The sequence below is a fragment of the Anas acuta genome, chromosome Z (assembly GCF_963932015.1).
Source record: "Anas acuta chromosome Z, bAnaAcu1.1, whole genome shotgun sequence".
NCBI lineage: Eukaryota > Metazoa > Chordata > Aves > Anseriformes > Anatidae > Anas > Anas acuta.
Genome location: NC_089017.1, coordinates 73508888 through 73580976, shown reverse-complemented (window position 1 = coordinate 73580976; position 72089 = coordinate 73508888). Strand labels below are relative to the sequence as shown.

Genomic DNA, 72089 nt, shown 5'->3' with positions numbered 1-72089 from the left:
CAAATCAACTTTTATCATAGAAAAAATGATGTTTTTTTAAAAATGCATTGCTTTCATCCTTAATCTATTTTTATTCCTTTAAACAATGTCCAACCTAAGGTCCTGCTTAGGACAAGAAATGCCTGCAAACCCCTGGTAGTATAAAGGAAATTAAATTAAAGCAAAATATTTAAAGCAAACAAATTATTCAGTGGATGGCCTAAGAATATCTGTTATCACATGAAAGATAGTCATAAGATTAAAGGTGCATTTTGTTCATGTTTGATTATTGGTCAAAAATGTACTGTGCTTTAAAAATAAACAAAACTCTGAGAGTTAATTAATTTAATAGGCAGTCTTCTTAAGGACATCTCCTCAAAGCAGACAGACTCAAGTCATGCCAAAGTGGCTACGACAAATAGCTTAAAATAAGTAACTTAAAATAAAACAAAACTTTAAAGATTTTTTTGAAGCAGTCTTTAAAAAATGGTTTCATTTGTTCCTTTTGTGCAGTGTGTTCAAAATGACCTTTGCTATAATTAAGAGCATCCTGATGTCAGAGGCAGTTTTGATAACTGCTCAGAACATTTATGTATACATAATATAAATATAATGTAAATATAAATATAAATAAATATAAACATATATACATACATAACAACAATAACAATAATAAAAAAAGTCTAGAGCCTTATTCTTAATGATTTTGTGATTTCTTGCTACAGTCTGGAAGATGAATCAGTAGTACTACAGGGACAGCTACTGCCTATCTGTGATTGACAAAGCTGGTGTAATTGTGTGACTTTCTTGTATAATGGTTTAAACAAAAGTAAATAGTTAAAAAAAAAAAAAGAAAAAAAAAAAGAAAAAGAAAGCTTAGCTGTGTTCAGTGCCCATTGATGAAAGCACTGTTCTCTGATCCACACTGCTATTGTTGGTTTTAGTTTAGCTCCCTCTCAATCAATATCTAACGGGGCATGATTTAATAAGGTTTTATAATCTCCAAAAATGGGGGGAGGGTGGTTGTGGTATTGTCATTCATCAAAGGGAGCCTTTCAGGTTTCTTTGCTTTCACCTGCTGGGACCCATTTGGTCTCTTTCAAAGAGAGTGCAATGACAAAATGAATGAGAAATGCTAGAATAAGAGTCCCTTATTCTGCCCAATAGTATAATCAATGAGTGCTTGTAATCCCTATTGTACTTCACAGAGGTAGTTGTAAGACAATTAAATCTCGCTTCTCAGGCAAATGATTTTGATAGTTAACCTGAAACAGCCAACAATATTGTAGAGAATGAATGCATCTGAAGCAATGATGTAATGGGATACTCCTTGGCTAGAAAACCTTGGTGGTTTGGTTTTGGGAACTGATTTTTCTTCTTGTTGTTGTTGTTTGGTAGACTAGAACTACAGTGAATGCCAGCTACAATTACAGAAAAATATTGGCAAAAAGTAGAAGAGATTTTAACTTTAATTCTCAAAGGTGAAAAAGGGTTGAATAATCCACATATTTTCTCTTTAAACTTCAGAATTTGTGTCATAAATGAACAATAAGAGAGCCTTACATTTTTATCAGTCTAAGTTCTAAATGGTGGCTTAATAAATAGCAAACATTTACATAGCTAGCATCATCTTGATGTGACAACCAATTTAGCCTTAATTTCATTTGCACCAGCTAAAATCAATTCCACTTCTTTTCTTCCTTACTGAATTGGTTGCATGTCAAAAGACAGCTTGTACTCTTCTGAAGAGACGTGCATTCATTTTGTACTCTGTATTTTTTGTCCACCTTCTACAGCACAAACCTTGTTCTCTGAAAAGCACTTATCTCCTGCATCATGTCAACTTATGTATTTTTCCCTTTAAATTCTGTTTTTGTTATTAGATTCAGTCTTGCATCATTTACATATTTCACCAGAATTGTAAATATTTTTTTTTATCCTATAATTAGAGTATTCCACAAACCCGAAATGGTCAAAATGCAATGTCTGAGATTTATGCCTGAGACAGAAGGCATTTGCACAGGCAGAAGATGCCAGAGCCAGCAGACCCCTGTTTTTAGATAGTTTGTAATACATTTAGAGAAATAAACGTTATTTGCCATTTATCTTTTGAAATATTACTAATGCAAATAAATATACTTCTATTATTTCTTCTCTTATTTTAAATGGCAGTTTCATATCAGCAGTTGAGACAAAACCACCAATTTTCACTTTTTTATTCCAAATTTTAAAAAGAGAATCGTAACATGGCTACTGCCTGTTGGCAAACATCTCTGCTTCTTCTGTTTTGGTGTAAAGGGGTCTGCTGGGCATGAGGTCTGTGGCCCTCAGCTGGATGAGGCAGTGCTGTGAATTGGGTAAGGGACATGGCTTTTTTGGAAGGGAATCCAAAGGGAATCCATCTTTTGAAAATGGTCAGCTTTTCAAGTATGTTAGAGGACGTTAACTATTATTTATTTATTTATTTATTTATTTATTTTTATTTTTTTAAGACCATCTAAGTTTTCTACTAGCTTCTTTCTGAATGGGATTTTTGCAGTAAATCCTGAATGTTATTTTTCACTTTGAGTTATAAGTACTTTTTTTAATACTGAAGTTCAGTTGTCAGGGGAAGGCCACAAAATAGGTTTTAAAAATACTGCAAGAAATAGCTATCTCAATATAATTCTGCAACACAGAGATTGGATGAGAACAAAAATGTGCCTCAACAGAAAGGGGTGGATCTAATTTTGGTCAGGGAGCATCAAGTTTCTGATTGGTAGAGATTAAATGTTATGCTAAGGTTATTCAGCGATGAGTAGAAAAAAGTGTTGTGTGGGGGACATGGTGGAAAAAGGCATAGAAGAAGAGGGATGCTGTTTAGAAATTGTTTAGTGGGGATTTGGAGAAAAGGCAGAGGGAAACCGTGATGTGGGTTTGGTGTGGGATGGGGAGATGCCAGTAGGGATCTGTGTCCAAAAACACACAGCACAGTACTGCTCAGGTATTTATGGACACTGATGAGATCCCCCTGAGCCTCCCCTTCTCCAGGCCAAGCAGACTCAGCTCTCTCAGCCTCTCCTCACAGAGGGCAGAGGGGCTCCATGCGGAGTATGCGGGGCACCAGTATCCGTGGGTGTGCAGGAGCACACGAGATGGGGGAACAGCCAGATTTCCTCCCTGTGGTCTTTGCCAGCACCAACAGAAGAAATTATTCCTCTAGCCCCTTCCTTTCTGACCCATCCAGCGATTTTGGGTGCTCATATCCCTGTCTTTTGAAGGGGTGACACTTACTGCTCAAGTGTCTCCATCCTGGCTTAAGAAATGCATTGGAAGAAGAGGTTTGCTGCTACAGACCTACTTCAGAAATACAGCTTCCCCAGTCAGGATGGGATGTCCATAATTTGGTGCTGTTGCACACAGCTGGCTAACCAGTAGTGACATTGCTGAAGGCCTCTCCCTTGCCACGACTGCCCTGTCTTGTTAATTCCTGCAGGAATTAATGAGCTGTCTCCCTCTTGTTTCCTCCAAACACCAAAAGCTTAGAAAAGTGACCTAGTGGCAGCCAAATATTCTCTCTCTCTCTCTCTTTTAATTATTATTATTTTTTTTTTCCCCTTTGCTGGAGACAGAAACCTTTGTGCAGCTTGTTAGGTGGATGGGATATCACAGATGTGTGAAAAGCTGCCACAGAGACAAAAAATGCCGTTTTGGAGAGTAGCATTAGGGTGTCTGGATGTGATGATATGAGATGAAATAGACAGCAAAAGCCCCTGAGCCTGGAAAAATAGTTCAAAAACAAGATGTCCCTTAATTTTCTTTTCTTTGCTTGTGTGTTAAGGATATGAGACTATCTGTTTAAAACAACTGTGTCACTACTGTGTCACAGGTTTTTGTGCAGCAGAACACATTCACCTCTGTTTTAATACCTCATTTTCAACAGAGCTCCCCTAGGTTGTATTTGACCCAAGGTAGCTCACTGAATCCTTGTTCTTCACTGTACTTTTATGTTATTTAGCTTTTGATAGATTTTGAGCTGTTCTAAAGCAATTGTAACAGTCCATAACACTGTTCCTATATTTAAAAATAATAAAAATTGTGCAAGTTTTTTCTCCCCACCCCACTTCCCCCCCCTTCCCCCTCAAAACAAAAACAAAAACAGAAACAAAAACAAAAACATTTTGTTCTGCATTTGATTCACTCTTTTCTTGGGCAAGGGCAAAAGTGCTGATTTTTTCTGTGGAGCTGCATTTTCTAGAAGAGAATTTCAACACCCAAACCAAACCACTAACAAGTAAAATCTAAACAAACTAAAGGAACAAAAACAAAAACACCCCCCACCCGGTCCTCTCCCCACCTCCCATCCCCCCCCCCCCACAAAAAAAAAAAAAAAAAAAAAAAAAAGAGAGAGAGAGAGAAAAAGGAATAGAAATACCAGTCCTTATTCGTGTTGGTGTCTCTGCATGTATATGCAAACACAAATAGGAAAGATTCTGGTCCAAACAGAGACTTTCCATATAGCTTTGTTTTTACAAAAGTTATAATACAAAACAGAATATTGGCTAAAGCAGCCAAAAACCCTCACAGATTTAGTTCTGCTTGTGCCCAGGTGCAGCAGAAGGATTCCTTTATTTCCTTTATATAGCCCTACCTTTAATCATCAGCTTATCCCGAGCCACCGCTCTTTGTACTTTTCCCTGCCCTGTTCCCATAGTGGTGGGGTTAAACAAGAGGGACAAACACCAGTGCTCTGCACTCCCTGCTAGGGAGCACAAAATCGGTCTGTCAAAATCATATCAAAGTTATTAGGAGTCAAAATATTTTGTGTCAAAAGTGTAGCACCAGATGCTTCATAAGAAAAAAAAATAAATAACATCAAATTCTTTCCTGAATTAAGTTCAGGCTTTCCTCAACTTTCCTCTCCTGTTCAAGGATTCATAGGTGCAATTCCAGTTTTATGGTGACCTGTTCAGATCTTCAAGACTTTCTGTCGAGACTCACCTCATTACTTGTAGTAACAGGAAATTAGCATTGTAAGGTACTGAAACTAAAAAGGGGTATGGGCAGAGAAATTAGCCATTTCAATAAGTGTAAATACAGAATGGCTTACACTGTAATAATAATAATAGTAGTAGTAATAATAACAACAATAACAACAAAAATAACGAAGACAATAATAATACATTTGAAGGAATGTGCAGCTTTCGAGTTTTTCATCTCAAGTTTCCAACAACCTGTTGTTGTTTTGCCTATGATGAATCCTGAATTATGGCTCTATTATATCTTATATTATCAAAAGATCCTTCTTGAAAGGAAAAATCCCCAAACTAGAGGTATGTAAAGCATTCACATCCAACTTTATTAAAAAAAAAAAAAAAAAAAAAAAAAAGAAAGTAATTTCAGAGTTTGCTACACCAAGCACAACATAAATTCTGCAAAGGACATGAAGATTTCAGCTTTTTCTCCAGCCAGACTAGACCTCTCTGGGTTATGAATTCTTCTTTTCTTTCTCTCTCTCTTTTTTTTTTTTTTTGTTAGAACCACGTGAAATTAATGATTTAGCATTTCAATCAATGAGACTTGAATTGAGAAACAAAATAAAATCTTAGCTTGAGTCCAGGCTTAAAATAAATGAATAAATAAAACCATGTCCCCCCACCTTTAGAAAACCCCTAAATAGATGTAAAGAAGTAAGAGTAAACTTACTTTTCAAGTGATACGTATTTGTATGGCAGGAAATCAGAAACTGGAAAATCTATTATATCCATATATATGTAAGTATGAAATAAATCATCCTGATGAGTTTCCTGGTGTGTAATACCTTTTCTGAGCACATGTAAATTTTCTAGAAGAGGCTTAAATGACTTAAAATATTTCCCAAACCACAACAGATCTGTCATTCACACACTGCTGGGCGTGGAGCTTAACTTTTTTTTTTTTTTTCCGTTTTTTTTTTTTTTTTTTTTTCCCCAATTATTTTAAATCATGGCACTTAACCAAAAGACCCAAACCTTTTTAAAATTAGACTCTTTGCGGCAGGACCCGGCAAGTTTTCCCACCGCAGCGGCGCGGGGAGGTGCTGGCAGGGGCTGCGCGGTGCGGCCCTGACACCTAGCGGGGACCGGGCACCGGGAGAGGGGCGCTGCGGGGCTCGTTCGCTTGTGAGCGATCAGAAAGGATAAGTAAAATAGTCGGAAACAGTAAAACAGAATGCAAAATAAATAAATAAATAAAATATTAAAATAAAATGCAATATATAACATATAAAGTAAATAAAACAAAGTATATAACATATAAAATAAGTAAAATTAAAAAATAATAAAGAAAATAAATAAAATTAAATTAAAATAAATTTAAAAAAAAATACATTAAAAAATAGAATCGGGCCAGAGCCCAATTTCTGTGCTCTCACATAACTGACCATTTGTGCGTACTTCTAGACCACAGCCACCATTAACTGAAAGATATTAGTCTGTATTTATAATATTTATTTGCATTAAATTATATTTATTGTCTGTACTTGGTATATTTATGCAATCCCTAGCATTTATCACCATGCCAGGAAAATGGTGAAGCCAATGCTGGCTCCTCCTGAAGTCAGCAGACACAGAGCCCTCCGGCAGCGGTGCTGTTCTAACATTTCCTCTCCTTGTGCTGTCACAGGAATTTATGGGCTGGGCCACCCCGCAAGTCCCCATCTCAGACGGGCACTTCAGTGGCTGAGAAGCACGTCACGGGGAGGAATTGGTTGGTTTCACAGAATGATGTGGAATAAATAACTTCACAGCCTATCTCAGGCATTGTTACTGGAGGCCACGAAGTATTTATGTTTTCCATCTCAGGGCCCCATCGCTTTGCACTTTATCCTCGTCTTGCATGGAGCTCCTGCTCTGGCAGAAGCAGGAACCTGTACATTTTGCCATAGGCCTCTGAACAGGTTAATAATAGTCATTCCTTTCCCTTTGCCATGCATCTGTGCTATTTCAGATCTTACATGTATGTAGCCTTTGCAGTCTAAAATTTGCAAATTGTTCTGTCTCACATCATTAGGAAAGGGTGTTGCAAGTGGGTGGTGATGACTTTACAAACACAAATAATTATTTTTGAGCAAATATGTCTGTATGCAGAGATCATTGCATGAATGGGGAATAATACAGCAGAATACATATGTTATTTTAAAAATAGTAATAACTAAAAAGCATTTCCCAGGAGCCTATCTAGGTTTATGAAGGTAGCAGATAAAGACCAAAGGTGCCAGGACCCTTGGGACACGTGGCCATTGCCCAGGACTCACAGCCGTTACCTGACTAACACACTGCACACTGCTTCATGGGGTTGTTGAGGGGGGAACACAAAAAGCAGCCCCAACCTCCATCTTCCAGACTCTCATACAATATCTTAGTACCTGAATGTTAAGTGAAGCAAACAACACAGACTTTTTACTACTAGGTACATTCAAAACCACAAGGATGATATGGACAAATATTACAGGACCAAGCCAATGAACAGAGAGAAACATTTTATTTTATGGTTGCAGTGTAATAATCCTCCAACAAAAATACCTCTTTTTAAGACTTTAGCCTGGCAACCTCTCTACTACCTTCCTTCTGATGCAACAGATCCATGTTAGTTTATTTATTTATTTATTTGCAAGTCCTCTTCATGGGACAGCACCTTTGTTACCTTTTGGATTTCTGTAGATTCACAGAACAAACAAGGTGCATGGTTTGGAGCACAAATACAAACCTAGGTGTGTTGGAAAAAGATTCTTTACAGAGGTCAGGAAGGATGCAAACACTGGTGCTTTTACATCAAAATTTCCTGCTGTATTTTGAACATCACTCCAGGTAGAAGAGTGCTCTACCAATACTCTGCACATTTCATCATGTGAAAAAGAGTAAAAATCATAACCACTCTGTAAAATCCAGATATCCACATAATTTCTTACCTAAACCTAGAAAGGTATGTCCTATATAACTGCCCTTGCAGTACTATTGATTCAAGTGGGCTTTGGTTTCTCAATTAAATGGAAAAAGGTGATTTGTTAAGTCTGTGCTGCTCTCCTTAAATCAAAATCCTGTTCTGAAGCTTGGTTTTCTACATTTTTAGTCCTTGGCCTTCAGTGTTTATCTTAGGGCTGTATTGAGGTGAGGATGTGATTTCTGCAATGTCTGGAAGCTGAATGGCTGTGCTTGTGAGCCAGCATCACCACCTCACACAGCAAGGTCCCCACTGCGCGGCTGGGTGTCTCCTGCTGCTCCTGGTGCCCTGGATGTTTTCCACATGCATCTCCTGGTGCTCCAGAGCACCCTTAGCTTCCCTCCCTGCCACTCCTTTCTCGGTTTCATGCTCCAGGGGAAGACAGAGCCCCATTCACTCCCAGGGGAGTGCTGCTCCCTCACTGCCTCAGGGCTGCCTGGCACCCTGCAGCATCCAGCTCCCGACCAGCTCTCCACTAGCTGCCCCTTCACCGCAGCACTCTGCAGATCAAAACAAGTTCAGTGACAGGTGGCTTGTGGCAATTTAATGAAATGTCTAGTCACCAGGCGGCCTCACTCCTGTAAACAACAGTAATGAACTAGCCATGGTACAGCTGCGGGAATGAGGTGTAGGCAGGGCTGCAGCACCACCAAGACCTCCTGCAGATCCTGCACCATGGGACAGGCAGGCCCTTGTACCACCGAGCTGCTGCTTTTCACTACTGTCATTGCTGGAAATGTACTTTATGGTTCTTTATGGTTTCATTTCATTTCATTTCATTTCATTTCATTTCATTTCATTTTTCCCCCCAGTGTTCATGCTACCTCCTCATGCCCTTTGTAGCTCAGGGTGAGAATGAGCACCATGACAAGACCACAAAGGAATGCTTGCTATGTATGGATGCTAGAAGGAGTGTCATCATTGCAGACTGGGGCTGGTGTTCTCTCTTCTGTAATATTCTGCAGGGAAAAAAAGTTCTCATGAGGTTCAGTTGTTCATTTCCATCCACACTGAGTACAGTATCTGCATGCATTTCTGGATTTTTTGTACTGTTATGTACTCAGGTATTGATGATACAAATTTACTAAATGTAAGCCACAGTGAGTCGATCCCCATACACCGTGGTGGCAGCCTCGGTGATACCACGGGTATCAACCACAGGTGATAGCAGTGGCCTCGGTGACTTCAGCAGGGGAAAGATCATTGATGTTAGATTTGCAGAGAAGCTCAGAGATACAGCTCAGTACCATGGTTGCAGCAGAAAAAAGAAGAAGAAGAAGAAGAAGAAGAAGAAGAAGAAGAAGAAGAAGAAGAAGAAGAAGAAGAAGAAGAAGAAGAAGAAGAAGAAGAAGAAGAAGAAGAAGAAGAAGAAGAAGAAGAAGAAGAAGAAGAAGAAGAAGAAGAAGAAGAAGAAGAAGAAGAAGAAGAAGAAGAAGAAGAAGAAGAAGAAGAAGAAGAAGAAGAAGAAGAAGAAGAAGAAGAAAGAAAAAGAAAAAGAAAAAGAAAAAGAAAAAGAAAAAGAAAAAGAAAAAGAAAAAGAAAAAGAAAAAGAAAAAGAAAAAGAAAAAGAAAAAGAAAAAAAATCAAGAAAGAAAAAGAAACAGAAAAAGGAAAATGGAGGGAGAGAAAGAGGGAGAAAGAGAGAAAAAAAAGGAAGGAAGGAAGGAAGGAAGGAAGGAAGGAAGGAAGGAAGGAAGGAAGGAAGGAAGGAAGGAAGGAAGGAAGGAAGGAAGGAAGGAAGGAAGGAAGGAAGGAAGGAAGGAAGGAAGGAAGGAAGAGAGAGAAAGAGAGAAAGAGAGAAAGAAAGAGAGAAAGAAAGAGAAAGAAAGAGAGAAAGAAAGAGAGAAAGAAAGAAAGAAAGAAAAAGAAGGAAAGCTGAGTACTTTTTAAAGAATCTTTAAAAATGGGGCCCTAATTGACACAGGGAACGCTGCTTTTGAAAATACAGTTTGTTGTTTTTGTTGTTGTTGTTTTCTCTTTTTCTTCCTGATGTGAATTTGAATGGTAGCCCTGGTCTGTCCCCCAACACTGACCAACAGAGGAAGAGTTTTCACAAAAACTGTGTGCGACTGTGGTTCTGTGTTTGCACTCTTGTATGAATATGATGTGATCATATCTCATTTCTCATTGGAATGAACATAATTTCCTCCATTCCAGTCACATAGTATTATGCTAAAAGCTCAGTTCTTGGTTCATTAATACAAGTAGGAATTTTGCCATTGACTTTAATGGCAGCAGGAGATGTATTACAACCCATTGCTGTAAAAATCCTTCTTTTAAACACTTCTTGATTCCTTAGGATAAAAAAGGTGCAATGAAAAAATAAGGCGAAAAACAGTTTTGCAAATTATTTTCTTACCTAACTTAAAATGAACTACAGAAAAGGAAGCAACACCAAAACAGGTTTTGAAAACATAGAAAGAGTATGAAAATTAGATAAATTCAGGCATATCTGCCTAGAGTCTATCACATAATAAATTATGTTTAGATTATATTTTCCAAATTATCATGTTGCTTGCACAGGTTAGCCTGCACCATGACTGTATCTGCAAACATTTTTCAGGTCACCTGGAGAATTTACAGCATGGAGAGATCACACCAGCATTGGTGAAGTCCACTTGATGACCATTGAATATATTTTTTTTCATCTTTTTTTCTGACTGTGGTATTTTTTCAGAGTACCTTTGTGAGGGGACAAATCTCTGTTCCCCAAACTCCCAGGGCTTTCTCCTTACCTAAGCAGCAAAGTCTTGTCCTGAGCATGGATCAAGCCAGGCAAGCTGCTCCTGGGAGTGCTGGAGACAAGGAATTTGATGGAGAAGTAGACGGGGAGTTTCACAGCGCTGTCAGCATGGTTCCTGGGTCCACTGCCCTGTACCAGTCTCACTGAATAGCAATCACCGTTGTTTAACAGCTGCCCCTTCACACCCTTGTACGTGGTTCCTGGGTGCAGTGATCTACAGCTGATGTCAGTGTCATTCAGCCCCTTGCAGGCTGGGGTACTCCAGCACGTCCCTCCACCAGGAAACAATACGTCTGGCATCGCAGCATGATGACTGTTCATAAGTGATGACTTTTTAGGGATTCTTACTTAGCAGTCTGTGGAGAGATGCTTTATAAAAGTCAGGGAAAGACAAACAAGACCACTGCTGTATTCTTGGAATTATTCCAGAAAACCTATGGAAAGGAGTCCTAAAAGAGAAGTTCAGATGAATTATTTTAGCTTGAGATTTTTTTTTTGTTATTTTTATTTTTTTTTTTTTATTTTAATTTTCTCTGAGAAACACCATTCCATCCATACTGTTGTGTGATGATTAATTGCACCACCCACTTTCCAGCTATATTAACCATAGATGAGCTCCTTATGGATATTCTGGAAGATTTATTTCCAGATTTATTCCCCATTTGAAAATGCCAACACAAAGTCAGATAGGGTGAGCAGAGAAGTGGCCTTAAATGTGTTGCAGAACCTATTGCTTCCTTACAATTGATAGTCTTGTTTCTGAAAGTATATTAGTTAATTTTCTTCACCACTACTGGTGAAGAGAGGAACTACATGCTAAGGAGACATATGGGCAAAGGGAGTTAACAAACGCTAGGCTCGTCGTCAGAGGGTGAGTTGGGCCTGAGGATCTAACGACCCCAGACCGTTGTCTGTGTCCAGCATTGGCAGCCCCATCCACCCACCCATGGCAGAAAACCCTTCCCAGCAGAAGGCACCTGTGGGACACATCCTTGTCCAGCAGTTCTGCTGAGATTGCTGCTGAGTGGGGAACCTTACTGGTATTCCAATAAGTCTCTGAGAGATGCACCCAAAGTCTAAGGCATTAGGAATGTCATACAAAAGGAATTAAACTGGAAGAACTTCTCTATTTGCACAGCAGTAAAAGTCCTAGTGCTAAGGAAGGATACCAAAATGCTTAACAGCTCTAGGAAGGGGAGAATCAGAAGAGGTTTAAAGGAAGTGATTGGAAATATGGAGAGTACAATAAATATTTGTTATTATTGTTGTTTCCATTGGTCTACATTTTTAAGAAAAAAATGGAGAAGGGAGGTTGCAGGACTGGGTAAAATCAAGAAAAGGGGAGGAAAAAAAGGGTTTTTATGTTGCATACATCCAACTCCCTACTATGTGCCAGTGTTGCTGGCAGGTTTTAAAAAAGTGGGGTAGTAGTAGCTAAATTTTCTGTTGATCAAGGCCTGGAGTGCACAATGATTTTTGATATGTCCAAACAGTCTAGGAAAATTTAAAATTTCCATCCATTCTCTAGAAACACAAGTGTAAATCGGTGGTCTATGATCATCTCCTTACATTGACTTCCTCAACACACTGCTTCTCCAGGTTGAGAAGAAGGGAGCTCAGCCACAGGCAACCAAAGCACATCACACCATGTCTCCTTGGGTCAGCATAAAGTCGGTGCTCTATTTGCTTGTGTAGATACAGTCCTGGAATGCTGTGCTGTCTCCAGCCTGAGAACTGCTCCTGTACTTTCCTTTTCCTTGTTTCTCCCAAGAGTGTAATAGATACCTCCAGCCATTTCCTCGATAAGTATCTGATGGAGAGGTCACCTCTGAAGTTTGCTGATCCCTGATTCTTCAGTGGGTCTCATTTACCTGCAACTGCCCTCCTGAGGGAATCAACAAATGAATAATGGAATCCAAGTGTACAGCTGTGCAGCTGCGAGGTGACAAAACAACACCATGTCTTCTCCTTGTGACAGTCACCCAAGCCGTGCAGCCCTTCCAGTGACAGCTGTGATGATCTTCCACTTCAGTTCAGCAATGAACCATCTTTGGCACTTCTGGGCTTAAAACATGAGCAGCAGGATGGTGGCATAACTGGTCACAGGTGTCTATCACTGATGACCATTACAATCCTTAAAAATTGGATGGCACTCTAAAATCTAGACGACACTTCTAATCAGAGGGTCAGCAAGCTGTAATTATGGCTGGTGCAGTGATCACTGTTATTATTGCAAACAGACATTGTGGTGTCCAAAACGTCCAATTAGAAAATAGTAAAAATAACTTACAAAAAATAATGACATAGCCTTAGCATCATCACCCCAAAAAGAAAAAAAAAAAAAGTGAGTCTTGCTGACCATCATTTAAAATGAGATAAAAGAGAAACCTCACTCCCTGCTAATTCAGGGTTTGTGGTGTGGCTCAGCTTGTCACCATGTGCAGCTTCCTTCTCTTTGATAAGCTCAGTTTTCCAAAAAGAACAAATACACATGAGTAATACATGAGTAATCCCTCCCCTCCCCTCCCCTCCCCTCCCCTCCCCTCCCCTCCCCTCCCCTCCCCTCCCCTCCCCTCCCCTCCCCTCCCCTCCCCTCCCCTCCCCTCCCCTCCCCTCCCCTCCCCTCCCCTCCCCTCCCCTCCCCTCCCCTCCCCTCCCCTCCCCTCCCCTCCCCTCCCCTCCCCTCCCCTCCCCTCCCCTCCCCTCCCCTCCCCTCCCCTCCCCTTCCCTTCCCTTCCCTTCCCTTCCCTTCCCTTCCCTTCCCTTCCCTTCCCTTCCCTTCCCTTCCCTTCCCTTCCCTTCCCTTCCCTTCCCTTCCCTTCCCTTCCCTTCCCTTCCCTGAAAAAATGTTAAACAATTAACTATGGTGATAGTGAAAACCCAAACTGTCACAAGGCTCATTCTTTGTATAATTTTTTTTCTTTCTGATTCAAGCATACTTTGTCCTCAGTAAAAGCAATTTCTTCCACTAATTTCTTAACCCTAATTTTCCTCATGCTCCTTTAAAACACAGTAGTAAAAAGCAGGTGACATGCAGGATCAAAAAGAAAAGAAGATCCTAGCAGAAAATGAAATACTAGCACTGTGGTTCTGGCAAAAAGGGAAATTAATATACCTCTGCTTTTCAGAATGTGAATAGATACACAAATTATTAGTTTTCCATTTATTCCATCAGGTATTCTCATACCTTTTTCTTCTCACAGCCTTCCTTTTCATGAAATTCTAGGTGCTTCTGTTGGCTATAGAGAAATGTCAAGAAGAACTCTAAAGGATATCATAAACTGAAAATAACCCACAGCTATCTCCTGCTCTAATGCATGCCCTTTCTCCCTCTGAGAAAAGAGGTCACCATGAAACACAGTTGCATAAACAAAACCCTTTACAAATGTCTCGTGCAGTGGAGGTGGTATGGTCAAACGGCAAAATATCTGGCATTATGAGCTCAAATAAATGTTGTTTATTTTAAAAATAATGATAATTCTGGCAGGGTGTTTTATAATGGATTACTCTTCCTTGTATTCATTGCAGTATACTTGCTGCAGCACAATAATTCCAAACAACCAAAGCCCATCCCGGGAGGATGGTAAGTAGAGTCTGAGAGGATGCAGATGGGAGGAAGACCATGGGAACAAGAGCATTCGGTCAGACTGAAGTTCACCTGGACTAGAGAGCAATGGCCAGCAGCAGATGCTTGGGGGCAAGACCATCGGCCCTGTCTCCTTTCCCTCCCTTCTGCCAGGCTGTTCCTCCTGGTCTTAGCATACAGCAGATAGAAAAAGGAAGTTACACTGTAGCAAACACTGATTTTTCTTCACATTTCATATCATGATGAGGAGAATTGAATTGTTCTGTAACCATATTGCTTTAAATGTTTTTCTACAGTTTCAATTTTCTTTCAGCATAGTGTTATAATCTATTTATTTGTGAATTCCCTTCATTGTGTTAGTTGCTGCTCCTTTGTAACTGTGATCATTTGGACTCCCTTTTCCTCTACAAGCAGTAGTGCTTACCTTAAAAATAATTCATGTTTAGGCTCAAGTGAGCTGGATGCTTACCACCCCTCACCCTTTATTCGCCCTTCACCCCTGTGCCCTGTCTTGCAGCCAGGTCTACACAGGGCACCAGCAACTTCTGACATGGATTTCAAGCTGTAGCTCATGTGATTTCCTATGTCTATATACTGCATTTTAAAAACAGGAAAATGGATGCCATTGCTACCAGGGGCTCTTTCACAGCTGTGGAGGAACTCTCTGCTGGCAGAACGGAGACCAGCACGGTCCTGGCTGTGGTTTTTCCTCACTTGTGGCATGGGGGAGGAAAGGGTTCTGCAGCACAAAGTTTTCTCCTCCATGAGACTCTTGATAAATTTAAGCAGTGTCTAAAACAAAAGACAGGACAGGAAGGCCCTGTGCAAAGGGCAGGATGAGACTAGGACTCTGTTCCCTGTACTTCTTGGCTATTATCCATTCCAACATTTAATCTTTCACAAATCCAGCCACTTTAGACTTAGTCTGTTCACCCACCACGATGCTCTGTTTCCACTCTTTTTTTCCCCAATATATTCTCATCCTTGACATAATTAAAGTGGCTTCCCCTCTGTTTTCACAATGTTTTCATTTCTTACCCGTGCAGTCCTTCTGCAGGATGACTACCTATATTGGTGATGAATTTTAAGCTATATAACATATTGATAAGTGATTGGGAAAGAAATGGTTGAGTAGTGAGTGACATGACAAAGTTTTTCAGTGCTGAAAATATTTTCAATGTATTTGAATATAATAATGACTGAAAAAAAAAATCTGGTAAAGAAAATATCATCATGTTATGGCTTAAATTTTGTGTACTCCTACGTCCTGAATATTCCATGAAGTTCTAATTCTTTCATCTTAGAAACAGGTCCAAGTAGCAAAGATACAGTGAAGGGGCAGAAATTATGATCAGATACGAAATAGAATCTATATGAAAAGAGATTATATGAAAATCTATATGGGAAGAGATTCCACACCATATGAGGAGGAACTTTGTTGTGGTTTAGGTGATGGAGCCGGTTGCCCAGGGAGGTTGTGGAGACTCCTTCTCTGGACATATTCATAACTCACCTGGATGCCATCCTCTGGACATATTCATAACTCACCTGGATGCCATCCTGTACAATGTGTTCTATGTGGCCCTGCCTGAGCAGGGGGTTGTACTAGATGATCTCTAGAGGTCCCTTCCAAGCTCAGCCCTCCTGCGATTCTGTGAAGAAAAAAAAAAAGGTTTCACAAACTCATGGAGGACAAGTTCATCAAGTTCATTGAAGTCTATGAACTGCAAAAGCCTAGAAGCAAAGTCTAAATAAATATTCCTAAATCATTGTTTGCAGAAACAGCACAGCAGGAGAAAGTCAAAGCACAAACTCATGAACCTGGCCGTTCTGCTGTTAATAGTAGTTTTAAGCACTGTTGGCAATATCTGCCCCATTCTATGCTGATTAACCTTTCCAATGGTTTTGATACACACATTGTGGCTCACACAAATAGGTTGATACCCCCCAGCTAGTGCTTGCTCCATACAAACACAATGTGAATATTAAAAAGCAATATTCTCTATAATGTTGTTCTGTTCGGTATTTTGTACGTTTGTGCTTTTTTTTTTTTTTTTTTTTAAATTTATTTTTATTTTTTTCCCAGTTAGAAGCTGCTGACACTGACACCCTCCTCTTTGCTTTCTCTTTGTACATATTCCACCAGATCTTCCTCCTGGCAATGCCAGACTGATGCAGACACAAGCTAATTAGCCCAGCATGTTTACGAGGTTGAGCTCTGTGCACTGTCTCACCTTCGAGGTGACTTTGGGAGTGTAAAGAATCAGTCCTGGAGGAGCCTGTCTCTGTGCAGTTTATGAATTCTGTTTGATTTCAGGGAACTCTCTCAGTGTGTGTATAAAAGACTGAAAACTCTACTTTGAAAGTGGAGCTTGCCTTTTTTTTTTTTTTTTTTTTTTTCCTGTTATTGCCATGACTTTTTACTTCCAGATTGATCTGTAAGGAAAATTTAGCAAACCCATCCTGGTCCCCTGCTCATGGTGAAGCTGTGTTTGGATGGAGCAACCATTCAGCCCAGGAGGAATTAGTTTCAAGACTGAATAGCAGAAATAAATGACTGTCTTACCTGGCAATAACAGGCTTACTAATTGCTATTGCTCATGCCCTTCCTCAGAAACAAGCAGCCTAGAAGAGATGGTGACAAGATGAATCCAGAGGTACCCCATGTGAACAACAGTGGGGCAGATGACCAGTAGCTCCCTGGAGGACAATATTTCTACGGTAAAATTCAGCGTTGCAAAGGATGCTGCTGAAAGCATATGCGTGCTGTGCTTTTCTTACAGGCTTGAATTTCCTATGCCAACGTAATTGTGTTAACAATCTTCACAAAACAAAAGTGTCATGTAGTAAATTGCTATCAATTTCAGAAAACAAGGAAATAGAAAATCAAACTGACCACATAAGTCAAGCTGTCCACTGGGAAAAGCACATTACCCTAAGAGCAGCAAGAATGTAAGGACTTCACATGACTCCCAGAAGTTAGAATCACAATGTCTACCCAAGAAATGTCTATCCAGCTAGAAAAATAAACTAATTTGGAGCCTGCTTACACAAAAGAGAACTTTGGGTTCTTTAGGAAGGTGAGTTTTTACCAGGCTAATGATAGACAAAATTTTGCTGTTAGCAAAATGTAGAATCATATAACAGATCTTAAAGTACATCCCATAAATATGGGACTTTTTATGTCTGGCTGAGATTTCAGGTTTTTTGACTATTAAAACATTGATTCTAGTAACAAAATTCAAATCTTCAGAACAAATTTCTTAGAAAATTTCAAATAGAAGAAATGGAAGTGTTTGGAAAACTGGAAAACTATTCTGCAACACTAAACAAATTTTTGCAACTTTCCTTTCTCCCTCCCTCCTTCCTTGCTTCTGTCCATCTCTATGCACAGATAAATTAGGTAAATTATACACAGATAAATTAGGAAAATGTGTATTGTTTGATTGTTTGATTCAGATAAGTGATGACACACGTTGACTTTCAGAAGACTGCTATTGTATTAAATACTTGTGTTAAAGTTAAGCACATTTTGGTATAACACAACATCAATTACACTTTTTGACCTTTCAACATAGTAGCTGAAGATTTGGATAACATGTGAGACTTAAAAAAAAATAAAAATCTATTGGGCTTTTTACTTTTTTTTCCTCATACTCTCATGAGTTCAACCCTGCAACAGTCCATCTGTCTGGCCTATGAGACAAGTTCAGCTCTTACAATGGAAATGAATCGGAAATGTTGGTCTGTTCTGTTTCTGAATCTTACTTGTTCCAAATTAAAATGGGGTAATTTCTGGAGCATGTCTTAATGGGAAATCCAAGGAAGTAATGCTATTTGAAATTAACAATAGCTAGAAACACATGACAAATGTGAAACCTGAGATTCTACCCTGTTTTCCAGAACAGTAAACTTTTTATGTCCAGAGAGAGAAAAGTTTTTTTGTTGTTTTGTTTTGTTTTTTTCTGAAATAAGATGGGAATCACACAGAAACACAGAATAGCTGAAGTTAGAAGGGACCTCTGGACAAGGGTCTAAGTAAAATTGATATAATGGCTGTGAAGAGTGGGGGGAAAAAAAGAAAGTTCTCATCATACCCAGGTTGTCAGGCAAGTGATCTTATTTATCAGACATGAGTGATATAAAAGCAAAACAAATTTCCCCTTCTATTGTTTCTTTCCAATATTTCTATGTTATAAATTATTCCCCCCCAAGTGAAAGATATCAGCAACCTAATTGGAAACCTCCACTATACCCTGGTGTTGGGGTCATAAGTGAATTTTTAAGGAGAAATGTTTGGGACATCTCTTTATGTATGTATGTGTATATAAAATGTATAGTTATAGCAATAATTACAAATAAGAAAATGTGAGGAGTGTGTGGTTTCTTTGGAGATAAAGGGAATGAAGCCTACCTGAAGATTAACTGAAATTTAATTTACATCTCTAATTTATATGATTTTTTTTTTTTATTTTTTTATTTTTAGTTTACCAGATGATTTATTTACAGAACAGTCTGCATACCAAGTAAAAAAAATATGTTATTTTTACCATCTGCAACCTGCAGATGGATTCTGAACATGAAAAAGAAATTGAATAAATATCTTTCTTGGATATGTGAAAAATTTAACAACAGCCCTGGAAAATAAAGAGAATTGTATTACTGGGCATTTAGCAAGAGCTGATTTACATACTGGTGTAGGTCTTTCTTGAAGTGCAGAGAAATGCAGAGGAGAAAGGAGGGTGAAAGGAAAGGTGAGGAGAGCAAAAGTGAGGCGAGGCAAGGCAAGACAAGGCAAAGAAAGGCAAGGTGAGGTGAGGCAAGGAAAGGAAAGAAGCCATGAGCAATTGCAATCTACCACTGTGCTTATTGATGAATCCCTGGCACATGTTAATTAATGCCCTATTGTTTTTGGCAGCTTACCAAGTACTGCAGCTGTAGACAGAGGGATTCTTTAGACTAAAAGTGGCTTACAACTTATATTGAAAAGAAAAAGAGCTGTATTTATACAAGCTGTGGGTGTTTGCTAAGAAAAAGCCTTTTCTGCTGTTAGTGTAATTGATTGAGATGAACTGCTACCTATCACAACATTTTATTACTATTATAATAAAATGTTAAACTCTATAGAGTGAGCAAAAATTAAAACATTTCAAATATTAATAGTACAATTTGGAAAAAAAAGAAAAAAAGAAAAAAAAAAAAAAAAAAAAACAACACTAAAAGTTTCCAGGGATCTTTTTCAGATTCCCATAAGAGTGATGGAATGATGAACCTCATCAGAATAAGGCAAATTTCCCAAACCACTGAGTATTTTCTCCCACTCTCCCAAAGGCATTTGTTTTTATTTCTATTCTTTTAGGCGAAGCTTCCTGTGAGCAATCTTCTAACTATTCTTAAAAAAATCTTTAAAAAATAAATTATTATCTAGCAAGAATATTGACAAAAACAAAGAAACAACAACAAACACACACACACACAAATTCAGTATAGAAGAATAATTGCTATTAATTAATTAATGTTAATATTTACAACAGAAAACTGTTTCAAAGCAAGATGCACATTCAGGTTAGAACAGAAACTGCTCACATGACCCCATTTTCAAATAAAACAGCACAACTTCTTAAAATCAGAATTGCAAAACAAACAGATCACAAATGAGCTACAAAATAAGGATAATTTGCAGAAATGATTGGCTGAATAATTTCTAACAGCAAATACATCTGTGGAAATTATTATCTAGTTTTTGACAGGTTGAAATGAAGAAAAAGTATTAATAAGAATTTAAAAATCTGTGGAAAATTTACCTATTATAAACTATTCATCCAGTCTGCTAATATGATATATATAATAACTGTTATGTACCACAAAGATTACAGTACTGTCCACTCTGCATGTCATACAAACACTTGTGCACAGAGTAACAAATGTGTGATTTTCACAATAAAACAGAATGACTAGCTTATCATCTTGCAGTTTGCTCAAAGAGGTGGCACATTGCCACAACACCCAAGAAAAGAACACAGCCTGAACTGTTCAGATGCTTGCCATTGTCCAGGTGCCTATTTCTTCTTTGCTTGCCTTTTCTGGAGAAAAAATAAGTGAAATATTAGAATGTTTTTGTTGTTGTGTTATTGTTGTTTTGTTTTCCCTCGAGTATCTTATTATACCTGCACTGATAGACATCAAGGATGGAGCCAGGGTTCCTCCTAGACCCACCTCCTGTACTGGGTATGAGACCTGTCTGCAGCTCTTATCACCTGGAGAGAATAAAGCAGAAGATTTGGAAGAAGATTTTGGAGATTTGCTTATACAGCCCTAGAAGAACTGTGGTGTTCAATAATCATTATTTGGAACATCCTAGCAAAGATGTTTACCTCTTCTGGCTGGAAGTCATTGAGGAAGCTTTCCTGGCTAGGTAAGAAATCCCAAGTTTTAAGTAAACATATATAAACATTAATTTATAAAGCCTAGCAATGCTTTATTTCAACACTAACTTCATAAATTTTATGGAACTGGTAATATTTTTTAGATAAGAGAGAAAACTGATGTTGTATTATTTCTTCTGTGAAAATAAAATCCATGCTTTCAGGTATAATGAGATCTCCAGAAAGAAAACAAAAACAAACAATCAAAAAAAAATCAAAACCAAACCAAACCAAACCAAACAAACAAAACTCAACCAACCAACCAAACAAACTCACAAAATCTTTCTGAAATCAAACTTAGCGAAGGGAATTAGTTCCAGGTGAGAAGGGCCTGAATCACATCATGTCATCATTTGCCTCAGCAGATAAATGGCAAGTCCTAAATTTCAGTCATGCAATCCTTTCTACATGAGATAAAACAAAAAGCTCCATCTTCACATAGTCCTATAACTGGTTTACAGTCTCATCATCTTACATTCAGTGAACATGGAGGTCGGAAAGGTCACTAAAGTGTAATTTCAAAATGTTTTCCACTTACTCCTTTTTCAGAATTTCTGAGAATTTAATTCCTTGAGTTACTTGATTAACATATTTAGGTGTTTTTTCTATCTGTGAAATAGGAACAGTGTTACTTGCTTAATTCTGAGGCCTAAGCAAAAAGTCTTACTTCATTGTTTGTATGTTATTTGCAGAAGAGCTCCTCCATGTGCCCATACTACAACCTCCCTGAAGACAGGAATGAGCCCTGGGTTTTGGCTATGTGTTTGCAGCTGATTAAGAGATGGAGGGAGTTTGTGCATAGTTTTCCAGATACTTAAGATGTCAGCTTCATTTCAAAATCAAGACCATCTGTCATCAGGCAGTTGACATGATTCATCCAGATCATGGATATTTATGTCTACACACACACACTAAAATTTTTCTGATTAGGTTGCCTACATTTTTTTTTTTAACAATGTTGACCAGATAGAACTTTTTTTATGCTACTCATGTTAAGCAGAAGTATTGTTTCCTCTAAAAATATTGTTATCATATGATAAATATTTCAAAATTTCTCGGCTCAATGTATGTGCTATGTGAACTGATTGCAATCTGTGTGTCACTTATTCTGCAAACTTCTTCATAGGAAAGATTTTAATGTGTGATTTGTTCCAAATTGTTTCTTATAGTTGGTTTGAGTTTATTAATAACCGTTCTTATATTTTATGCTAACTGCCTGAATGTTAATATATGTTTTTATTAAAAAATCACTACTACAATTCCTACTACTCTAAAAATAAAACTAAATTCAATGCGCTTCTGTAATCTAAGCTATCCTTCTTCACTTTACAGAGAAAAAAGTCACAAAGATGACCATCATTATCTTGTCCAAGCAGACAGGTTTTGTTTTGTTTTGTTTTTGGCAGGGCAAAAGAAAAAGTGCAAACTAGTTTGCAATACTAAAAGGCAAATTAGGATGCCAATGACTGAATTTTCTCCCTTTTTGTGTACTCAGAGGAAACATTTTCAACATTTCAGGTGTGGGTTGATATCCTGAGATTGAAAGGTAAATCCACCTCACGGATCACTTCCCCAACAAAAATCCTCTTGGAGCAAGGATGCAGGTAAAATGTGAGACACCTTGAAGGTGGGGACAGAGATGTATAAAAGTCAAGAGGCTGGAGAAGATGGACACAGGCATTCCATGAAATGCAGTTCATCCCAGCTGGAGATGATGCCTGGCAATACAGATACCCTCATGTTAGAGCTATAAAACTTTAGACAACCTGGAAAGGGAGGTGATGGATTTCAGTTTTTGGTAACTTAGATACCACTGAACAGCTCTTAGTTCTTGACATTTTATCTTCTTGCCACATAAATCAAATGATGGAGCCACACAAAGTGGCCTTCAGCAGTGGATCAGGTTCACTAGGACACAGTGTTTCTCTTTGAGAAGTGTGATGAAAGCTTTTGCTTCTACTTTCCAAAGAGAAGAATCTTTAGAAGAAGTATGTCCTAAATGTACACCCAAAGCAAAAATCAAAGAAACGCAAAACTGAACAGGTTTGCCTGCAGCCCCATTCTCTACCATAGTCTCACAAAAATTCTGTCAATAAGCTCATGATCCCCTGAGTTTGCTTTTCGTACAGATGACTTCTCCAGAAAACAAACAAGCGAACAAGTAAAACACACACACACACACACACTTGTAAATGAGTAGGTTTTTTTTTTTTTTTTTTTTTTTTTTCCTAGAAAGAAGGAGGAGATGCTTTTCCATGGTTTCTGCATGCCAATATGTTCCCTATACAGCCTGTACCATTCCTCTTGCAAAGCTCAGATAACACAGACAGACTTCAGCGTGGACATATTTGTATTATTTTCTGCATCTGATTAAGAAACTTAGGTCTAAAAATTCTACAACTCCAAAAGGCAACCTTGTTGAGAAAAGGGAAGTTTATATTAATATATATATATATATATATTTCCACATGAAGTTCTGAGAAAGTTTTTACTCAGTTTTAGCTTTTGTTGTTCCATTTTGTACCTATTTTTCTCTCTCTCTTTCTTTTTTTTTATTTTTTTTTTTACCCCTTACCTTCAGGATCTCTTATTTTCTCATTAAAATTTATACTTTTTATTTATTAAATATATATTTTTATATGTTTATATAATATAAATTTTATATAATTTATAATAAATAATAATTAATAAAATATTTTAAAATAATGTAAAAATATAAAATAAAAAATTGCAACTTAAAAAAAAATATATATGTTTTTTCTAGCTGATTAGCCACACCCTACAACAGAAATTCTATTGATTAATTCCTAATCAAAAGACCTTTTATTTATGCTGTAAATAACATACATGTGCTTCATACATGTAAATAACAAATGTGCTTCTGGGTGCCCAACAGCTCAACTGATCTGTTGGGCACCCAGAAGCACAGAGGAAATTTGCACAGTCCTGTAAATCTGTCAATATTGGAGTTCCATGATGAGTTACGACCACAGTCAGGACTGCATGGAAAATGTCTCAAGGGACACAGTTTGGGTTTTCAGACAATGTGGTCAGGATCAGCATTGCAAGGAGACAAATCCTCCAGAAAGAACACCTTTTCTCTAACACAAGACAAAGTGAAGAGGCTCGGGACCTTACTCCACCTTTCTATACTGTCTGACCATTGCCATGGAGATTTTACAGCTAGCTGCTGTAGTAAGATAACCAAAAATTAACCAAACAGAAATAATTTTCTCCACAAAGCTAAAGAGAAATGTGATTTATTTTTTAATTGTTTTATTTTTGGCCTAAGGAGTATGTCAACATGGCTCCTTGGGTTACATTTAGATGAGATAATACCACCTGCTGATGAATATTACATATAAAAGTATATAAAAGAGACTTAAAATCACTTTTAAGTCTCCAGATCCAGAGTGGACAAGGTGGGAAGGCAGAGTACAAGTAGCCAGGTGCCTCATATCACCATCACAGTTGAATTATCTTTTTAAAAATAGCTTCTTCAAATCCAGATTTGATGGAAATGGGGTTGCCATGAGGAGGGTCCTGGACTTGCCTGAGGTGGAGGAGGTCCCACAACAGATCAATTGCCATGTTCTCTCCACGTATTGTGGGGATACAGATACTGCGATCCTTTCCCTAAGTATTTTAAATTTATTTATTTATTTATTTATTTTTACCACGGAGACATACTGTTTAGCATGAGCACCATAGTGAAAATGGAGCCCTTAATGTCTGATCACAGCCCAATCACTATCATCAACACCTTGCAGGAGCAAAATCCAAGAAAACACTGGTGAAGCTAAATAAAGGCACATAAGGTCAAGTTCTGAAGTGCAAGTTAAAAAAAATATATAAATAATAATAATAGTAAACATATAACCTGACATAACAATATGTATTCCTCTCTCTCTAGAGTCAGTGACTTTCCATGAATTCCAGTGCTTGTGGACAAACTTACCAGCAATGGCTTGGCACTTGCAGGGAACTGGAGATACAATATTTTGTAAAATGAGGGAGTTTGCATTCATGTAAGCATGGACTATTTATGAATTTATGGCTTGTGATCTGCATGAAACAAACCACTGGAAAGTCTGCAGAACTCCATGGGACAGGAGTCACAAAGCTTCACGCAGCTGTAGGAGGAGATAACTCAGGAGAAATTAAGTGGATAAAGGATTTTTTAATGCAATAACTGGATTTTTTAATGCAATAACTCTGAAGGATTCCAATGCTGGCCAGTGGTAGCCTACTGCCATAGTGCTGGGGACAGCACTGTGAGGTTTGTCAAGGATGCCTGATGATCAATGGAGAGGGTGGGATGAATAGACAACTTAAAACGTTTTTATCAAATTTTTCTTCCTTGGCATTCTGGAGGGACCCTCATTCATGTGCAAATCAACAGGTGTACATTCTTGAAGAGCAAGACTATTAGACAAGACAATATGTTAGAGGTTTTTTTGAGCTTTGGTTTAGTAATTTTCACCAACTTCTAGTTTAACATAATTATATGCATTTAATAATCCCAAAACAAACTTGATCACTTCCCAAGAGACAGAAACTTTTGGTGAGATTTACAGGTAGAATATAAATATTAGCAACTATTCGTATCCGTATCACAACAAAAGCTCTTATACTGTCAAGGACACTGCCTTGTGTGCATTAAAAATCTGTCAGCTAAACAGATAAAGTGGAATCCTGGGAGAATTGGAGAAATTAACTGCTGTGGGCTACTGCTAATGAGCAGTTTGAGAAGGAGAAAATCATAGTCATGAAAGTGTACAAATAGAATGGAAACAGAATTAATACTACACACAAAGAGTTTGTTCGCATACAATAGAGACTTATTTCTTCCAGATGTTTATTTATTTTTTTGTGGGATCTACCACCAGATACCTACAGAAGATTTTCCAAGCAGGATCAGTAAGATCAATCAAAACACTGAAAATTTGATGTATGGCTAGACTGCTGGGTGAAAGTATGCAAGATGTGTCTAAATGTGTCTAAGGCTTCATTAGAAATTTGTTTGCATGACATCTTCCACAAGATATGCAACTGTCTGGCAGCATTGCCTCATTAAAAAATAATAATAATAAAAAAGCCCTAAATGGTCACTCCCTGAAGAACAGCTTTTGCTCATGCCTCTTTATAAGCTATCAAGCAAGACAGCCTCCTGCACTGCATCTGGGGGACCTACATCATGCTTCCAGTTCTTCTCCAGAAAAAATCAGAGCATTCAGATGGTATGGTGACTGCCACAACCAATTTTCTTGTCCTCAGTGTCAAAAGAAATGACCAGTCAGATATTAGCTTAACACAATATTATGACTATGTCTAAGAAAGAGCTACAAAGCCCTTTGCTTATTCAGACCCCATTGTCCATTCAAGTGGGCATTAAATATGCTGATATTTAATTACCTGGGCTAAGCATTAGAGAGACATACAACAGAATGAAAGAGCTATCCAGCTATCCCCTGGTTAATGGAAGGAGATTATATGTCTCGAGAGACTTTTTTTTTTTTTTTTTTTTTTGGTCTCATGCCTCCTCTAACTGTCTCCTCTACTGGAAGGAAAAGATCATAAGTTAGACTATTCTAAATGTATAGAAAGCAGACACTTTGGAAATATTTCCTTTGTTCTATTCTCAATCAGTATCATTCAGGTTAAAACAACCCTACCTTTTATTTTAAATCATCAGTGGAGTTGTCATGTTATTTCTAATCACAGTCTACATTCCTGTTTACATCCAGGGCATATAAAACACAAAATACCTGGAAGTGATCATGACCAGCAAAGACCACAATGTCAAGAAAATACAAATTATACACAACGTCACAGTATCTCCCAGTGCACAAAGTTAAAAATATTTATGTTTATGCTCTTCCAGAAGGACTGGATTTTTTTTTTATCTATTACCAGTGGTTTCAAACAAAACCAAAACCCACAGATCCACAGATCAGCTATCAAATTAACACAATTTAGGTAACATGTTATACTGAACTTTTTACAGATGCTATCAAAGTCTTTTTGCTATTTTTTTTTTCCATTCTGGACAAAAGAAAACAAACATACAAACAAACAAACAAACAAAACCTATACCCTCTTCTGTTATGTGATTCATAGTCACCTCATGTCTCCTGAAATACACACATATATCATAGGGATATATATCAAGAAGACAAGATCCAACTAATAAGCACTACATGCAGCAGGAACTAAAAGAGTTGTTTTATCTACAATGTGTTTTATCTACACAGGGGTTTCATTTACTATTTCATATTATTAAATGCAGATAAAAAATAGTATGGTTCTACTAGGTAATACTAGAGCACATAAGATATACCCAAAGAAGCTAACTGTGCCTGGAATTTACTGACCTAAAGTATCTTCTTGTTTTTCTCTGTCAATTTCCCTGCACTTTTCCTCAGTCATTGCTCCACGTACCACCATCTCCCAAGAACATAAGCCTAATATCTTTTCATAAACAATCAGTATGCAAAGTTGAGTTTTGGCTAATGAACTGTGATTGGTCTTGTAAGTTATGGGTTATTTTTCTTCTGTACCATAGTAAGATGAACCTACACTGATAGAAAGAAAGTCTGAAGAAGAATAGCAGTTTTATTTTTACTGGGGATGGCAGAAAATAATCATAGAATCATAGAATATCCTGAGTTGGAAGGGACCCATAAGGATCATCAAGTCCAACTCTAAATATGAGCTTTGAGGGGACGAAGGACCTCCAACACTGCAGTCCTTGAAATGCTACATTTTGTCACCTTGAAGCTACATGTTCATTTCACCGTTACTGGTAATGGTGGCAATGTACTTCAAAGACTATCAAAACAAGTGGCAATGCATCCCAAAAGGTTTAGCTGGTTGGATTATCCAAGTGGCTGAACTTTCTGGTGTCTCCTTTATCTCTCTTTAGGGAAGAGATATCAGGTGGGTCATTAAAAAATGTCATACATACCTTTGTTTTCACCCCTGAAACATTATAATGGTTGCATTTATATTTTTAACTTTGGTGTGAGGAAACAGCATTATATATAAACATACATTAATGTATGTCTATATTCAGTAAGACCAATTCCACAGGAGTGAGAATTTCAACATCTTTTTTTTTTTTAATGAGAGACATGCAGTACTATCAGTGGAGGTGAGACTAGAAGACCATAGATTTGATGCATAGGCTCCTTGTAGTTCTATATGAAAATAAATTCCATGATGAGCAATTATTAATATATATTTAAATATAATTACAATTATAAATTTTAAAATTATAATTAAATGTCAGACTATATCCATCTTGCTTTGTTTACCATTTTCCATTCATTCCAAACTTTATTTTTTGGGGCTCAGAAAACAAGGAACAGAACTGTTCTCTACACAAAAGACAGAAATTTCATAATGCTCTTTTGATCTAGTACTTGCAATGCAAGGCAGAACGTGAAATCCAAAACATCTTTTTTCCTTAATTTTTATTTACAAAGATGGGCACATGTTCTACACAGAAAAGAGAAATGAGAGAAGGAAAAAACATGGATGAAATTCAGACTTACAAATCAACCAGAAAACACCATCTTGAAGTAACTGCCAACTAACAGCAAGCAGTGTTATTTCACTAGTGAAATGATCATGTCAAAAATGGTGAAGATTTTCTGCACTGGATTCTGATCTGAGATATGCATGAGAAAATCACTAATACAGGCGGGACAAGGAGGAGACCCCAGTATGAAAGTAGTATCCTGGATATGTTTCAGTATGGTCCATGGTGAGGGACCAGTATGGTCGGGGTTGACAAGGACCTCTCAAGACACTGCACAGGACCGTAGATAGGCACACCTTAGTGAAGTGGTTGCTTGCCCATGGCAAACAGATGTTTGTAAAATTCCCCCACAAATCAATGAGAGATTATTTTCACAGCTTGAAATACAGAAAATTCTTGTGCAATGCTGCAAGAACACTTGTAGCCTGTTCTCCTAAAAAGGAACATTTAAAGACAGAAGACTAAAGGGTGAGCTTTATTCAGGGAAACAGGCTCTCAGAAACAATAAAAACAGTAGAGAAACAGTAAAAGATCAGGACACCTCTTGCTCTGTGAGCTGTCAGAAGGGTAGCAGAGGAAGGAAAAGGGGAGAAAAACTTTTTATAAAATATTACCATGGGGCCATAATGCAAGGCACAGCCACTTCTGTAACAGTGATAACACTAGTGGTAAGGTAAGAACAACAAATGTCATCTGTCTTGATTTGTGTAAAGGTGTTGATTTGGTTTAACAGAACAACCTTGCCTCTAAATTGGAGAGACATGGAGTGGATGGATGGATAGTTGAGTGGATGAGGAATTGGCTGGAGGGACATTCAAAGAGAAGTGGTCAACAGTTCAATGTGCAGATGGAGAAGGGTGACAAGGTGACAAGTGGTCTGCGCTCAAGGGTTTGCACTGGGACCATTACTAAAAAATGTTTTCATTGGTGACCTCAACAGTGCACCCTCAACAGGTTGCTGATGATACCAAGCTGTGTGGTACTGTAAAAATGCGGGAGGGAAGGGATGCCATTCAGAGGGATCCAGGCAGGCTAGACAGGGAGACCTGTGCAAACAATGGGGTTCAACATGATGTTAAACAAGACCACGTGAAAGATCCTAAATTTGTACCAGGGCAATTCCAAGAGCAAATACAGGCTGGGCAGAGAATGGATTAAGAGCAGCCTGAGGAGAAGGCCCTGGGTGTGGTGGTTGATGAGAAGCTTGACATGAGCCAGCAATGTGTACTTGCAGCCCAAGAACCCACCCGTACCCTGGGCTGCACCAACAGCAGCGTGGGAGGGAGGGGATTTTCCCCCTCTGCTCTGCTCTACGAGACCCCACCTGGAGCCTGTGCTCAGCTCTTGGGGACCCTGCAAAGGAAGGATATGGATGTGTTGGAACAAGTCCAAAGCACAGCCACAATTATCAAGGGGCTGAAGCACCTCAACTACAATTGAAGGCTGAGGGAGCTGGGGTTGTTCAGCATGGAGAGAGTACTCTCCAAGCAGATCTTACATAGGGCTCCTGACCCCTAAACGGATCTGAGAAAAACGACAACAACAACAGCAAAACACTGAGACATCTACCCTGTTGGGTAAGGGAATCCAGTTGATGGAACCTCTCTGGATTTCAACAAAGCTTCAATACTGTTTTTCACTGTCTCCTTTTAGACAAGCTGACTAGTGCACAGCTAGAGCAATGCTTAATATGATTGGTGAGCAAGGGGCTGAAGGGTTGGGCTCCCAGGGTTATCGTAAATAGGATTGCATCCGGCTGGTCACTAAGGGATTTCCACAGGCCTCCACTTCAGGGCCAGTTCTCTTCAGTGTTGTCCTAACTGCAGGACAACACTGTCCTCCATGTTGTACTTGAGGACATACTGAGTCAGTTTATGGATGACACTAAATTGGAGGAGCAGCTGACTCCATCGAGGCTAGAGAGGCCTTGCAGAGAGATCTTGACAAAGTAGAGAGCTGGTCAATCCCCAACCATTTGAGCTTCAGGAAGAGCAAGTGCCAGATTCTACACCTGGCAAGGGCCAGCCCTGTCTGTACGGACAGCCCGGGGAACGAGAGGCTGAATAGCAGCCCCGCAGAAAGGAATCTGGGGGTTTTGGTCAGTGGCAAGTTGAATGTGAGTCAAGTGTGGGCACTGGCAGCCAGGAGACGCAACCACATTCTGGGGTGCCTCCAGTATGGCATTGCTAGCCAGTCTGGGAAGGGATCGCTGAGCTCTGCTCTGTGGTCTTTCAGCATCACCTCGAGTCCTGTGTGCACTATTGGGCACCACAATATCAGAAGGACATAAAACTAATGGAGAGTGTCCAAAGGAGCGATTCAAAGTGTTGAAGGGCCTGGGGCAGGACAGATGAGGAGCAGCTGAGGTTCCTGAATTTGTTCAGCCTGCAGGAGAATGACAAGAGACCTTCTGGCAGCCTGCAGCTTCCTCATGAGGGGAACAGAGGGGCTGGCGCTGAGCTCTGCTCTCTGGGGACTGCTCTCAGACATGTGCTTTAGTTTTGCGAGGGTCACCCACAGCAATGAGCTTTGACATCACCCAGCGATGGGCTCTGAGGTCACCCAGTAACTGGCTGTGAGGTCACCCAGCAACGGGTTGTGACCTCACGGCCCTCGCTGCTTATATTGGGGCGCCGGCAGAGCCCGTCCCAGCCTGGCTCGTGCCTGGACTCCCGCTGAGCGTGTGTGCGAGGCTTGGAGTGTTGAGCGAGGCTTTGGTGGAGCTGTGCTGTGGGGCCATCGACAGTTGCTGTCAGTGCCCGTCCCCGCAGCCAGTGCCCGTGTTTCCCCGGCCCTGCCTGGCTCAGGCAGCCGGGGCCCTGTGAGGCGCGCTCGCAGCAGCACAGGTGAGCTGTGCGGGGACACGTGCCCCGGGGCGGCCCGTGTGGGGCACGGGACAGCCCAGCTGTGGGGCTGGGGCTGGGGCTGGGGCTGGGGCTGGGGCCGGGCGGGGGGTTTCCTGCTGAGGGGCTGGGGCACTGCTGCTGCCTGCCCCGGCACAGACACTGACCCTGGCCTCTCTCCTTGCAGCGAGCAGCACCTGTCGCAGCGGCGCCAGCGAGGAGAAGCAGGTCCCCATCCACAGCTCTCCCCAGCCCGCTGCAGCGAGACAGCACGATGGCCACAGAGGCTGATGTCACCTGCCCTGTGTGCCAGGGGACCACAAAGGAGCCCAGCGTCGTCATCCCCTGCCGGCACCAGTTCTGCTTGGGATGCATCATGCGCTGGGCCGCGAGAAATGCCACCTGCCCCCTCTGCAGGCAGGAGATCACCTCCGTACGCTACTCCATCTGGGCAGAAGATGACTTTATGGAGGTGCAGATCATCCGCCGTGCAGAGCCACAAAATTACAACCAACAGGATGAGCAGGAGGCTGCAGTGCCGGTGCCCCAGCCTGTTGTGAGCGGCCTCCTGCCTGAGCAATGGGCGGCCCTCTTCAGGGACCACCCAACTATCATCAGCCCATTGAGGCCCTGGGTGCGCCAGCAAGCAAGGGAGTTGATCGGGGCTGCCTGGTGGCAGCAGGACATGCTGGAAGCCAACGTTGTTGCTTGGCTGTGTTTGTTTGGGCTGCATGAGCAGGCCTTGGTCGGGGTGCTGCAGCCATTCCTGCAGGGCCATACAATGAGCTTCGTGCAGCAGCTCATTGCCAGAACTGTGGAGATGTGCATCAACAACTTCATTGAGAGGCTTCGGCTCCTGGAACCCCCTCCCGCTAGCCAGCAGCGAAACAGCCCTGAGGTGGACATCGAGGGCTCGCAGGACAGCAGCGAGGCAGAAGACAGTCCTGCGGCCACCCCCAGCCCTGCTGCCTCCCCCCGGGCCACTCCTGTGATCAGCGAGCTCTCCTCCAGCAGCCCAGAGTCTTCAGACACCGAGGAGCTCCCCAGCACCTCCAGCGCTGCCCTGCGTGGGGATCCTGGCCACCCAGCCACCGCACCCGACCTCACAGAGCAGGAGGAGCCCTGCTCAGAGCCAGGACTGCCGGCACAAGAAGACGCTGCGGTGCCGGGCTGCAGCCATGGGCCCTCTCCTCCTGGCCAGGACAGGGACCGCTCGTCTGCGAGGCCCCGGCGCGCCCCGAAGAGGAGGGCCAACAGCAGCCCGGACTCTCCCCAGCCCTGCAAGAGGCCGCCCCCGCGGCGCCGTTAGCAGGGCACACTTGGCTTTCAATAAACAACATAAAAGTGGGGACTCTGCCACAGTCAGCGTCTTGATCTCCTTCACAGAATCATAGAATCACACAACCATACAGTCCTAGGATCATACAATCACACAATCATGCAATCGTACGATCACACAATCGTACGATCACACACTCATAGAACTGTAGAATGGCTCAGGTTGGAAGGGACCTTAAAGATCATTTAGTTCCAGCCCCCCTGCCATGGCCCGGGATGCCATGCACTCAATCTGCTTGCCCGTGGCCTCACCCAACCTCGCCTTTCAGGGGCAGGGATGGGGCATCCTCAGCTGCTCTAGGAAACCCAGTCCAGTGCCTCATCACCCTCTGAGGGAAAAATTTCCTCATATCCTCTACTCTAAATCTCCCTTCTCTTAGTTTAAAACCATCCCCTCTTTGCCAGCCATTAACAACATTGTAGCTTTCCTCCGGACCCGTACTTACAGACCCACATCCTTCTTGTGCTGGGAGCACCAGGCCTGGACGCAGCACTCCAGAGGAGGCCTCCAGGAGCAGAGTAGAGGGGTGCAATCACCTCACTCTGATCACACTGGAACAGGCTCCCCAGGGAAGTACTCACTCCAACAAGCCTGTTGGAATTTAAGAAGTGTTTGGACTGTGCACTTGGTCACATGGTCTAAAATTTTGGGTAGACCTGTGTGGTGCCAGGAGTTGGACTCGATGATCCGTATGGGTCCCTTCCAGCTCGGGATATTCTGTCATTCTGTGATTCTTCCAACTGCTTGGAGATGGCATCCATCCATCAGCTGTGCTGGGGGGCCATCGGCAGCTGCTCTCGGTGCCCGTCCGTGCAGCCAGTGCCTGTGTTTCTCTGGCCCTGCCTGGCTCAGGCAGCCGGGGCCCTGTGAGGCGCGCTCGCAGCAGTGTAGATGAGCTGTGCGGGGACACGTGCCCCGGGGCAGCCCGTGGGGGGCACGGGACATGTCACCTGGATGTGGGCCTGGGCACCCTGCTCTGGGTGGCCCTGCTGGAGCAGGGGTGGGACCAGATGAGCTCCTGAGGGCCCTGCCAGCCTCAACCATGCTGTGATTCTGTGGTCGCAAATGCCCCAGCTAGGCCAACAGTTAAGACAGAAACTTGCATTATTAATCCATCGATCAGGAGATGAAAATCCATGTAGCAGAAAAAGGCTATTTTAAAAGTAAAAAATAAACAGAACATATAGTAATTAACATTCGTTCTCATTGTTCCCTTCACACAGAGAGTTTGGTACATTCTCTGCACATAGGTCCTAGGATTGTAGATCTTCCCATGTTTATTGGCGTGAGAAGTATCTCAATCATTTTCTCAGACAGGGTCTTCTGGGAAGCTAATTTATTCACAATTGCAATGGTGGGTGTCCTGTGAACAGGGGTGTGCACAGTGAAAGTCTATCATTACCTTATAGCCCCTATTACCTGATGTTTAATTCCTCCCGTTTCCTCACCGGCTGAGTACTACAGGCCCACAACCTACACTTGTGACTATGCCCTGTATATACAGCTTGATTTGACTAAACTTTATTTTTCTTGTTGTTGTTGTTGGTTTTGTTTGTTTGTTTGTTTTGGAAATGGAAAGGCCCAAGATTTTGTAGCTTCATGTTCTTGCCGATTCTGCCAGTGTTTGTCCTGTTTTCCTTAACCATTATTCTTATTCTGGGACAGTCTCATTCTCTGCAGATACCCAAAACCCAGCCAGCTGCCATCCAGCACAACGTTATGTCTCCCCATCCTGAGGTCACCCAGTAACTGGCTGTGAGGTCACCCAGCAACGGGTTGTGACCTCACGGCCCTCGCTGCTTATATTGGGGCGCCGGCAGAGCCCGTCCCAGCCTGGCTCGTGCCTGGACTCCCGCTGAGCGTGTGTGCGAGGCTTGGAGTGTTGAGCGAGGCTTTGGTGGAGCTGTGCTGTGGGGCCATCGACAGTTGCTGTCAGTGCCCGTCCCCGCAGCCAGTGCCCGTGTTTCCCCGGCCCTGCCTGGCTCAGGCAGCCGGGGCCCTGTGAGGCGCGCTCGCAGCAGCGCAGGTGAGCTGTGCGGGGACACGTGCCCCGGGGCGGCCCGTGGGGGGCACGGGACAGCCCAGCTGTGGGGCTGGGGCTGGGGCTGGGGCTGGGGCCGGGCGGGGGGTTTCCTGCTGAGGGGCTGGGGCACTGCTGCTGCCTGCCCCGGCACAGCCACTGACCCTGGCCTCTCTCCTTGCAGCGAGCAGCACCTGTCGCAGCGGCGCCAGCGAGGGGAAGCAGGTCCCCATCCACAGCTCTCCCCAGCCCGCTGCAGCGAGACAGCACGATGGCCACAGAGGCTGATGTCACCTGCCCTGTGTGCCAGGGGACCACAAAGGAGCCCAGCGTCGTCATCCCCTGCCGGCACCAGTTCTGCTTGGGATGCATCATGCGCTGGGCCGCGAGAAATGCCACCTGCCCCCTCTGCAGGCAGGAGATCACCTCCGTACGCTACTCCATCTGGGCAGAAGATGACTTTATGGAGGTGCAGATCATCCGCCGTGCAGAGCCACAAAATTACAACCAACAGGATGAGCAGGAGGCTGCAGTGCCGGTGCCCCAGCCTGTTGTGAGCGGCCTCCTGCCTGAGCAATGGGCGGCCCTCTTCAGGGACCACCCAACTATCATCAGCCCATTGAGGCCCTGGGTGCGCCAGCAAGCAAGGGAGTTGATCGGGGCTGCCTGGTGGCAGCAGGACATGCTGGAAGCCAACGTTGTTGCTTGGCTGTGTTTGTTTGGGCTGCATGAGCAGGCCTTGGTCGGGGTGCTGCAGCCATTCCTGCAGGGCCATACAATGAGCTTCGTGCAGCAGCTCATTGCCAGAACTGTGGAGATGTGCATCAACAACTTCATTGAGAGGCTTCGGCTCCTGGAACCCCCTCCCGCTAGCCAGCAGCGAAACAGCCCTGAGGTGGACATCGAGGGCTCGCAGGACAGCAGCGAGGCAGAAGACAGTCCTGCGGCCACCCCCAGCCCTGCTGCCTCCCCCCGGGCCACTCCTGTGATCAGCGAGCTCTCCTCCAGCAGCCCAGAGTCTTCAGACACCGAGGAGCTCCCCAGCACCTCCAGCGCTGCCCTGCGTGGGGATCCTGGCCACCCAGCCACCGCACCCAACCTCACAGAGCAGGAGGAGCCCTGCTCAGAGCCAGGACTGCCGGCACAAGAAGACGCTGCAGTGCCGGGCTGCAGCCATGGGCCCTCTCCTCCTGGCCAGGACAGGGACCGCTCATCTGGGAGGCCCCGGCGCGCCCCGAAGAGGAGGGTCAACAGCAGCCCGGACTCTCCCCAGCCCTGCAAGAGGCCGCCCCCGCGGCGCCGTTAGCAGGGCACACTTGGCTTTCAATAAACAACATAAAAGTGGGGACTCTGCCACAGTCAGCGTCTTGATCTTCTTCACAGAATCATAGAATCACACAACCATACAGTCCTAGGATCATACAATCACACAATCATGCAATCGTACGATCACACAATCGTACAATCACACACTCATAGGATTGCAGAATGGCTCAGGTTGGAAGGGACCTTAAAGATCATTTAGTTCCAGCCCCCCTGCCATGGCCAGGGATGCCATGCACTCAATCTGCTTGCCCGTGGCCTCACCCAACCTCGCCTTTCAGGGGCAGGGATGGGGCATCCTCAGCTGCTCTAGGAAACCCAGTCCAGTGCCTCATCACCCTCTGAGGGAAAAATTTCCTCATATCCTCTACTCTAAATCTCCCTTCTCTTAGTTTAAAACCATCCCCTCTTTGCCAGCCATTAACAACATTGTAGCCCTCCTCCGGACCCGTACTTACAGACCCACGTCCTTCTTGTGCTGGGAGCACCAGGCCTGGACGCAGCACTCCAGAGGAGGCCTCCAGGAGCAGAGTTGTAGTGGGTTTACGTGGCGAGGTTTTGGTAGCAGGGGGCCATAGGGGTGGTTTCTGTGAGAAAGATGTAGAAGCCGCCCCATGTTTGGGAAGGGCCCCGTTGTTTTCCAGATCTGAGCCAATAAGCGATGTTGTTTTGCGCCTCTGTGAGAGCATATTTAAGACAGGGAAAAAAAAACGCTGCGCCACACAGCAGCTGGGAGATTCAAGGGAGTGAGAAACAGCCTTGCAGGTGCCAAGGTCAGTGTAGAAGGAGGGGGAGAGGTGCTCCAGGTGCCAGAGCAGAAGTCCCCTGCGGCCTGTGGTGAGGACCATGGTGAAGCAGGATGTCCCCCTGCAGCCCATGGAGTACCACGGTGGAGCAGGGTTTCACGCTGCAGCCCGTGGAGGAGACCACGGTGGAGCAGGTGGCCCTGCACCGACGGAGGCTGCCGCCTGTGGAAGACCCCTGCTGGAGCAGATTCCGGGCCGGACCTGTAGGCCGTGGAGAGGAGACCACGCAGGAGCAGGTGACCTGGCAGGAGCTGCTGCCCATGGGGGAGCCAGGTTGGAGCAGTTTGCTCCTGAGGGATGGACCCCGTGGTACGGACCCATATCTGGAGCAGTTCTGGAAGAGCTGCTGCCTGTGGGAAGCCCACGCCGGATCAGTTCGTCAAGGACTGCATCCCGTGGGTGGGACCCCACAGCACAGGGGACGAGAGTGACCGAGAAGGAGCGGCAGAGAAGAAGTGCTGTAGACTGACCATAACCCCCATTCCCCCGTTCCCCTGCGCCGCTCGGGGGGAGGAGGTGGAAGAGGGTGGATGGGGGGGGAGGTGCTTTTGGTTTCTTTCCTTTGTTTCTCACTTCTCTAGCTTGTTAGTAATGAGCAATAAATCTTACTATCTGTCTTCTTATGCTGAGTCTGGTTTGCCCGTTACACTAATTATTGCGTGATTTTCTCCTCCTTATCTCAATCCTTGAGCCCCTTTCACATATTTTCTCCCCATTCCTCTTTGAGGAGGGGGAGTGAGAGAGCGGCTGTGGTGGAGCTCGGCTGCCCACTCGAGCGGAACCACAACAAGAGTAGAGGGGTGCAATCACCTCACTCTGATCACACTGGAACAGGCTCCCCAGGGAAGTACTCACTCCAACAAGCCTGTTGGAATTTAAGAAGTGTTTGGACTGTGCACTTAGTCACATGGTCTAAAATTTTGGGTAGACCTGTGTGGTGCCAGGAGTGGACTCGATGGTCCGTATGGGTCCCTTCCAGCTCGGGATATTCTGTCATTCTGTGATTCTTCCAACTGCTTGGAGATGGCATCTATGGCATCCATCCATCAGCTGTGCGGTGGGGCCATCGGCAGCTGCTCTCGGTGCCCGTCCGTGCAGCCAGTGCCTGTGTTTCTCTGGCCCTGCCTGGCTCAGGCAGCCGGGGCCCTGTGAGGCGCGCTCGCAGCAGTGTAGATGAGCTGTGCGGGGACACGTGCCCCGGGGCGGCCCGTGGGGGGCACGGGACATGTCACCTGGATGTGGGCCTGGGCACCCTGCTCTGGGTGGCCCTGCTGGAGCAGGGGTGGGACCAGATGAGCTCCTGAGGGCCCTGCCAGCCTCAACCATGCTGTGATTCTGTGGTCGCAAATGCCCCAGCTAGGCCAACAGTTAAGACAGAAACTTGCATTATTAATCCATCGATCAGGAGATGAAAATCCATGTAGCAGAAAAAGGCTATTTTAAAAGTAAAAAATAAACAGAACATATAGTAATTAACATTCCTTCTCATTGTTCCCTTCACACAGAGAGTTTGGTACATTCTCTGCACATAGGTCCTAGGATTGTAGATCTTCCCATGTTTATTGGCGTGAGAAGTATCTCAATCATTTTCTCAGACAGGGTCTTCTGGGAAGCTAATTTATTCACAATTGCAATGGTGGGTGTCCTGTGAACAGGGGTGTGCACAGTGAAAGTCTATCATTACCTTATAGCCCCTATTACCTGATGTTTAATTCCTCCCGTTTCCTCACCGGCTGAGTACTACAGGCCCACAACCTACACTTGTGACTATGCCCTGTATATACAGCTTGATTTGACTAAACTTTATTTTTCTTGTTGTTGTTGTTGGTTTTGTTTGTTTGTTTGTTTTGGAAATGGAAAGGCCCAAGATTTTGTAGCTTCATGTTCTTGCCGATTCTGCCAGTGTTTGTCCTGTTTTCCTTAACCATTATTCTTATTCTGGGACAGTCTCATTCTCTGCAGATACCCAAAACCCAGCCAGCTGCCATCCAGCACAACGTTATGTCTCCCCATCCTGAGGTCACCCAGTAACTGGCTGTGAGGTCACCCAGCAACGGGTTGTGACCTCACGGCCCTCGCTGCTTATATTGGGGCGCCGGCAGAGCCCGTCCCAGCCTGGCTCGTGCCTGGACTCCCGCTGAGCGTGTGTGCGAGGCTTGGAGTGTTGAGCGAGGCTTTGGTGGAGCTGTGCTGTGGGGCCATCGACAGTTGCTGTCAGTGCCCGTCCCCGCAGCCAGTGCCCGTGTTTCCCCGGCCCTGCCTGGCTCAGGCAGCCGGGGCCCTGTGAGGCGCGCTCGCAGCAGCACAGGTGAGCTGTGCGGGGACACGTGCCCCGGGGCGGCCCGTGGGGGGCACGGGACAGCCCAGCTGTGGGGCTGGGGCTGGGGCTGGGGCTGGGGCTGGGGCCGGGCGGGGGGTTTCCTGCTGAGGGGCTGGGGCACTGCTGCTGCCTGCCCCGGCACAGCCACTGACCCTGGCCTCTCTCCTTGCAGCGAGCAGCACCTGTCGCAGCGGCGCCAGCGAGGGGAAGCAGGTCCCCATCCACAGCTCTCCCCAGCCCGCTGCAGCGAGACAGCACGATGGCCACAGAGGCTGATGTCACCTGCCCTGTGTGCCAGGGGACCACAAAGGAGCCCAGCGTCGTCATCCCCTGCCGGCACCAGTTCTGCTTGGGATGCATCATGCGCTGGGCTGAGAGAAATGCCACCTGCCCACTCTGCAGGCAGAAGATCACCTCCGTACGCTACTCCATCTGGGCAGAAGATGACTTTATGGAGGTGCAGATCATCCGCCGTGCAGAGCCACAAAATTACCACCAACAGGATGAGCAGGAGGCTGCAGTGCCGGTGCCCCAGCCTGTTGTGAGCGGCCTCCTGCCTGAGCAATGGGCGGCCCTCTTCAGGGACCACCCAACTATCATCAGCCCATTGAGGCCCTGGGTGCGCCAGCAAGCAAGGGACTTGTTCGGGGCTGCCTGGTGGCAGCAGGACATGCTGGAAGCCAACGTTGTTGCTTGGCTGTGTTTGTTTGGGCTGCATGAGCAGGCCTTGGTCGGGGTGCTGCAGCCATTCCTGCAGGGCCATACAATGAGCTTCGTGCAGCAGCTCATTGCCAGAACTGTGGAGATGTGCATCAACAACTTCATTGAGAGGCTTCGGCTCCTGGAACCCCCTCCCGCTAGCCAGCAGCGAAACAGCCCTGAGGTGGACATCGAGGGCTCCCAGGACAGCAGCGAGGCAGAAGACAGTCCTGCGGCCACCCCCAGCCCTGCTGCCTCCCCCCGGGCCACTCCTGTGATCAGCGAGCTCTCCTCCAGCAGCCCAGAGTCTTCAGACACCGAGGAGCTCCCCAGCACCTCCAGCGCTGCCCTGCGTGGGGATCCTGGCCACCCAGCCACCGCACCCGACCTCACAGAGCAGGAGGAGCCCTGCTCAGAGCCAGGACTGCCGGCACAAGAAGACGCTGCAGTGCCGGGCTGCAGCCATGGGCCCTCTCCTCCTGGCCAGGACAGGGACCGCTCGTCTGCGAGGCCCCGGCGCGCCCCGAAGAGGAAGGCCAACAGCAGCCCGGACTCTCCCCAGCCCTGCAAGAGGCCGCCCCCGCGGCGCCGTTAGCAGGGCACACTTGGCTTTCAATAAACAACATAAAAGTGGGGACTCTGCCACAGTCAGCGTCTTGATCTTCTTCACAGAATCATAGAATCACACAACCATACAGTCCTAGGATCATACAATCACACAATCATGCAATCGTACGATCACACAATCATACGATCACACAATCATAGGATTGCAGAATGGCTCAGGTTGGAAGGGACCTTAAAGATCATTTAGTTCCAGCCCCCCTGCCATGGCCAGGGATGCCATGCACTCAATCTGCTTGCCCGTGGCCTCACCCAACCTCGCCTTTCAGGGGCAGGGATGGGGCATCCTCAGCTGCTCTGGGAAACCCAGTCCGGTGCCTCATCACCCTCTGAGGGAAAAATTTCCTCATATCCTCTACTCTAAATCTCCCTTCTCTTAGTTTAAAACCATCCCCTCTTTTCCTGCCATTAACAACATTGTAGCCCTCCTCCGGACCCGTACTTACAGACCCACATCCTTCTTGTGCTGGGAGCACCAGGCCTGGACGCAGCACTCCAGAGGAGGCCTCCAGGAGCAGAGTAGAGGGGTGCAATCACCTCACTCTGATCACACTGGAACAGGCTCCCCAGGGAAGTAGTCACTCCAACAAGCCTGGTGGAATTTAAGAAGTGTTTGGACTGTGCACTTAGTCACATGGTCTAAAATTTTGGGTAGACCTGTGTGGTGCCAGGAGTGGACTCGATGATCCGTATGGGTCCCTTCCAGCTCGGGATATTCTGTCATTCTGTGATTCTTCCAACTGCTTGGAGATGGCATCTATGGCATCCATCCATCAGCTGTGCTGGGGGGCCATCGGCAGCTGCTCTCGGTGCCCGTCCGTGCAGCCAGTGCCTGTGTTTCTCTGGCCCTGCCTGGCTCAGGCAGCCGGGGCCCTGTGAGGCGCGCTCGCAGCAGTGTAGATGAGCTGTGCGGGGACACGTGCCCCGGGGCGGCCCGTGGGGGGCACGGGACATGCTACCTGGATGTGGGCCTGGGCACCCTGCTCTGGGTGGCCCTGCTGGAGCAGGGGTGGGACCAGATGAGCTCCTGAGGGCCCTGCCAGCCTCAACCATGCTGTGATTCTGTGGTCGCAAATGCCCCAGCTAGGCCAACAGTTAAGACAGAAACTTGCATTATTAATCCATCGATCAGGAGATGAAAATCCATGTAGCAGAAAAAGGCTACTTTAAAAGTAAAAAATAAACAGAACATATAGTAATTAACATTCGTTCTCATTGTTCCCTTCACACAGAGAGTTTGGTACATTCTCTGCACATAGGTCCTAGGATTGTAGATCTTCCCATGTTTATTGGCGTGAGAAGTATCTCAATCATTTTCTCAGACAGAATCATTTTCTCAGACAGGGTCTTCTGGGAAGCTAATTTATTCACAATTGCAATGGTGGGTGTCCTGTGAACAGGGGTGTGCACAGTGAAAGTCTATCATTACCTTATAGCCCCTATTACCTGATGTTTAATTCCTCCCGTTTCCTCACCGGCTGAGTACTACAGGCCCACAACCTACACTTGTGACTATGCCCTGTATATACAGCTTGATTTGACTAAACTTTATTTTTCTTGTTGTTGTTGTTGGTTTTGTTTGTTTGTTTGTTTTGGAAATGGAAAGGCCCAAGATTTTGTAGCTTCATGTTCTTGCCGATTCTGCCAGTGTTTGTCCTGTTTTCCTTAACCATTATTCTTATTCTGGGACAGTCTCATTCTCTGCAGATACCCAAAACCCAGCCAGCTGCCATCCAGCACAACGTTATGTCTCCCCATCCTGAGGTCACCCAGTAACTGGCTGTGAGGTCACCCAGCAACGGGTTGTGACCTCACGGCCCTCGCTGCTTATATTGGGGCGCCGGCAGAGCCCGTCCCAGCCTGGCTCGTGCCTGGACTCCCGCTGAGCGTGTGTGCGAGGCTTGGAGTGTTGAGCGAGGCTTTGGTGGAGCTGTGCTGTGGGGCCATCGACAGTTGCTGTCAGTGCCCGTCCCCGCAGCCAGTGCCCGTGTTTCCCCGGCCCTGCCTGGCTCAGGCAGCCGGGGCCCTGTGAGGCGCGCTCGCAGCAGCGCAGGTGAGCTGTGCGGGGACACGTGCCCCGGGGCGGCCCGTGGGGGGCATGGGACAGCCCAGCTGTGGGGCTGGGGCTGGGGCTGGGGCTGGGGCCGGGCGGGGGGTTTCCTGCTGAGGGGCTGGGGCACTGCTGCTGCCTGCCCCGGCACAGCCACTGACCCTGGCCTCTCTCCTTGCAGCGAGCAGCACCTGTCGCAGCGGCGCCAGCGAGGGGAAGCAGGTCCCCATCCACAGCTCTCCCCAGCCCGCTGCAGCGAGACAGCACGATGGCCACAGAGGCTGATGTCACCTGCCCTGTGTGCCAGGGGACCACAAAGGAGCCCAGCGTCGTCATCCCCTGCCGGCACCAGTTCTGCTTGGGATGCATCATGCGCTGGGCTGAGAGAAATGCCACCTGCCCACTCTGCAGGCAGAAGATCACCTCCGTACGCTACTCCATCTGGGCAGAAGATGACTTTATGGAGGTGCAGATCATCCGCCGTGCAGAGCCACAAAATTACCACCAACAGGATGAGCAGGAGGCTGCAGTGCCGGTGCCCCAGCCTGTTGTGAGCGGCCTCCTGCCTGAGCAATGGGCGGCCCTCTTCAGGGACCACCCAACTATCATCAGCCCATTGAGGCCCTGGGTGCGCCAGCAAGCAAGGGAGTTGATCGGGGCTGCCTGGTGGCAGCAGGACATGCTGGAAGCCAACGTTGTTGCTTGGCTGTGTTTGTTTGGGCTGCATGAGCAGGCCTTGGTCGGGGTGCTGCAGCCATTCCTGCAGGGCCATACAATGAGCTTCGTGCAGCAGCTCATTGCCAGAACTGTGGAGATGTGCATCAACAACTTCATTGAGAGGCTTCGGCTCCTGGAACCCCCTCCCGCTAGCCAGCAGCGAAACAGCCCTGAGGTGGACATCGAGGGCTCGCAGGACAGCAGCGAGGCAGAAGACAGTCCTGCGGCCACCCCCAGCCCTGCTGCCTCCCCCCGGGCCACTCCTGTGATCAGCGAGCTCTCCTCCAGCAGCCCAGAGTCTTCAGACACCGAGGAGCTCCCCAGCACCTCCAGCGCTGCCCTGCGTGGGGATCCTGGCCACCCAGCCACCGCACCCAACCTCACAGAGCAGGAGGAGCCCTGCTCAGAGCCAGGACTGCCGGCACAAGAAGACGCTGCGGTGCCGGGCTGCAGCCATGGGCCCTCTCCTCCTGGCCAGGACAGGGACCGCTCGTCTGCGAGGCCCCGGCGCGCCCCGAAGAGGAAGGCCAACAGCAGCCCGGACTCTCCCCAGCCCTGCAAGAGGCCGCCCCCGCGGCGCCGTTAGCAGGGCACACTTGGCTTTCAATAAACAACATAAAAGTGGGGACTCTGCCACAGTCAGCGTCTTGATCTTCTTCACAGAATCATAGAATCACACAACCATACAGTCCTAGGATCATACAATCACACAATCATGCAATCGTACGATCACACAATCGTACAATCACACACTCATAGAATTGTAGAATGGCTCAGGTTGGAAGGGACCTTAAAGATCATTTAGTTCCAGCCCCCCTGCCATGGCCAGGGATGCCATGCACTCAATCTGGTTGCCCGTGGCCTCACCCAACCTCGCCTTTCAGGGGCAGGGATGGGGCATTCACAGCCTCTCTGGGCAGTTCTCTTCAATGTTTTCCTTACTGAATTGCATGTAGGACTTGAGGGCATATTGAGTCACTTTACACATGATGCTACATTGGGAGGAGCAGTTGACTCCACTGAGGGTAAGGAGATTTCTTTGAGGCAGATGTCATCTGTCTTGATTTGTGTAAAGGTGTTGATTTGGTTTAACAGAACAACCTTGCCTCTAAATTGGAGAGACATGGAGTGGATGGATGGATAGTTGAATGTATGAGGAATTGGCTAGAGGGACAGATTCAAAGAGAAGTGGGCAACATTTCCATGTCCAAATGGAGAAGGGTGACAAGTGGTATCCCTCAAGGGTCTGCATTGGAACCAGTACTGATAAAAGTTTTCATTGGTGACCTCACAATGGAATCGAGTACACCCTCAGCAGGTTGCTGATGACACCAAGCTGTGTGGTTCTGTCAACACACTGGAGGGAAGGGATGCCATCCCAGACAGGCAGAAGAAGGAGGCCTGTGCAAACAATGGGGTTCAACATGAGGCTCAACAAGGCCATGTTGTTGACCTTCAACAAGGTTCTGCATCTGCACTGGGAAAATCCCAAGCTTATATATCTCTACAAGATACATAAGGAAAAAAATAATTATTTCTTAATGGTAATCTAACTAGAAATAAATGGAACTAGGAAGAGACTTTATCTCTTTGCCTAATGTGTCTGCTTGAGAACAATAAAGAACTAAATGTTTTCCAGGTTTTGCTTAGAGGTATTGTATACTACATGGACATTGATTAAAGCCTGAATACCACTTCCTTACTGAAAAGGTTCATCATAAATATAAATTTGTATTTTTTTTTTATGCTTAAAAAAGAAAAAAAAAAAGTCCCTTTATATTTTAATGTGATTTTATTAAGAAACATGCAACCAAACCAAACCAAACAACCGAAACAACTAACCAAACCAAGAAAACCCACAAACAACCAACAGCAAAAATCACAGATGATGGAAAAGTCACATCTCAAGTCCTAAACGTCTGCTTCAGACAAAGAACTTGGTGGTAATTATAGTGACACCCTGAAGATCATGAATATATGAACAATAATTTAAAATATATTTGGCTGTAGTTTGCTCATTTTTAATTGAGAGTGGAACTTAACCACGTTAATTGAAATACTTTAGGTGAAAGCTAAAATAATCTTTTTTTTTTTTCTTTTTTTTTTTTTTTCTTTTTTTTTCTGAGCTTGACTCTAGGAGAGCATTGGCTTGCATCTTGCTTCAGGACCTGAGATGCTCAACACTCAAGTGGCAAAAGCGCTGATATTTAAGAGTCCACATAGTCCTGCTGTTATCAGCAGTTGACATCAAGTCTCTCCCATGGCTGCATGAAATATATGGTTCAATGTGGCTGTACTAAGATCAAATCACACTGAAGGGCAATTTGGCAGAAATTATAAAATGACAGCAGAACTTGTGTTTGTTTTACTGGTAAGTAGAATTATAAATAGTTCATATATGAACTAGTGACCAACTAATCAGAAAACTACTGCCAACGATTAAAGAAAAATCAGTTATTTTTCTTTTTACACAAACTCATATTCATATTGTAATATATACATCTCACAGTTCAAGTTTAAATGTGTCCATAAAAGTCAATGGCTTTCTCATAAATTAAAGCAGGAAAAAGAATCTCAGTATAAACAGTGATACATATAGACAAATATATTTTCCCCTAAATATTGAATATCTATGTCTTTCCATTTATCCTATAGAATATATGTATATAAAAAACACTTTACATATCTGCTGCTTTATGTGCAAGGTATAAATACATATTGTACATAAATGATTTACTATAGAAACATCAATATTTCTAGATTACACCATATATTAGGTGAACTGTCATTAGCAAAAGAAGGATACATAGCTTTTCAACAAAAGAAGAGAATGAGGCTGCCAGAGTCTTGCAGTGGTTTGGGCGTTTTTGGTATGCATGCATTTTTGTGTGTGCATGTGTGTGTGTGTCTTTTTTTAAACATCCATCCCTGCCAATCTTTGCACTGCCAGTAGGGAAAATGATATCCATGGCAACGAACAGCACCATTCCTACCCACATCAATGACGCCTCCAATCTAAACTGTCAAATATTCTATGCACATCATGTAAAATAGGTCTCTTTTCCTTATACCTCTGTGCATCTAGTTTCCTTGGCTACATGTTTATGCAAATGAGAATTGTCCTTTTTTTCTCAGGTTGATTGAACACTGAATTTGTTTTGCACCCTGGCAATGCAAAGACGTGCTGTCTTGCCACCTGGTATACCGTGTAATTGCAAAAGCCATACTATAATGATAACTCTCCTTAAATTAGTCTGATAACACCATCGTCCTGGTTTGTGAGGAAGACTTGGAGTGTGCTTTAAAAGAACATTAATATGGGGCTGAGATACGTGAATAATGTTTAATTGGCTCTCTAGAGTGTACTGATTTTCAAGTCTGCAAACCTAGCATTTGATTTATTCTTTACTGTTAGTGAGAAGTAGGAAACATCCTTCATAAATCCTGAATGACAAATTAGTCACCATTTCTGTACTAAGACCTAGAATTCCAAGGGCTGTCCTTTGTTTTGTTTGGTAGGAAGAAAAAAAAAAATCCCATCAAACACCTTGGGATCTACACACCTTTTAATGGATATACAGTCAAATCCTTTCTCCTTCCTTGGCCTCCTGTAGTGGCAATTCCTACAACAACCAGCAAGTAGTGCAGAATAACCTTCAGTAACTTATAATAACCCCACAGATCCCATAGAAATGCCAAGCAGACAAGCAATAGTGCCTCAAACACAACCTGCACATATTGGTGTTGAGCTATTTCATCACCGCCAGGTCTGCAGTGGTCAGATCTGGGAGTTAAAGATACTTTGAGTTTCAGCCACCAGAAACCACAGCAGACTTCAGGGAGATGGGAAGTCTCATTTTTGTTCTTTTTCATGTCAAGAAGGGTGTGTATGACAGGACCTTGGCAATGGTACCTGGTAAATAAAAATTGCTGGACAAAAGATGATCATGCATTAAAAAGGGGTGTTCTTGTGAAGCAAAGGCTTCTGGAGACATTTATGTCTGTTTCACAAGGATAATTTGGTGACTTTCTTGTAGGCTGTGTGCTGTGGGAAGGGTGAAGCAGTTGCAGATGACTCATCAGTACAGTTATCAAAAGAGAAATTGTTCTTCCTGAGAAAAACAAACCCAAAATGTATCCAAGAGTGAACAGTCAAAAGAACGGGAACTCCTTTTGGCACAAATGGTCTCATTCTAACAATTCAGGCTGGAAACTGTGTCTTCAGCCCTAGTATACCAATCACTTACCCCACAACAGCTAGTGTCCTTACAGAAACAGTGTGTTCAATACAGCTATTCAGAAACTGCCAAGACCAGACGAAGGAAACAAACAATGCAAGTGAAGTTACCATTCACAAAGTTTCTACTAACTAACAATGAGAAAATCATTAAAAACAACAACTGTGCTTGCAAAGTAGAATACAAAGTTCCTTGTCAATATCAATCCTTTGTCACCTAATATCAGATTATTGTGCCTTAACTGTTAATATGCAATAGACACGGTGCTGACAATGTGCCATGTTAGGCCCATGAATTCGCTATAAATTGCACTGGTGGGACTGTGCACTGGTGCTGTCTCATCCTCTGCTGAATGAAAAAGCTCATCAAAACACCATTCCATTGACAGCATTTTGTCTTGTATTTCCAGAATGCCTGGTAACATCTTCTGAAAGCAGTGTGTGGACATGTGAAAGATTTCTGCAGGCCGTGTTAATGTGTTAAACACCATGGTTTCCTCTGATAAGTCAGCTCCACTGGAGCTATCAGCTTCCTTCTGAAGATTCCATCCAAGCAGATGCTGAACAGAGCGGTGGAAACACATGATCTGCTTGTGGCTGCTTTAGAAAAGCTCCTCAGCCACTTGATAAGGAAAGGTGGGAGCCTGATGGGGAAAGAAATAACATGTGAACTGTAAAAGACTTTCTGTCAATACACAAAGCCTTTGGGGATCATTCCTTCCAACACTACTCCAGAGCTTTGCACAGAAAATCAGGACAAATATGTTTACAGCCCTGAAGTGGGCAGGCAGTTGGATTGAGTATTATTTCAAGGTCCCTTTCAAGTGGATTATTCTAAATCCTAAATTTTATTTATTTGTTTTGTCAGGAAAAGGACTTATCAGTAATTACTTATGAAAATGTTTTAGTCTAGTCTGATACTTTTAAACAGATTTTAAAATACAAAGTACAGGGCAACATCTTTGTTCCAAGAAGAGTGAAGAGCAAAGATATGTAAGTACAATACATGATAACATGAAATGGGTAGGAGCTGCTGAAATGGGTAGCTTTACAAAGATGAGTCTTTTTATAGAGGAGGGGTGTTAATCTGCCATTTTTTCCAGGTACATGAAGAAAATTGATTTAGTTTAATAGAGGTTATCAGCATTAACAAGCATTTTTGTCTTTTCACCATTAATGGTGTTATACCATCCTTTTACAAAATTATTCATTGTGGCATGCAAGGCAATGAGCAGTACAGATTCAAAGTGCAAACCAGAGGGATATAAACGAGAATAAAACTGCAGCCACTCTTTCTGTTACCCACCTGGAAAAACTTACAACTACTCTCTAGCTACACTCCAACTGTTCTCATCATCAAAGAAAGGCTTTTGTGCCTGAGTTCTTAGATCCCTATTATGACCACAATATCTATATATCTCAACTGACCTTTAGTATCTAACGTCTAGAATCCACCTCAGAATCAACCTCAAAATCCACCTTTAGTATGACACCTACTTATTATGTCATACTAAATATCTGAATGGACAATTGAAAACGGAGGCCAAATTAACAGGATCATTTAATCGTCTAGAAAAGTGAACACAACAGCTGCAGTGTGGGAGAGGATACCTGACCAGTATTCTTTGCTGATTTTTATTTTATTTTATTTTATTTTATTTTATTTTATTTTATTTTATTTTATTTTATTTTATTTTATTTTAATAACTGAAAGAATAACAGGAAAGGAAGCTGCATGATATTTTTATTGCTGCGACTCTGGGAAGTTAGGAGGATACATTAATAAGATATGATAAATTCTATATAATAGAATCCCTCATTTCAATCTTCTGTTGCCAGCAGAAATCTTCCTGTGAAAACCAATGATATCATACTGCTGTGAAAGTTATGAGATCAAGTGTGTTCACATATTTAGTAAGACAATTGTAATCATGTAAACTGCAAAATCAGGAAGATATTTTGCACATACGTGTTCACTATCACACCCAGACCCTAATGTTTAAAAAAAAAAAAAAAACGTTCAGGCCTAGTTTTTCCATGGTTTTTCCATGTTCAGCATCAACACTGTCAGGTTAACCATAAGCATTAAAAAAAAAAAAAAAAAAAAAAAAAAAACATTCAAATTATTCTTGCTAGAATTGAAAAATTCATGCATGAGAAAGCAATTACTTTGCTTACTACCCGATCCGGGAGTCTGCGTATACCAAACTGTGCAAAACTTAGTCGTTGCAATGACAAACAATGTTCACATTCACAGAACAGTTTCTTTTCAGATGCTGTTGCAATAATGAAGCTCCACCTATAGTTTTTCTGACATCAAAGGATTTTCTAGCTTACAGGTAAATATTCCAGACTAGGCTTTAAATAACAGGGAAAGTGTCACCACAATGCAGGGGATCACACATATATTTCCCTTCATATGAAATAAAAGTAATTATATTTCTTATTAGGAATATATAATTTGTACCCAGGGAAGATAAAACCCACCTGAATGCCATCCTGCACGATATGCTCTAGGTGATCCTGCATGGGAGGGAGGTTGGACCAGGTGCTCTTCAGAGGTCCCTTTTAACCTCAGCAATTCCATGATTCTGTGATTCTGTGACATTTAAATAAGTGTCAATCTATGGTCTAGTGGTGCCAAATTTCTTGTTTTGAAGGATCCTATACAGACATTCATATCTTAGCCTGTAACCATGCCATCTCAGACATCATCATTATCATTGTACCATCATCACAGCTTTCAACCGATTTTTGTCCGACTTAGTATCTCAGCACATTCTTAATAATGGTCTGTGTAGTGAAAGCATGTTCGGATTCACATAGATCATAGGATCATTAAGGTTAGAAAAGACCTCCAAGCTCCTCTAGTCCAACCATCCCCTACCACCAAAGTCACCCACTAAACCATGTCCCTAAGCACCACGTCCAACCTTACCTTGAACACCCCCAGGGATGGTGACTCCACCACCGCCTCGGGCAATCCATCCTAATGTCTGACTGCTCTTTCTGAGAAGAGATGTCTCCTCATTTCCAACCTAAACTCCCCCTGACACAACAGGAATAGTCGAGGCAATTTTACATATCATCATAAGGTCTTTATGATCTCAAGGAACTGTCTGGGGTGAGTATGATGTATTTGAGCAAGATGTCAAATGCATTTGCCTTCGCAATCTGAACTGACTGGCTGCGCTTGCTGAAGGAGTACCAAAAGCCTTATGTCTTCCCCAATCTTGAACAAATACACTCCTCTCTAGAATGATAGATTGAATGCTGAGAATACAAAAAGCCAAACAGCTTGACTAATTATTGTCAATTTTTACATTGTCTGTTCCAAATCTGAAATTGCAAGGTCGCTTACAACTGCAATAAAATCGTTATTCTTTACACAAAGCACAGTTGTACTGTCATCAGTTCTAGATGATACCATTCATTTTTCTTCAAGTTGGTGGAAATTTATCAACAAACAAAATAATTCTGTTCAGGTTTGCTTTAATTTATCACTTTGGCTTTGAATTTTTTTTTTCCTTTTAGATTGTTACGTGATCTGAGTATCAGCTCTGAGACTGTACTGCTCAGTCAGAATTAGGGACACCAAATCAAGAGGTAAAAGCCTGGCATAATCAATATTTAAACAAACAAAAAACAAGATTAGTCTATGGTATATTGTTAGTTCATTTAATTTGGCAAGTATCTTCCAATAACTAGAGGCATTTGTCAGTTTCTATAGAGTTGTTATTAATGTCTTTATTGTTTGCTTAATTGAAGTTAGACTCTATCATTAAGAGTGCCATCCTGTGTCATTCAGACCTTTCAAATGAATTTGTCTTTGCCTTGAATAATGATATTCCTGCTCTGCCAGGAAGATTGAATAGCAATCAAATGAACCTTTTAAAAAAGTACAATGCTTTGAAGAATCAACCCTCCCGTTCACACCATCAACTTTCTTATTATTACTACTTCTGAGAAACTGCCATTTTCTAGACCAAATCATAAAGTTCCTAGTATGAACAGTGGATAAGAATGGTATTTGTGGGAACCTGATGAGATAAAACTGGGGGATGGAGGATGCTGCGAAATCTACAAGTCACAGAAAACATTTTATGTTTTCCAACCATCTACACTTCTTGCTGCTTTTGGCATCTTAATGAAACACGGTGTAACTTTTTACCAACCTGCCTTGCTTATTGATGAATGACCATTAACTTCACCCTTCAGTATTGTCAAAACCTTTGCTGTCAATATCATTAAAGCTCATATTCAGTAGGAATATTGATCAGTTAGCTGCATGCTTTTATCCTAGGATATGCATGTCTAGGTACCATATCCAAAGACTTGCAACACAAAAAGCAGTTATTCAGAGCTCCATTTCTCATTTATAGAAATCAAACATATAGTTGAGAGTAGTTCTTAATGACCAATGTCAGCATTTTATCTCATGACTGCAGACATGCTAGCTCTTTTCACTATGTCATCCATCTGAAGCATCACTGATAGATTATTGCATTTTGTGTTTGTAAATACTTTCATTAACACTAATAAAATAAAATAATAATAAATAAATAAATCGATTAATAAACAACAATGAAACACCTAGGCATGGTCAACAAACCAAACCTCTATTTTATTCTTATGTCTAGTAAACAGTAAAATCAATTCACACTTACACTCATCAAGTCTATTCTGCTGTTTTTCTTTTCTCACATCTGCAAAACTCATTCTAAAACCAGGAGTTTAAATAACTTAAAAGCTTATGATTTTATTGTTTAAACCTGCATGCTTCTTAAAACATTCTCCCACCTGTTGTTTAATAATAGTTTAATCTGTAAGATTTCCAATTCTTCATGATTTTCAAATCAGTTATGCTTCCTTTTCCTGTTTTTATAACCTAGGACATATTTATAAATGCAGTTCTTCTACTCAACCATTTTACAAATCATAACTGATTTTCCTATTCTATCTCATTTATTAATGGACCTGTTTATCTAGTGACTACATCAATATGTTTGAAACCCCTATGTAATTCCCACAGAGTGTAGCTTATTCTGACAAATAACTTTATAAGCAGCCTATGGGCTTTACGTATGCACTAGATAATTCTGTGTCAAACATTAAATGCAAATTCTGCTCAGGCTTATTGATGAAAATTGCTGCTGCCTGGCCACAAGCTGCTGAATTTTCAACACAAAATCCACATTTTTATTTGCCATCTATGCAAGAGCAACATGGAATCTCAAATCACACGGTTTTCTACATCCTCATGTGGTATGCTCCATGTAAATTTGCCTCTTTGGAGATTGAATACGGAGACTGAAAACCCATTGAGGTATATGAAGGTGTAAATCTAGCTTATAACTTCTTAATTTTTGGCAAAGGGGAAGGAAGAGAGGTGAGTCCATTTTGACTTTCAGATCCCATATTGTCTTCAGAAAGTTAGAAAAAGAATGTTTCATTTGTATGGAAAACAAGGAAACGAATACATGCCATAGAATTTTTGCTACACTGTGCTAACATCTGCTTTCTAAGCACTGTATTTTGCTATTGTTTTTCTGTTTTATTGACCTCATATTCCGATTTTGTACTTTATTAGGACTGATTATGATTCCCTACCATTGTACTTGCTATTTCATCACATTTAAACAAACTGACCCAAACACGCAAAGCCTTTACAGCTTTCAGAAATAAACATATTTAGTGTACCTACACATTGCAAAGATTTCCATGGTATACATAAATGCCCAGATTTTGCACTAAGCTGGGAATCTTTGGGGAACCAGTTCTGGCCTCCCTTATACCATTATAATTACAATGAAGCTGAATTTATCCCAGCATAAGAAAAAGAGTGAAATTTGTCCTAAACTTCTAAAAGCTTAGCAATATGGACCATTTATGAAATACAGATTTCTGGTTGTGTACATGCTGTCCTTCTGAACCACGACCAAGATTTATACACTCCATTTACCTCATAAAGAACAACAAGATACACTCCTAAAAATGTATAGTGTCTCACATTTCTTTAAAGTTTACAATAAAACCTCAAAAGAACTTAACATTAACAACTTAAAACAACTAATATTCTACCTGATATTGCAAAATAGTCAGAAATAATTTTTAAATTTCTTATAAAATCTGAGCTGCAAACCCAACAGTTTTGACAATTAAAAATCTCATTAACAAGCCCTCCTTCCAGACTGATGACGAATCTTTGGAGCAGCTATATTTTGTTCTAGTACTCAAAATTTATTTTTATTTTTATTTTCCCAGCATTTTGTTCTAGTACTCAGGATTTATTATTTTTTCCCATAATTTTTAAAAATAGATATAAATCCTAGGGGAAGGAGAAAAGTCTGTTACCCTGTTGTTTAAACCCTATTGAATCTGAAATTTGTGACTTTTATGAAATGCACCAAATAAAAATTCAAACATGAAGAAAAAGAAAGATAATTAGTGACAGAGAAAGTATACTTTTTCCTGCTGACTTAACAGCTCCCCACTTCAACATGAGCTAGCCAGCTTCTGTTGCCTTTTAATGGAGATGACCTTGAAAAATAAATTAAGACTAACAATGTAGAAGAGTTCATTGAGATGAAACTTAAAGGGGTTCAGAGGAAAAGAGGAGTTGGTGGATACAAGTCCTGCTTCACTCTTGTTTAAGGGATACTTGAGCTGGGAAGATAGGAGAGAATTCGGTTGCTGTGAATGCTACACTGTCAAATGAATTATGTCAGACATCCATTTCATTCTGCAGGATTTTGCTGGAAAATAATGAAATGAGAGCAAAATTAAACAATAGAGATGTGTCACCACATTTTTGCATTTGAAAACAAAACAAAACAAAACAGGTGTTGCATCTCAAATTATGCAAATTTTTATGTCCCTGCAAATTCCGCTCAAGAACTGGTTTTCTTGGAAATACCATGATGTATACTCAACAGGAACTCTTATTTTTAAGGGGAAAAGAAAAATGATTCAGAATAATTTAACATGCTCAAATATAAAAAAGAATCCCACCCCAACCCTAAAAAAAAAAAGGGGGGGGGGTGAGGGGGAAGATCGAAATAAATTTATTTGCTCGAAATAAAAAGATTTATTTGCTCGAAAAAGATTTATTAACTTCAGAACAAACAAATTAATAATTTCTATTTTATACAATGAATATTTCCTTTATGGGGTACTGTCAATTGTATGATGTTTAATTTTTAAACAGGACAAATATTTCAGAGTAAATCTGCTATTCTACGCGTTGAAAGAAAAAAAAAAAAAGGATTATTTAATGGGGAAAGGAAGCTCAATCCTGCTGTTTTTAGACAGTTTACATATTTCAGGCTAGAATTTAACTGTGAGTAGATGTAATTGTAATGAAATTTTGACAGAGGGCAAGTAAGAATAAGAAATAAATATACAACTAAAAATATGCAACTATTTAGGTTTAGCTTCCAGGAATGGGAGCAGACAACCTGTGTCACTTTCACGAGAGCTGTGTCATCTCCCAGAATTTCCTTGGTAGTTTATCACATGAGATGAAAAAAGACCCACAATCCAGAAAGGTTTACGTAAGGAATATATAGAATTTATAGTTTTCCCTACAAATGTTCTAAGCAGCAAAATAAGAGATAAAAGATCCTATATATTTTTTGAAGGAAGAATCTTTTGGTGACCATTGCGAAGCTTACTTGACATATATTGGGACTGATATGTTGTGTCTTTGCTATGGACAGTTAGTGTATACATGAAGGATATTATTATCAGAAAACAAATAAATTAACACATTTTTCTAATCTCTTTTTCTGTACATTAGTGTGACTGTTTGCATTCCAGAAATGACACTGACAAAGAAGGACTCGTATGTACAGACTAGTAATGATAATAGCAGCAAAGCTGTTACATTTCAGAGAATAGTCTAGGCAATTTTTACAAATGCAAGAAAACTGAACAAAATGTTCTAGGAAAGCAGCTGTACTAAACCAATAATTGCACTCTTGACAAACATTCAGGAAGAGTTTGGACCTGAGAAACTTTCAGAAAGTGAAAACTTGAGAAAGTCTGGAGGAGGTTCCTGAGAATTTTTGTTCAAATTGTTTATGAATTTTCCTCAGCTGTCATGGATGTCTGTATGCGTTTGGTTTTTAGAACCACTCAAACAATCACAGTTTACTTGCATGAGTATCTGAAAAAAAAAGAAGTGAATTTCACACTCATGCACAAATATTTGAAGAAAATGAATAGCAGATCTGTAGCTGTGAATACATGCAAGAAAAGCCCACACACTAAACTAATCAGACAACTAATATAATTCCCTGAGATGAATCTGCCCATTCACGAAGAACCCGAATATTAAACCATGAGTATAAAATGAGATCCATTTCCGAGCTCTGCAAGGGGAGATGGCAATAACCTTGGCAAAATACTAGTGGGGATGTCACACCTAAACAAATTAAAAAAAAAAAAAAAAAAAAAAAAGGAGCTAATTTTCTTGAATAAAATTGAATTGTTACTTATTCACTCAGCATTAATATTTGGCTAATAATTGATACTGAATAATTCAGTTCTGCAACCGTAAGGAGGTCTATGAAAATCCCTGTTCATGTTATTAAATATATCCTAACACTAGTTTCATAACTGTTTCTCTATCTTGAAAGGTCTAAATTACTTTCATTTTCTAGAACATTTATCATAAGACTGCATCAGGAAGATTCTTCTCCTTCATATGGGAAGTTCCATTGAAAATTTGTCTTTGTTAGGTCTGTCTCAGCAGATTCAGGAAAGAAAGATACTTGATCTTCCAAACCTCCACTACAGCTTTTCCTCTGCTCTCAAACAATCATTTTCATTTCACACATAACACTGTCCAAATTAGTTTTGTTTGTTTGTTCATTTGGATTCTTTTTTTTTTTTCCAATTGATGTGTCTTCCATACATTTTTCTATTCTTATATGCTCTATTTTGCATTATTTACATTACCCTACAGAAGCAAGGTCTGTACAGGGATAAAAAATACAAGATGCATAGCAAAATGTTTTTGCATAGAATCAAAAAGAAAACAATTTCAAGATTTTCCTTATGTATTTATTTTTTGTACTAAAGTGCAAAAAAGCAACACAGTATAGCTGTAGCTACGTCAGACTGGAGGAAGATGTTCTGACATCACCTCTGATCTCCCTTCTCAAATACACTGTTGCAGGACGTGTTCAATAAAATACTCATGGCAATAATGAGATACCAAAAAAGTGAATGGAAATCAGCCTTTGCATCCCATAGACACTGCTCTTGTTTCATCCAGGTTCTTATCTCTAAGAAACGTTGTAAAGGACAATACTTGTATCTTTCTGAGCTTCTTCAAATTCTTCTAGTCTTTACTGTCCTTTCAGGACATCCATTTACTGACTTGAAATATGTGCAAATCCAGTTCATACTGGGTATATTTGATGTATTGCACTTTTTAGTTGTAATCTGGTAAATCACAGAATCGTAGTGGTCTGGGTTGGAAGGGACCTCAATGATCACCTAGTTCCAATCCACCTGCCATGCCACCCACTAGATCTGGTTTGCCAGGGCTCCATCCAGCCTAGCCTTGAACATCTCCATGGATGGGGCATCCACAGCTTCTCTGGGCAACCTGTTCCAGTGCCTCACCACCCACCTGGAAAAACCACCATGCACGCTAAATGAAAGATAGCCAGCCCATTTTTCCACCCATTTTCCACCCAAAATTGTTTCCGCCTCTTTTGGGCTGTCTCTTCAAAAATTAAACAGAAAAAATAATCAAAGCACAACAACAAAAAAGAATAAATGTAGAAAGAGAGAGAGAGAGAAAGAGAGAGAGAGAGAGAGAGAAAGAAAGAAAGAAAGAAAGAAAGAAAGAAAGAAAGAAAGAAAGAAAGAAAGAAAGAAAGAAAGAAAGAAAGAAAGAAAGAAAGAAAGAAAGAAAGAAAGAAAGAAAGAAAGAAGGAAAGAATATCTACAGGATGACATTAGAACTGGTCTGTTTAAATCATGTACTTGAATTGTTTATATACAGCTGGGGCTGTTCAGCCTGGCTCTGGGGTGACCTCATCACACTTACAGGAGCCCTGTAAAAAGGATGGAAAAGGACTCTCTTCGGGTAGATAATGATAGAACAAGGGGAAATGGTGTTAAACTAAAAGAGGGGGGATTTAGATTAGAGGTTAGGAGGAAATTTTTCACTCAGAGAGTGAAAGGCACTGAACCAGGTTGCCCAGAGAGGGTGTGGATACCCCATCCCTGGAGGTGTTCAAAAAGAAGTTGGACTAGGCCATGGGCAACCAGATCTAAAGGGTGGCATCCCTAGCCATGGCAGGGGTTTGGAACTAGATGATCATTGTGGTCCCTTCCAACTCAGGCCATTCTATGGTTCTATGATTTCTCAGTCAGGCTATTTAACCCCCAAAGTATATAAAAGCAAAGTATATAAAAAGGACTGAACCTTAAAGTTTTCTCTTCAAAGCTTCCAGGTACAAAACTTGTACTCCTTCAAAAAAGCAAATAAAAAGCTCCAGAGGAACTCTACCATTTTTCTTAAATAAGTGGCACTAACCAATTAGAGAAAAGCCTAAATCACACTTCAGAATGACAGAAATAATTCAAAATGTTTTATGTTTCCAAGGTTTTCTAACTGCATTTGCCAACCCTTTGAAATGTAATGAATACTAAGGGAAACATTTTGAAAAAGAGGTCCCCAACTTGCATGCAAAAATACACACTACACACAGGAGGTTTAAAGTGTATATAGTGTTGCAGACAGTCATTCAAACAGGGCACATGAGTATGGACATAGATAGGTCCCCATCCTCAATTTGTGCAAAGCAGTGATGCATCACTGAAAAATCAATTCTGTTGCTGGCAAAATAAGCCCAAATATCCCTGTCTGCAGCAGTGACCTACCCTGATAGGCACAGCACTACAGGACCACTGCAGCTGCTGTGCCCTTCGCAGGTCCAGCACTTCCCACATTGCTATACAGTCTCAGTGGTGTGCTTAACAAGAAAAACTGAGTGCTTCTTGCTGACATTCATCCCAGCCTGCTGGATTTTTATGAGATTCCTGCACTGTGTACTGCACCGACCAGATCTAGTGGGTGGCATCCCTGCCCATGGCAGGTGGATTGGAACTAGATGATCATTGAGGTCCCTTCCAACCCAGGCCACTCCGATTCTGTGATTTACCAGATTATAACTAAAAAGTGCAATACATCAAATATACCCAGTATGAACTGGATTTGCACATATTATGGGGGCCAGCACAACATGCCACCAGCCCTCCTCTCCAGCTCAAACCCTGAGGACCAACACATTGTAATATCAATATAACTTTTGTAATTCTAGCCAGTAATTTAAGCATTTAGCAATCATTTAAGTAAATTCGAGGTTTATTTGAATTACCAGTTCCACTTTTTATATTATTATTATTTTATTTTATCATAGATTATTTATAATTTCTATACCGTTCTCTCTTCTCATACTTCAGTTTCCACAAGATATAGAAAACAGTGAAATACCATGAACTAAAAATAGCACCAACAGGATATGAAAATCTTAGCAGACTGTACTCACAATTCCCTATTGATTTTCCCTTCAATAATATGAGATTAATAGAACAATAGGCAGTAATGCAGTACAATGGAGATCTCAGAGTTAAAATACCAGACTATTAGAGTGTAATAATAGCTAATACTGCTGTATCTGGCCAGCATGTCATCTGTATAATGTGATGCAATGGGATGGCATGGTGAATTAAGGATACAGGGTAAATAAAAGTGAGGGCTTTTTTTTTTTTTTTTTTTCCTTTTTTTTTTTTTTTCTATTTTTTTTTCTTAATGTTTAACAAAGGGATATAGTCCAATGATTACAGATCAGGAAAGGAAAATACCAAGTATTAAACCAAAATAAAATGTTTTTACATTTAAGCATATTTCAATGGAGAGACATCAGCTAAAGTCATTTTCAGTGGTATGGTTAAAGAAGACTACTATTACCACTTGTGTCATTGGGGCTTATGCAATATTTCACTATAAGCAGAGCATGCTCTTTGCAGTGAAGAACCAGCACTCATTACAAGGTTTCTCCCCACTATAAAAATGTGTATTGACTTAGCTGCAGAGCCACAGTGATGTATACAAAACTCAGAACCTAAATATCAGCAGCTACTAACTGTTTCCACTTTTTTTTTCTTTTTTTTTTTTCTTTTCAGATTTTTTACTCCATAAGCCTGCTTATCAATATTATTTTTACTTATGTGCCATAAGGACTTCTCAAAACACCAGCATTTTCACAGTGCAATGAGAATGTTTAGAGGCTGGTCACCACTAGAACACACTTCACTGGATTTTTGTGTGCATATTTACAAGTCAAAGTCAAAGTCAATGTGATTACATGCTTATGCTCAGAATACGCGATACAAATACTTGTTAACATTGGAAAATGGTCAAAGCTCAGGTATGAAAAATGTAGTACTTTCAAAAGCATCAGTAATAATTATATTAAAACAAAAACACCCCTGAAAAGATTTCACTGGACACTTTTTAGTAGTAAAGAGTTTTTAAACTCTACTTGTTCTTCCAGAATTACTCTCACTTTCCAATCAGATAAAACCACTGTTGTCAGCACACCTATCCATGGACTCCAGGAGTCGGTGAAATAGATCTGTATGTCAAATTTTAGCCTGGAATTGTATTTCCTGCTGCATTTCTGTATATGTTTGCAGTATGCCGATGAAACCATCCCTTGGTCTGGATAAACATTGAATGTGTTGCTAGAGTTTGTTCTGTAAAATGTTATCGTGAGTTCAGAGCTACAGAGCAAACACTTTAATACACAACAAGGGAAAGATCTCTTAACTGCTTTTAAATTGCAAGTACATAGCATCCTGTTAAAAGTTAACCATTAGGCATTTTTAACATGCCTATTGGACAGCTAGTTGGGGATTGCTTGTTTAATTGCAATGAATGACTTAACTGACTGCAAAATAACAATATAAAACTGTATGGCTATTCACTGTAATAAGGGGGCTTATGACATGAACATCAGCATTTTAAAAAGTTCTGAGCTGATACACCATATCATTCTTGAAAAAAGAAAAGAATGCCTGCCTTTAACTCTCATTCTCAGTTTGGCCATTATTTTCAGAAACTATGCACAAATTAAGCATTTTTAGACATAATAATTTAGAAAGCCTAGCTTGGGGGTGGGAGGTGGAAATATACCAGCCAATGTATCTAAATCATTCATATTCCAAACACCACCTCATCAATTCAGCTCCAAGAGAAAAAAAATACAGGATGCTGTATATGAAATGCAGCTGTATGCAAAAGAAACAATTCAAAACTCTCTGCTCTGGGTGTGGTCATAAGAGTTTAACCTGTAGTGAGCCAGAATTCATCCAGATTTTCAGCATCAGGAGCAGTGATACAGGAACCATATAAATAGTATTAAAAGGGTAAAATAATCACAGGTAATTGCAGCGAACCACAGTTGTTTTCAGTGCATAGCTATTGGTATTTTTTATGTATATATTACAATTGGGAGAGCAACAGAACAACAATTGGAATACGACTGATCTGCCTTCAGTGTGGCTGATCTCTGAGGACAGGCAACAGATGATTAAGTCCAAAAAGTCCATCGCTTCACATTTGGATTAATCTGTTTTTTATTCCCCTCCCATAGTGGAAGAAAGGGGACATTGCAATTGCTGGTGCTGCCACCAGCCTGGCTGAGCCATGCCCACTTTCTGCCTTTAGTGCAAGGAGATGGACATCTTTCTGATCGGTTTCAAAAGATCTCTGTGGTGCCTTATTTAGATCTCACTGGCACAATTTTCCCCAGCAAACAAAACATTTTCTGATCACATGGAATACTGCACCCATTCAGAAATCAAAGTAGCTGCTCTCTGCTTCAATGAAAGTGCATTTATTCCACTCTTAGGCCCCCTGCAAGGTGGAACTAATGACACAAAATTAAGACGAAATTAAGAAGATTAAATGCCAAAAAATTTTCATGGCTGGGCTAGCAGTGTGTCTGATCCTGTCCAGTAGTAAGTGCATGGAGAGGAGCAATAGCAGTAATTACCAGGGTAGCAGTTCTCAGCACAGAGATGGTTTATTTGGCATGAGGGAGTGCATGAAAGGGTCCAGAATGAGTGAAATCAGAAGGGTAAAGAGGAAATTAATCAATCACTGATTTTTGCACCCCCTCCTCACAGGAGACAACTGAAAAAGAAAGTAAATAATAGAAAATGAATTGAAAGGAAGTCCTCTTTGCATAGTGTATCAGAAACAATTCACAATGTAGCGGTTGGACTGTCAGCACACACACAAAATAATCAGAGGGATATTTGCAAATGACTGGATCATTTTGCAGGCTTGTAACATTTGCTGTTATGCATGAAAAGGGAGTGCCAGGAAGAAAATCAGAGCTGAGTTTGTCCAGGCAGTAAGCTGATTGCATGCAGGTATCACCTACATTCTCCTCTGCTGGACCACGTGTTGAGTAGGCAAGGTCCATCAGTCCTGACAGACCTTGGGTGATATTGTCCCATGCAAGAGGAGATTGCCATCATCAGCAGGTCAAGAAATGGCCTGTTTCAGCCTTAATTAAGCAGAAGAGTGACTTTTTGATAGGAGCTCCTACCAAAGGGGACCATGAGTGCATCCAGCCCTGGTGCCTTTCCCTGGACTGGAACTTGTCTGTTGGATACTTACATACAAAAACAGGGTACATGTCTCCGTGGCAGCTCTGGCCAGCAGTATTGGAGGGTTGGTATTGCCCATGGTGTAACCTCTGAAACCATCCTAAAACCTACTTTAATTGACTGTGGAGTGACAGGGGTAAAATTAGTCAGACCTGATGAGGAAGTCACTAGAGATATGTGTTTATCTTCCTGGTTTTATGGTGTCTGTGTTTGAAATACCTCAGCTCTCAGAGCATGCCTACTGTCAGACCCTATTGACAACACCCTTAATCACCAGTTTCTCTGTATTTCTGTGCTTCACTCTCTCTCTGGTATTTTTAATATATCTTGCTTCTGCTTTCAACTCATCCACAAAGCTGTCAATTTTCTGAAATGCTTCTCTATCTCCCTCCTTCTCGATGCATGCCTACGTTTCTGATGATATCTGAATAACTCAAATGAAAGGCAGAGCATTCCATTTTAAAGATGGGGATATTCAGTATTGCCAGCCCACTTTGGTGCATTTGAAGTGGTTAAAAAAAGTTGGTGTATTTGTATTTATGTGCAGTGCTGTAATGAGGTCTCGTGGACAGTAAAAAAAAAAACCACCACTCATACCTCTGAGGAGCCACTGACAACCTCGACTGAAACCTTATTTTAGGCTGGGTTCCTGGACTTTTTGTTCTTCTATGAAATTCAATTTATTTTCTTTTCACTGTATTTGCCCTGATTTTTTTAACACACCTACCATCACCCTCCCTGTCTTTGTCTTTTCGATGCTGCCAAAAATACATGCCTGATATTTTGAGGGAGCTGATTTATAGATGAATTATAGCAGATTAGATGAATAATAGATGAATTCTAGCAGATTGACACCTTTATTTTGTCAGAGCCTTTGCTGAAAAGATGTTTCAGGTTTATCTCCAACCTGCAGGAAAGCTAAATATCTCTCAAAGGCAGAAGGACAACCAATGGGGTAAAATCTGTATTCTTCAAAGAATCCTTTTTTCCTCTCTGAGTCTGGGCACAGTGGGACTCTTCTGTTTTTGTTTGTTTGCTTATTAGTTTGTTTTGTTTTGTTGCTCTGGTTTGTTTTGTTTAATTTCATTTCCTTTCTTTTGCTTTCTTTTGACTTGAGAGGGAGAAACTACTGTTTGGTATCCCCTTCAGAAGGCCTGAGCCAAACCCTCAGGAGTCAGTTTGCTCCCTGTTCCTGGTGGTCCCTGTTTCAGGCCTCCATCAGACCATGCTGCAGTGAGCAAAGCCCTCATGACCTAGAAGAAACTTTCTTGTTTACCGCTTACTGCACAGGAAATCAGCTGGAGTGCTCCAGATCATCTGAAACCACACCTCTTTTCAATCTTTGCAGCCCAGAATTCAGCCCAATGTCTGGTTCACTGTTTATTCCTCTGCTCATTGGAGAACTGTACATGGGAAAACAAAACAAAATAAAACAAAACAAAACAAACAAACAAAAAAATCAATTTTAAACAGTTTATTATTATTTCTTATTCTGTCCCTTGGAATAGGCTGTTTGCTTGGGCAGTGTGGCTAAAGCTGTTATTATACTGTGATATTTCTAAAGATAGATTATGATATTTTTATGTATATATATATGTATATTTGTTTTATTTATTTTTGTGTGTGCACGTGGAGAATATAGGCTGAGCATAGACTGAATGCTAGAGAAAAAAAAGATTGTTTTCTGAAGCTGTTTAGTTGCATAATTTGGGAATTTAGGGCTGGATCCCAAAGGTGCTGATATAGGTTTAAACTATGTACCACTGTTTAGGATAAATGGTCCATAAAGAGAGAACAAATGGACCATCAATAGGCAGAGTTACTTCTAAAGTCATCTCCCCAGCATCATTTGCTCTTTAAAGAACTGAACAATGGTGTCAAGAGAAGGACGGCGCCTTTTCATGGAAACTTCCCACATCACTGGCAAACACCAGTGAATATGTTTTCTTCCCAGATTTAATGAACTCTCTTTAAAATCTGTCCGAAAACTACAGAAATATTTTAAAGCAAATATCCTCAGGCACACCTGTGGATGCACATCTTAATTATTTAATGCCGATGTGTTAAAAAGCCTGGCACTGAATTAGATTTTTATTAACTTACAATAAGAAAAGGTGCGCATCCATGATTCTTCCTTCCCTATCTCAGATTTTGGATTTTATGCTTACAAATTGATTTATTTACCCTAATGATCTCCATTTCCCTGAAAACTCCTGAGTTTCTTCTCTCCCCACAATAATCATATTTTCATGCAGCATTCACATCTTTTACATGGAATTTTTACCTGAATTCAGCTGCAGTGATTACAACTGAAATATTTTAAGTAGAGGGACCAACAAGGGTTAATACAGATATTTAAATTATTTAACCTTCCTAATCAATGAACCAAGAAGAGCAATGGAGTCCGTAAGGAGAAGCGATAGCCTTTATTGGAGTTAGTGGTCAGTATTTGTTTGTTAGCTGTCTATTCACTTGCTCAAAAATCAGAAAGAGATTGTGTGTAAATGTTAATATTTTGAAATATGCAGAATAAGCTGAACTCTAAAGTAAACATTATATTCTTGGTAAAGTGAGAATAATTTTAGTAAATATTGTTTGTTTGTATATGTACTTGTTTATTTGTAGTACCATAAGAAAATTAAAAAAAAAAAAAAAAAAAAAAAAAAAGATTAGCTAAAGCTCTATTGTACTTCTCTGTGCTGTGAAAATGTAAAAATGCGGATTACAACAATGTTATAAAAAAAATGGAGACAGTGCTATTGACATATTTCAGTTTTCTGAGTAAGAAGTCATATAAACAGATAAAATCAGGCAGTGGCAAGAATTGTTAATTATGTCATATTAATGCTTATGCACTTATTTAGCGCATGTCCCATTATGCTCTGCACATCTGCAATGATACAAAGATATAAAAATTTACACATACTTTTTGGATGTAATGTAGTACAACTATACTGCAAATCCAAGAAATAAAAACATTTGGAAAAAAAAAAATTACATTTCAGAAAATATAGTAAATTATGCCACAGACATATAAGTCCATGTATTTTTGCCTTAGAAATCAGATATTTTTCAGGGTGCTCTAGGTGAATAAATACAATATTGTGTGTGCAACATTTGGAGTTTGATAAAGTATGAGCAGATTCCTATTACTGCTTTAAGTAGAAATATGAACACTCAGGAAAAAAGTTCAGTCCTACATCCTAGGAACATATTCACTATTTATTTGCTGAGCTGTGCACTGTGGACCAAGACCCAAACTTAATATGCACGTCACACCTGGACAAAGTCCTCCTTTCTCTAAAATTTGTTTTTGCTGCATCAGGTATCCTGTATTAAAGTATTAGGACATACAGAGCAATATAAAAAGTCACTGCCTTCTGCTAAGAAGTCATCTCTCATTTTTGAAGACATTACCAACCTGCACTAATTAAACTTTGGGTCCTGGCAAAACCAGGAAGTGATTCATGTAATCCTAAACTAAAATAATTATAGTGCTTGGACAAGGTACCTGGGACAGACTCATGAGAGGTATTTTCTTATCTTGATAGCTCCCAAAGGGACAAAAAGCAGTGGGCAACATATGATGGCAGTTGAGATCAGCCCTTCTCCACCCTTTTTCACAGGAAAATGGGCATGTGAGGGCAACGGTTCCTTGTTCTGAAGCACAACCACTGGTGCAATGAGGAGTTTAGCGATGAAGACTGCAGTGAAGTAGAGCTCTAACCATCACGATCACTGGGGAAAGAGATTGCAGGTGCTGAAAAAGGTGGCCCGGTATTTTTCAGAAAACAGCAGCCAAGCAAAGAATGAACAATTTTGCTAAGTTGACGTTTTTCTTTTGGATTGGTTCAGATGCACCCTGGCAGTTCTCTGTTTGACTACCTGGTAAAACCAAAACTGACTCTAATGGTATTTATAAAAGCTCCTTTAAAATTACATTTGAAAGATTTGAAAGACTCCAGAATTTTCCTACTCATTGTCCCCCCAACCAGAAAAACAAAACAAAAGCAATAACATAAAATCACAAACCAAAACAGAATAGATGAATTAAAAGTATCTGTAATTTTTAGTTTGAACTTTTCTGCCTTTTTCTACAGCAGAAAATATTCCACAAACATAAAAACTCAGAGCTATTAGCCTTTTCTTTCTGTACCATTATACCAACACAAATTTAAACTTTAAACTAAGTGGTTGAATTTAAAGAAAAAGAAATTGTACTGATGTGATCCACCTTGCAGTTATGGATATGCTAACAACTCATTCATTATGTAAAAATGCTTCCTGCCATTACATCTATTTTTCCTTTGTTGATAATCTGCCAGCACTTTTGTTCTGAATCTTGATTATCATTGGTTTACAGCAAATCGTCTTCAAAAGCAGCAAGATTTTTGATGTTGCTGTGAGAGAATAGAGAGGAATTTGTGGAAGATTAAACAGATACAAATACATCTAGGTACACATTCTAATATGGGTAAATGTTTGGGCAAAAAAAAAAATAAATGTTTGCTGCATTTTGGTGACGAGTTGCTGTTTTGTTTTTTTTTTTTTTTCTTTGTTTCTTTTTGTAATAAATAAAAGTAAAATAGACTCAAGCTGAACACAGTGTAAGTCTGTTGTTTATACCAAGTACATCCAAATTAACTATCTGTAGGATATATTTACATGTACATACATAGTCACATGGGAAAATATAAAATATTCCAAGCTTGCTTTTCTTTTTCTTTTCCTCAGGGTAAGTGAGGAATACTGCCACTACTGCCAGTGGTGTTACACTGGTGTAAAGTTGGGGTGAGAGAGGAGAATCAGCATCCTAATTTATTGCTTCATGTTGGGCTATAACTTTTGCCTTGCCCAGAGAAGACATTACAGCACTTCCTCACATTTCCTCCTGGACAATGATGCTGTGCCTGTGTTCCTCCATTTTTCAGATGAGGCTTCAGGCAGCATCTTCCTTCCCTTTTGCTGTTGCAGCATGGATGTTATCTGCTCTTTGGACATGACAGCCCTGAAGTCCTTCCCAAATATGCAATCCCCACATTGCCTCTAGAAATTCAGCTAAGAAACCATGACAGCAGTCACAAGTGAAGAACTAATCAGGATGTTAACAAGCTCCTTTCTTCTCATTATGAAAAAAGCCAGGCACTTAGGGAGGGCTTGGAACAGAATAAGGTGCTACGTCCCATAACTAATACCATACTAATATATTATTATACATTAATAATGTATTTACTAATATAGATGTCCTTTACACAATTTGTATGATAAGCCATCTACTTCTAGCTTATTCTTTTACAACTACTATCCTAGAACACCTTCACTACAACAAAGATAGCTGGTGTTTATTATAGCTGTAAACATTTAATCATTGGTGATGAACGGCACAGTATTAAATCCTGCAAGATTTAATTTAATATACTTGATATGAGATATAAATTTTAAATTAGCTTTAATAATCTTGCCTAAAAGTTAATATTTCTTGAGTAGGGGCATCTAATCATGATACAAACTTTCTTTTCTCTTATTTTTACATGTTAAGTTTGTATTCCTTATTTCCTGTTTCCCCTTCTTGTTTAACATTCAAAACACAGAAACTCAAGGGAAAAAAGGTAACAGAAACAGAAACTGACAAACAGTTCAAATTAAAAAAAAAAAAAAAAAAAGCTCCTGGCAGGCCCCCTGCTAAGAATCCTAAAATTAGTCCTCTAATGCCATTTAATAAGCCACAGAAATATTTGTTTGAAGAAATAACATTTACCCAAATAAGGAAACTAAGAACCAAACCATCCCAGGCATATTGCTTTTCTCTCCATTCCCCCAGGTTTTGGCTGGCGCCAGGTTCGTGGGATTTAACCAGGAATTAAATCACATTCTGTATTCAGTATCCTCTCATTGGCGGTGACTACATGGTAGAAAACACATCAGCCTCCCATGTTCTGCATCACATTACTCCAGGTTACCTGAAATCATTATAATGTGCAGTTTTAGTAATGCTGCATTGTTAAAACCCAACCATTTCAAATTTAGAGGTGGAAATGTCAGTCTGAAACCACAGACAACTGAGTACTTCCCACTGTCGCTTACGAAATGCACACAGTGTAGTCTCTGAAACATTTTAATGGGCAGATGCTCTGATTACGCATATCATTTAATACAACTTTTACAAAAACTGTTATCGACTATCACACTTCTCTTTTCTTCTATCTTTCTCAGTTTGTCCACTTCTGGTGTTCACACACATCACATTCCACTTGGGATATCGACCTCCCCAAGGGCTAGCATGCCTCTGAGCCTCTGGGTCAGACCTACTCATAGGTTCTGGTCCAGAGCAGCTTTTAGACACTGTGGTTTTATCCCCTACCCAATGGTTCATTTCAACAGACAGGCAAAAGCCGAGAACTGAGCAAAGAATAAGAAGAACAATGCTAATTATCTCCAATAATTTAATTACATAAACTAGCTTTGACTCTCTATATTCTGTTTCCCAGCTGCTGAACCCTTAATTAACCCTTCCCTCACCTTTCCTTAGTTTATGAAAAGGTTTCCCTTCCTCCAACCTTCGTCTTTGAGTGACATTACTGACAGATAAGAAGAACCAAGCTAGCAATACCAACAACATATTTACTGTCTAATTCTTCCCTTTCCAGATTGCATCCATGTTTAAGAGGCGGCAAGCAGAGAGGTCGCCCCGTGAATAGGAGGGTGCAGCGCTCCAGTGCCATGCTCCTTATTGACATGATTCTAATGCTGATGCAAGTTACAGAGGAATACAGCTGCTGCCACCTTCCCCGGGAACCTCAGTCACTGGTCACAGCCACAGACCAGTCAAGCTGGTAACACATTTTTCATGGAAGTGTGAAGCGCTAAGAGTTGGTGAGGTGGAGCAGGCGACCTGTGTGATTTGTTGTGAGATGATAGCTGGCATTTTCAAAAAAACAAATACCCTACATCGAGCCCAGATTCTTTAGTGGCTTTCAAGTTATAGAAATATTTGCTGGTGATGACAATGCCGCAGAGCCAATCAAGCTGCTGTGCTACACAGTCCTCTTCGTGAGGAGCTGGGTGTTGAAAATAACCCTCATGCATTATTCATTAAGAGTTGATGTTTATGCAAATTGCAGAGGCATGTGCTTGCTTGGCCATCCTGGGTTAACAACAACAACAACAACAAAATACACGGATAGCTTCTCCCCAAGCAAAACAGCAAGTTTTGGGTGTTCCACACAATCTATATAATCAGTGATAATTCTCCTTCATTAAATGCATCAAAAAATTCCAGTTCTTACCTGGGTAGCTTTGCAGGGCCCTCAGATTTGCTGGATGAAATAGCCGACTGTGTGGGCAACCAATAAATCTGAACTGAAAAGCTGATTAAGGGCACTTGCTTAATGCAAAGCCACTCACTGAATATTCATATGATGTCTGTGTTTATGCAAATTAAAGCAAAAGAAAGCCCAAAGGGATTGGTTGCCATAGCCCACAAACACTATGCATGGCAGTAAAACAGGGAATAGTGACAAATAAATCTTGAAAATCACAGGTAGGAAGGAGAGAGAGGAGTAGAGAATATTAAAATTCTTACATGACTGACAATTTTAAAGAGTTTTATCTAATCATATCATTTTTAGGCTAATCAAGTATTTTTCTGCAATGTACTAATCTGTAATTATCATTTCATAAGACAATACCACTAGAGTTTGTCAGTTTTATTTTTTCTGCTTCTTTATAAGCAAAATCTTTAGCATATCAAATAGGTGAAAAAATAATTACAACAATTATAGTGTAATGCATTAGGAACAAACCCCATTGGTTTGTTTTACACTTTATTAAGTTTTTCAGCTGAGGTTGTCTTCTCAAGCAAAAGGATAGAAAAACGCAGAGTGTGCCAGTGGGAGTCTGCGAGAAATGAACTTAGGTCTTGGTATCTTAATTTTGTAGCATAGCTGCTTCATTCCGGAAGCAGCCCGGTATGTGATATGGTTAATATTGTTATAAATGAAGCCTCATCTCAATCTGAATTTAGTAATATTTATAAAAGAATGTTTATAAAAGGTATAAAAGGCAAGTAAACAGCGCTGGGTGTGTGCGGGGAGTCTACTCTCCACCAACATGCACACACGAGCGTCAAACCTTCTAAACATACCGAACATTGCTTTTACATGTACATATTATACCTGAGTACACCTATACATATGTACAACCAGAAAAGGTAACAAACAATCCTTTAAGCTCCATGACTTAACAGTCTCCATTTTCCATTTATTTTCTTGATTACAAACAAATCTCAATTTTCCATTCCTTTTGAACAATATGTCTTGCTTTAAGCTGTCAAGCAACTCAGCCTTTGGGCCTTATGTATCCTGTTCTTCCAGGATTGAAGAAAAGCATATCCAGTTTCTAACCCAACGAAGTGTGCGCCAGTCCAAGCCAAGAGCAGCCAGTTTCTTGAGGAGAATGCTGTGGGAGACGGTGTCAAATGCCTTGCTGAAGTCAAGGTAGACCACATCCACATCCTTTCCCTCATCCACCCAGCGCGTCACTTTGTCATAGAAGGAGATCAGGTTCGTCAAGCACGACCTGCCTTTCATAAACCCATGCTGACTGGGCCTGATCGCCTGCTTGCCCTGTAAGTGCTGTGTGATGACTCTCAAGATAATCTGCTCCATGAGCTTCCCTGGCACTGAGGTCAAACTGACCGGCCTGTAGTTTCCTGGGTCAGTCCTCCGGCTCTTCTTGTAGATGGGCGTCACGTTTGCTAGCCGCCAGATCAGATAAAACTGCCTCATATAGAGATATTTGAATTATGGATCAGCAGGTGCAATTGGCTCTTAAGTTTGCTGTGGTGTCCTCTGGTATCTATTGTCTTCTTTTTGCGGATAACTGCAGCTGAAAACAACCACAACCACCAAACCCAACAGAAACAGCTTCTCCGTGGGTATTCATGAACAATGGTCACTGATTTATAGGAACCCAATGGGATCCCCTTCCTGGCAAGACAATCTGAGATAAAATTGTATTCTCAGAAAGTGAAGCGAAGGTCCTGCTGAAGGTAATCAATGTCTGCCCTTGGTTCTATCAAACATTGCTGATTTGAAGAATTACTGTATTTAGCTATTCTTGGAAAGCCTCCATATCTTACAACACCAACGTTGCCACAGGTAGCCAGAAAAAAAGGAAAATGCAGAGTGCTCACCTATTTACCAGAAGCTGTGGGCTCAACCTAACATAAATAGAAGATATATACTGGGGGACAAAGACAGTCAGTTACAAGGACTGAAAAAAAGACAGAGTCTGAGAAGAAGAGGCCAAAAGAAGAGTCAGTCCTGCGTTCACTCTTATGAGTGAATTACTGGGGCCTCACGAGCAGCTGAGTAATAAATATCCAGCAGATGGAGATCAATCAGTTGGTGAATATAGACATGTGTATTAAAGAAAAAAGAATGGGGAAGGCTGTGACACAGTGCTCTCCTCTGCATTGCCCCCAGGAAAATAAACAAACAAATAAATAAATAAATAATAACTATATAACTATATGGTTATATTTAAATACATATATGCATATATTTGCCACAGTTCACCTGGAATATGCATAGGTTCATATTGGAGCTATTGCTGTTAGAAGTATTAAGCCACTGTTCTTCAAACTTCAGATGTCTTGAAGAGAATGTGCATTCATCTCCAGCAATGGGTTTATCTGCCTTTGGATTTTCTGAGGAAAATCTGACTACTAAATAACCTCCACAATTTGCATCTGCCTGATGTAAACTTCACTTGTCAGACTTCCTACCCTAAGTCCCCACGTTCATTTAAATACTCAGCTGAGAGATTTGCAAGAAAACAAAATAAACTCCAGCTATTGAGATCGATGACTCACTAAACGATCTTTTGTTCTGCACAGATGTCAATATTCCTTGGTAGCAAATGAGGACACCAAACTCTCAGAAGTCATGCCTTTTGAATCAGTCCTGTTCCTAAGAGAGGTGATGACATCTTGCCTGTATATACTAAATTGGGAAGTTGAAAACTTGTTGAGGATGCAATTTGTGAAATCTTTCACACCTCCCCAAATGAGAAATGAGTCTAATACAAAGTAGTAAAATATCCCCAGGAAGTACAGGAAGGATTTTTCTATAAAACTAACCTTGTTTTCCTAATTTCAAGCTAGGCATGCAC

At 41.6% G+C, this 72089-nt stretch overlaps 1 long non-coding RNA gene across 2 annotated transcripts; it reads right to left on the bottom strand.

The window, feature by feature from the left end:
- Positions 1-44771: 44771 nt before the first annotated feature.
- LOC137848136 (uncharacterized) lies at positions 44772-69364 on the bottom strand. 2 transcript variants are annotated; one of them, XR_011091190.1, is made up of 5 exons: positions 69203-69364; positions 67675-67876; positions 63200-63319; positions 49701-49812; positions 44772-47857 (listed from the first exon to the last, which is right to left on the bottom strand). It is a non-coding gene; the product is annotated as an uncharacterized lncRNA (long non-coding RNA). The 2 variants fall into 2 exon arrangements; XR_011091191.1 differs by lacking the exon at positions 67675-67876 and having other exon boundaries at positions 69203-69359.
- Positions 69365-72089: the final 2725 nt, after the last annotated feature.